General features: G+C 35.4%; 1 protein-coding gene, 1 long non-coding RNA gene, 3 other non-coding genes and 2 pseudogenes across 5 annotated transcripts; 4 read left to right on the top strand and 3 right to left on the bottom strand.

Moving 5' to 3' along the window:
- Positions 1-690: 690 nt before the first annotated feature.
- Positions 691-19,247, bottom strand: LOC120217401 (annotated as a pseudogene).
- A 3,801-nt stretch (positions 19,248-23,048) lies between these two features.
- On the top strand, positions 23,049-23,142 carry LOC120218302. Its single transcript, XR_005525222.1, has one exon. It is a non-coding gene; the product is annotated as a small nucleolar RNA U31b (small nucleolar RNA).
- A 187-nt stretch (positions 23,143-23,329) lies between these two features.
- On the top strand, positions 23,330-23,415 carry LOC120218306 (annotated as a pseudogene).
- Positions 23,416-23,455: 40 nt separating this feature from the next.
- LOC120218338 lies at positions 23,456-23,530 on the top strand. The gene has a single exon (XR_005525231.1). It is a non-coding gene; the product is annotated as a small nucleolar RNA Z195/SNORD33/SNORD32 family (small nucleolar RNA).
- A 69-nt stretch (positions 23,531-23,599) lies between these two features.
- LOC120218346 lies at positions 23,600-23,684 on the top strand. The gene has a single exon (XR_005525233.1). It is a non-coding gene; the product is annotated as a small nucleolar RNA Z196/R39/R59 family (small nucleolar RNA).
- A 1,629-nt stretch (positions 23,685-25,313) lies between these two features.
- LOC120218128 lies at positions 25,314-26,327 on the bottom strand. The gene is made up of 3 exons (XR_005525213.1): positions 26,263-26,327; positions 25,738-26,108; positions 25,314-25,639 (listed from the first exon to the last, which is right to left on the bottom strand). It is a non-coding gene; the product is annotated as an uncharacterized LOC120218128 (long non-coding RNA).
- Positions 26,328-29,420: 3,093 nt separating this feature from the next.
- On the bottom strand, positions 29,421-31,390 carry LOC120218118. The gene is made up of 3 exons (XM_039215089.1): positions 31,167-31,390; positions 29,829-30,583; positions 29,421-29,745 (listed from the first exon to the last, which is right to left on the bottom strand). The coding sequence occupies exons 1-3, from the start codon at positions 31,243-31,245 to the stop codon at positions 29,650-29,652; spliced, it is 930 nt and encodes a 309-aa protein (XP_039071020.1). The 5' UTR covers positions 31,246-31,390; the 3' UTR covers positions 29,421-29,649.
- Positions 31,391-55,003: the final 23,613 nt, after the last annotated feature.

Here is a 55,003-nt window from a genome sequence, read left to right as displayed (position 1 = left end):
CACTTTACAATGATAATAGATGGAGATAGCTTGGCAGTTAAGCACAGCGGATGAATTAGAATCATGACTTAAACAACGTAAACATTGGCAAGTATGCATACAACCAGTAAGATAATATAATAATTAAAGACTTTTATGTTTGTCTCTAGTGCTATAAAACCAAGTCATTGGATCAAAAACTCAAGTGACTTTATGACTAACTAAACTCTTGGGAACCTTCGGGCAGCAGTCGTTGATATTGTTTGATTTTAGCTTCCCTGCCACTATAAATATCTTTGTAGGCAGTACCTGTAGTTTCAAACAAATTTTTTTGATTGCCTCAAATGCTTATAAAGGCTCACTAGATTTCTTTCCATATTTCGAGTTTTTCAGTCAACAAAACTATTCCTCCACAACATGGTTCGCATATTGGACTCCTAGAAATCTCAAAAGTTCAAGTTATGGAACTTGGAGAAACAATTACCGAAAGTTTGAGCTATGATCTTACAGTGTTCAAGTCCACTACGTTCTCTAACAAAATTTCCTACTATCTACGCAGCAGAAAAGGATAGCAAACATGAATATGCAAAATTATATTTCACAAATAATTCATATTTAATGCGTATATCATTGGAACTTTAGCTGTACAGTGAACAGACATTCCTATGACTACCTTTGATTAAAAAGAAAGGGTAGAAAGAAAAGGAAAAAAAGCAATAAAATGCTGACACAGGAAGAAGAAAGATGATACCTTATACTGTGGTTAATTTTGAAGAGAAAAGAGTTATTAATTAGGGGCCAAATTTCACTTAAAATCAAATACGAGGACGAGGAACTATATTGAAAGCTATCAGAAAAATGAAAACAATGTGCTCTTATTCCTTGTTACCGAATTTCTCTGCAATGATAGGACGGACATCATCAACATCAACCAGAGTCTCTAAGAAGGGGAGCAACGAAATTAGTGCAGAATCAGATGGATCATCAAACCAACTCTTAATAGGAATCCCGTTATTCACTTGCAACCTGAAAACCTGAAATCAGCAAAGAAGAAGAATTCTTGAGCAATTAGAAGTATAAGGAATAGGAAAATTGTTGTTCTTTCCCATTTTTCTTTTTCACTTACAGATATTTCACCTCATTCTATGTAATTTGATAGAAGAGAATGTATTTAACTGCTAGGTAAATACCTGTGGAGAATTATCAATTATAGCAACCTTTGCAAGATCAACACCTAAAACTGTCAAATCTTTTGTGTAAATTCCATCTGAAAAAATGCAAGATTCACGATAAACCCGCCGAGATATGAACTTTCGATCTGGATCCAATATGTCCAGTAATTGTTCAGCGTAAATGCTTTGGCTGGCAGTAAAGATGATAACTTCAAACATCTCTGCAACTTTCTCCAAAAATGTCTGTAGGTGAGGCCTCCTCTTTACATATACAGTGAGCTCTTTCATGTTGAAAAAGACCGTAAAGGTGAAGTCAGCATCATCACAATGTTCTGGTGTAGAGTGGACAAGAGTTTCTGCGTATTTCAAAGAAATGGTAATCAAACGCTATAGTAATATTTATTATTAATTTGTTTAAATACCGAGTAAAACAGAAAAGAAGCAAAAGCTCAAATAATTTTACTCAAATTGTAAAAGGAGATAGGAGCTTCCAGAACACAAAAGCCATCTGAAATTATTCAATATGTGAACTCATACTGTCGAATAATATTAATATTTTAGCAAACAAAACTGGTCCGCAAACAATCAATTTATACCCCAGAAAGCACTCGAAAATTCCCTTGCAAACCTTCAATATTGACCTCACAGACATTAAAATTTGCTAGTACACATGCACAACATTTTCCAGAGACTAGTGATTTACCCTGCACTCTTTATGGGACTTGAGATAATAATTCCAAAAAGGTTCCACCAGTTTTTCTATAATCAGTTCAAGCCAAAATCTTGTATTTCTCATAGTAAATTAAACTCCAAGTTATAGGCTCCATTTAAAGACTTGAAATAGTTTGTTTGGTACTCGATTTCAAAGATCGCAAGAACTAATTAATTAGTTCATTTGAGGAAATGTTCAGGCAGCAGTGAGGGTGAATGAATGATAGACTGCTCCTGAAGACATAAAAACACAAAGTAGAAAACACAAAAAAAAAAAAACGCAAATCTTACCATCCAAATCAAGCACAAGAGTTGTGGGCTTACTTTTCCAAGCCTCTGTTGGAACATTAGCGGGCCAGAAGCTTGATACGACATCAGATATCTCTGGTAAATTTTTTATAAACGACTGTGGATCAAAGTCATCTGCTTGATCAGAGTCAGAGTTAAAATCAGATTCCTGCATGCAGGATTGCATCTCTTCAATTGCTAGACATATACCAGTATTATATTGAGCCATCATGGATTCCTCATATAATTGAACTTCATTTATATCGTTGGTGTTGACCGTATCCTCAAGGAAAGGCAGTATCATGTATTGCTCAGCCACATCAAACAACATACTTGGCTCAAAACACTTGAAATCAGGAAAATAATAGCTTGCCGACCCCGGGATGATATTGTCAACCGCTTTTCCAACGAAGGGCATGGCCGCAATTATCATGTCAGATATAAAGAAATCTGACACATTACATGTTTGACTGACAAATGAGCTTCCATTGTCATCCGCCCCAAATGCTGACAGTTCAGGGCCATCATTACTCCCTACGAAAATTGAGAATGAGATGACTATCAAATATTATCTTAACAGAAACTTGTGTAGGAATTATAGAAATGAGTTGTCAATCCCTTAAGTTAAGAGATTCTGTAATTATTCTTTGTTTTCTACATGTTATCAAGTTAGAGCGATCAATCCGATTTCCGCTTCTCTTTAAATCAATTCCTGTTCAACTCTATTTTTTTTCATGGCTAATCCGGATCCCTCAGCATCCGAAATCACTTCCCAGACCAGCCCCTCTCAATCTGATTTTCAGATTTCAGATTTTCAGAGCAACAGAGGAAAAATCGCTTCTGGTGTGAACATTGTAAGAAACCAGGCCATATGATAGATCAATGTTGGAAGCTGCACAGAAAACCAGCCGATTGGCAGCCCACACGGTCCAGGTTTCAAAAGGAGGCCCATATTGCCTCTCAAGATGATTCCTCAAGCAATTTTAGCAAGAAACAAATAAAGGAGTTGCAGTAGATTTTGAGTGGTATGACAACCAAGCCTACCAATGTGACTTATACTACTACTAATGGAAATAATCCATATGCTTCCTCGGTACAATGGATAATAGACTCGGGTGCATCAGATCATATGACAGAAAATATTGATCTCTTGGAGGAATATAGTGAAAGCAGCTTACCAGCTTCTATCAAAATAGCAGATGATACTCTCACTACAGTCAAAGGGAGTGGTTCTGTTACATTAAACAAAAATCTACTACTTCATAATTTCCTCTATGTTCCTAGACTTGCATGGAATCTGTTGTCAGTCAGCAAATTAATTAAAGATTTTGGTTGTAATGTTGTGTTTGGTACTGGTGGTTGCATTTTTCAGGCACAGTGCTCGAAGAGGGTGATTGGCAGTGCTAGGTTGGGCAAAGTATTGTACACTGTTGAGTTAATCGATCGACAGAATCGGCCAAGAGGGGGGTGAATTGGCAATTAAAAATTTCGTGGAAGCTTTTGCAGAAAAATTGAAAGTAATTGCACAGCGATTTACAGTGGTTCGACTTTCTCAAACAAAGTCTACGTCCACTACCTTAGCTATCCACACTAAGGATTTTCCAACAAATTCACTAATTTGTTCTTTCTTTTGAGGCCAAAGAGATAACCTTACAAATCCCTCAAGAGTATACCCCAACTCTTGAGAACACTCTTTTTCCCAAAGAGAAGATTACAAATTTGCAAACTTACAAGAAAACCTCACAAGGTAAGATGTTTGCACAATTCTAGAACAAGAAAAGAACACTCAAAGATAATTACAAATGAGCACAAATGGTGTTCTTGAAAGCAAAATGAATATTGAAAGGAAAATTGGCTTGATTTGCACAAACTTGGTGTTTGATGCTTTCTCTCTTGTTTCTCTATGATTTCTTGTTGATCAAGGGCTTCAGAACTTGTTTAAATACACCTTGAATCTCTTCTGAACGTTGGGGATGATTAGTGAAGATCATATAGCCGTTTTAGTGTGAAAACAATTAATAAACAGTTTGGAGCGTGGGGGGGAATCGGTACCCCCTATAGGGAATCGGTTCCCTAAGTGTAAAATTCAAATATTTCGACCGTTGAACAGGGGGGAATCGGTACCCCCTATGGGGGAATCGGTTCCCTCCGAGCATTCTGGAAATCTCGGAGCCAAACCATTCAGGGGGGAATCGGTACCCCATTGGGGGGAATCGGTACCCCCTTGGGGGGGAATCGGTTCCCTCTGAGCAATCTGGAATTTTTGGCTTTGAAATGGTTCGAAATACTTTGAAAGATTATTTTGAAATTGTTTTAAGATTAAAACTTAATTTTACACTTAAGTAAGGATTAAAAATAATTTTTGAAATATTTTGAGTAATGTTTTGATATTCGAATAATTATATCGAATATACTTGGAAAATCATTTTGGAAAATCTTAAAATTCATTTAACTTAATTTGTTATATCGAAATATCAAAATGTTTTCAACAATCTCCCCCTTTTTGATATAACAAAACATTTTAGTAATTTTAAGATTTTGAAATCAAGTTTTGAAATTACTCCCCCTTACTTTAACACCATTTATCATTTTAAAAACGCACTTAAAACACACTTCTCCCCCTTTTTGTTAAATCAAAAAGATTCAAATAAACGTGAAGAATATTAAGCCAATTGATTAGGTATATGTATGCATAAGCTGCTAAGATCACAATTAAGAGAAACGTTAGCCATTAGTTCCGTAATCAATATTCATAAATAATGTGATATGGCAAAATTGGTCATATTGCTAATAATGATGTAAATGATGCAATAATAAATAAATCACACCAAACATATAAGTTCAAACCATCCATAAATCCAAACAATTCACAATTCTCAAATTCAAACATCCCAAAATATTCAAAATGTTAAAACATAAGTTTGGAAAAACAAATTAAAACATAGAATCAAACATTCGTAGGAGGATCGGGAGGAGGAAAACAAGCTCGCATAGCGGCCATTTCGTTAGTGAGGTCATTAATACGTGCGTTGGTTGCTTCATTATTTGCACGCATTTCCCGAAGAATTTCTAATTGTTGAGCTCTCATTGTGGATAAATGGGACTCTATAGAAATAAAGCGCGAATCCATGGTCGCATACCGGTAATCAAATGTCTCCATAAAATATTGAAAATATGGAGGTATTTGAGTCGATTGTTGTGCTTGCTCTTCGGGCTGCTCCTCGGCCTGCTCAGGTTCAGCTTCAGCTTCATCGATGTCTCGCATCAGTTGCTCAAGCTCGAGATCTTCGTCAGCTTTGGGTGGAGCTCGTGAAGAACTAGCTCCCGGAGTAGTTGCAGAAGATCGAACCCATTCCCCGGTTTCCTTATCCTTAATCCATCCCGCTCTCGTTAAGGAAAGAAGGTTAATTTGTTTCTTAAGAGGAAAAATGGCATCTAGACTGACTCTAAGCCCAGCTTTGGAAAAAAGATTACTCAAAATACAACCGTAAACAAGAGATGAACAAAGTTTTTTATTAGGAACAAGATTTACGGTTTCAATAATTTCAGCAAAAATAATCTGAGGTAGGTTGATTTTAATATTGTTTTCGAAACAATGTAACCACCAAAGATCTAAGGCTCTAAGAGTAGAATAACGACCTCCAGATGGTCGAAACCACCAAGAAATCATTAGATGAAGAAAACGTTCATGAAGGTCTAGAACACTTGCACTATCCCTTCTTTTATAACGAGATCCTAAAACCTGTTTTTCATTTGAAATGCCTTCATTATCTAATCCGAATGTATTGGCTATGTAAGCCGAGTCAATATATAAGAATTGTCCTAGAAGGTAGGAATGAATTCCTATGGTTTCGGTTTCAGTTTGGTCTTTAACACAAACGGCATTAGAATAGAAAATACGAACAAGTTGATGGTAAACGATGGGTTCAAGGTCAAAGAGTTTATCAAATTTCCACTCTTGTAAAAGAGGAAGATATTTAAAATTGATAGCTAACATAGCTTGACGAGAAGGAATACGTTCTTCCCAGATTTTGTAAGAGTCGAAATATTGATAATACCAAAAACGATGATTTCTAGGACCAGGATGATTGAAACACGAATTTTGGATAGTCAAATTAGGATCAATAGGATTAGGATTAGAAATTGGAATAGGTGGAGGATTTGGAGGTGGATTTGGTTGTCGGTGTGAACGACTAGATGAAGACCTAGCACGTTTAGGATTAGACATGGTGAAGGAAATCGGAATAGATTGAATAACCTACAAATTTAAAAACAAATGTATGCAATTCAATTAATCCCAAAACTCAAATGAGTCCTCAATATTCCAAGGTTCTCTAAATCAATCCTAATGGGCAAAGTTTTTGAAAAACTTTTGAACAATATGGTTTTGAGAAACAATATATGTATAGTTTTTATAACAACAACATAATTTAATCAAAACACAATAATTTGAAAATTAACATTTTTTTTTATTTTATTTCAAAAAATTAAAATTTTTTGAAAATTCTTGTGTTTTTGATGAAATTAGTTGTAACATCTAGTTTCTAATCACTAAATAATCAATGCCTGATCACTATTTCAACCTAGAACTAATTAAAACTAATCCTACGTTCAAAAACAATGAAATAGAGAGTTTAGAAAAATTTACCTTGAAAGATGAAGATTGAGGGGATTTAGATGTTGTTTGCACGATTTTAATGATTTCAACAGGTTTAGAAGATGATATTTGAAGCAAATTCCGATTAATATCGTTGATTTGAGGTAAAAATGGAGATTTGAGAGATTTAGAGATGAAGAACGGCAGAAGAAGAAGAAAAGGAGGGTTTTTGTGTTTTGAAGGGTTCTACCCGATTTTAACAGAACCACAGGGGGGTATCGATTCCCATGTGGGGGGAATCGGTTCCCCTTCAAAGGGGGAATCGGTTCCCTCATGGGGGGATCGATTCCCTCTGTACCAAAATGCTAAAATCCGACTTTTAAGCACATAAAATGCTAAATTAATCTTCTCTAGTGGTATAGGCAACTCATATATTGAAAAATAATTATGTTCAAACAATTAAATTAATCTTTAAATATTATTTGAACATAAAATTAATTTTCACTTAGAATCATAAACTCCCCCTAACTAATAGCAAGAATGCAATCAAAAATTATTATTATAAGCATTTTTCAGTATTTATTAAAAGTGTTAAATTATTTTAAACATTAAGTGAAGATAGGTTAGTTAAACCTAATTCTCTTCTAAGTATCCAAAACCTTTCCTTGTCTAAGGGTTTTGTAAAGATATCTGCTAATTGATGCAAAGTATCAACATATTCTAAAACTACATCTTCCTTAGTGACATGGTCTCTAATGAAGTGACGTCTTATTTCAATGTGTTTAGTTCTAGAGTGTTGGATGGGATTTTTAGTGAGACAAATAGCACTAGTATTGTCACACTTGATAGGAATGGTAACTACTTCAATTCCATAATCAAAAAGTTGTTGTTTCATCCATAAAACTTGTACACAACAACTACCGGCTGAAATATATTCCGCTTCAGTGGTAGATAATGCAACACAATTTTGTTTCTTTGAAAACCAAGAAATCAGCATATTTCCAAGGAATTGGCAAGTATCGGAGGTGCTTTTCCTATCTAATTTGCATCCTCCATAATCCGCATCAGAAAAGGCATGCAAGCTAAAGCTAGAGTCTCTAGGATACCAAAGTCCTAAACTAGGAGTGTCCTTAAGGTATCTAAAGATTCTTAACAGCTAGTAAATGTGATTCTTTAGGACATGATTGAAACCTAGCACACAAGCAAACACTAAACATAATATCCGGTCTACTTGTGGTTAGATAAAGCATGAGCCATCAGGATCTATATAATTTAACATCCACACGTTTACCTCTTTCATCTAAGTCAAGCTTTGTTGAGGAGCTCATTGGAGTGTTATGAGGTTTCCCATTTTCCAGTCCAAACTTCTTGAGCATATCTTTGACGTACTTAGCTTGATTAATGAAGATGCCATCTTTTCTTTGCTTGATTTGGAGTCCCAAGAAAAATGAGAGCTCCCCCATCATGCTCATCTCAAACTCACTTTGCATTAGCTTAGAAAATTCTTGGCAAAGAACATCATTAGTAGAAAATATATATCATCAACATAAATTTGAACTACTAATAAATCTTTACCTTTTCTCTTTAAAAACAATGTAGTGTCAACCTTTCCTTTTAAAAAACCTTTTTCAATTAAAAAATTTGACAATCTTTCATACCAAGCTCTAGGAACTTGTTTTAAACCATAAAGAGCTTTTGTCAATTTTAAAACATGATCCGGAAAATTTGAATCTTCAAAACCTGGAGGTTGTTCCACGTACACTTCTTCTTTTATAAAACCATTTAAGAATGCACTTTTAACATCCATTTGATATAATTTAAATTCACTGAAACATGCAAATGCTAATAACATTCTAATTGCTTCCATCCTAGCTACGAGAGCGTATGTTTCATCATAGTCTATGCCCTCTTCTTGAGTATAGCCTTGAGCAACAAGTCTAGCCTTGTTCATCACTATATTACCACTTTCATCAAGTTTATTTCTAAAAACCCATCTAGTACCTACAGTAGATTTATTACTAGGCCTTTCAACTAATGTCTATACTTTACTTCTCTCAAATTGATTTAATTCTTCCTGCATAGCCATAATCCAATGTTCATCTTTTAATGCTTCTTTGATGTTCTTAGGCTCTATGCATGAAATAAATGCAACATAATTACAGATATTTCTAAGAGAAGATCGAGTAGTTACCCCTTTTGATGGATCACCTATAATCTCACCATCCTTGACATAGTTATACTCTTGGAAAAGATACTTCCCTTTCTTCACTGTTGGATTCTCGAGGGGATCATGAGTTTCCTCATCTTTTGTTTTTCCTTTGATGATGATTCTCCAACGTCATGTCTAACGTCATTTGCTTGTACAATACCTACATCATCTAACAGAATCTTTCCTCGGAAGACTCTTCTACAACTAAAGTTCTTTTATTAATACACGATAAGCTTTAGAATTTAAGGAATAACCCAGAAAAATTCCTTCATCACTTTTAGCATCAAATTTGCCAAGGTTTTCTTTACCGTTATTTAAAACAAAACATTTACATCCAAAAGGATGAAAATAGCTAATGTTAGGCTTTTTATTTTTGAGAATTTCATATGGAGTTTTCTTTAAAATTGGCATAATCATTACTCGATTTACAACATAACAAGCGGTATTTGTGGCTTCCGCCCAAAATATTTTGGCAAATTATTTTCACAAAGCATGGTTTTAACCATTTCTTCTAAGTTCGATTTTTCCTCTCAACAACTCCATTTGTTGAGGGGGTTCTAGGTGCTGAAAAATTATGGCTAATACCATTAGAATTACAAAACTCAATAAATCCAAGATTTTCAAACTCAGTTCCATGATCACTTCTAACACTAGTGATAGAGTAACCTTTTTCATTTTGGATTATTTTTGAAAATGTGATGAAATTTCTAATTCATCTTTAGTACTTAAGAATATAACCCAAGTGTATCTAGAATAGTCATCTACCAAGACAAATGCATATTGTTTTCCTCCCAGGCTAGTAGTTCTAGTTGGCCCAAAAGATCTAAATGGATCAATTGTAATACTCTACTAGTTGATACATCATTAATAGATTAAAAGAAACTCGCTTTTGTTTTCCTTTAGCACAAGCATCACAGATTTATCATTATCAAATTTAAGCTTAGGCAACCCTCTACTAAGTCTCCTTGAATTAACCGTTGCAAAACACTCATACTAGCATGACCTAGTCCCTATGCCATAACCAACTATCATGCTCATCCTTAGCAACTAGGCATAAATTAGTCATATCAATAGAATCTAAATGCACCATGTAAATGTTCCTATTCTATGACCAACAAGCATAATCCGATTAGATGCAATGTCAATGACTTTACAACCATTAATTTCAAATAAGACATTGAATCCTTTATCGCATAATTGACTATACTCAATAGATTATGCTTTAATCCATTCACATATAAAACATTCTTAATTTGTATGGAAGAGGTATTACCTATTGTACCAATACCTTCAATGTGCCTTTTGAATTGTCTCCAAAAGTCACTTCTCCTCCATTTTTGGCGTTAAGCTCAATGAACCGGCTTTGTCTCCGGTCATATGTCTAGCATCCACTATCAAGGTACCATGAATTTGATTTGTTTCCCGTGCCTTGTACAATGCTTCTTTCCCTACAAACATAGATTAATTTTTGATTTTTTGGTACCCAAATTATTTGGATCCATCATTAGTTTCCAAAATCCTAGTCCCCTTAGGTATCCATTTGTGTAGGATATTTTATCTTTAGTAGTAATGAGTTCTTTAGGAACCCACATACTTCTAATGATTTTTCCATTAGAGGTTCTTTGGGGACTTCTATGATTGTAGTTTCTAAAACTTTTTCTAACAAAGTTTTGTTCCACCTTTTTCAAAATGTTTTGTTCCAACTTTATCAAAAGAAGTTTTAAGATCATCAATTTTCTTTTGATGATCATCATTGATCTTTGAAAGTAAATTTTGCAAATCTAAATTTTTCTTTTCAAACTCTTCTAGTTTGATTTGCAAATCTTTGATTTTACTTTCAAGATCGTTGTTGGTTTTGGATATGAGTTTGTTTTCATTTTTCAATTTTGAAACATCATTTTTATATTTAAAAACAATTTCTCATAATCCGAAGCCAACCCATTGTACTCCTCAAATAACTCATCATAAGATAAATCATCAAAATCGGATGAGTTAGAGGTTACCTTAGAATCTTCCCCGAATGCAATCAAGCACAAGTTTGCTACTTCTTGTTCCTCTTCATCGGAACTTTCTTCATCGCTCCATGTAGTCACATGAGCCTTGTGCTTATTCTTTGATTGACCCTTTTTCTCAATTGTGGACAATCATATTTGACATGCCCCGGCTTTTTGCATCATAGCAAATGATTGGGTCCTTCTCTTTTGGTTCATTTTTGAGGCCTTCGTTTCGTTTGAATTTTCTTCCTTGGTAAGGTCTCATCATTTTCTGAACCGTTTGGCAACAATGCCATTTCCTCGTCATCATCATTATTAGAATCACTCTCATCTTTTGTGGATTTGAGAGCACTCCAATATTTTTCTTCTTCTCCTTTTCCTTTGGTGTCTCTTCAACTTTATCAAGGTCCACCTCATCTTCAAGCATCATCATGAGTGAGGAGTGAACCGATAAGTTCTTCAAGAGTTAAGAACGATAGGTCCTTAGACTCGATGATTGTCGTCTTCTTTGATTGCCATGATTTTGGGAGGGAGTAGACTAACTTCCTCACAAGCTTTTCATTTGAGATGATCTCTCCATATGATTTGAGACCATTGACAATCGTTGAAAATCTATTCGTCATAGCTTTGATGTCTTCATTTGTTTCATCCTGAAATTTTTATAGCTATGCGTTAGAATAATTTTTGATTTCTTACCTCATCTGTACCTTCATGTGTGACTTGAAGCTTGTGTCCCATATTTCTTTGGCGGTTGTACACGATGAAACTCTTCCGTATTCATCTGGTCCAAGAGCACAAAAAATAATATGGATGGCTTTGGAGTTGAGCTGGAATATTCTTGTCTCTCCTTCACTCCACAACCTTGGATGAGTGAGAGGTTTGATGTATCCTTCTTCTACAACATTCCATGCTCCCATGTCACTTGCTTGAATGAAGTACATCATTCTATTCTTCCAATAGGCATAGTTAGCTCCATTGAAGAAAGGAGGCTTGTTGACGGGCATCGAATCGAGACCGGAGTCGAAGTTTGAAGCGAAGGCCATTGATGACTTTAATAATCGATATAACTCTTCCCGAATCGACTCAAGAGGCGATTAAACCTTCAAATGAGTTAGGCTCTGATGCCAATTGTTGAGTTAATCGATCGACGGAATCGGCCAAGAGGGGGTGAATTGGCAATTAAAAATTTCGTGGAAGCTTTTGCAGAAAAATTGAAAGTAATTGCACAGCGATTTATAGTGGTTCGACTTTCTCAAACAAAGTCTACGTCTACTACCTTAGCTATCCACACTAAGGATTTTCCAACAAATTCACTAATTTGTTCTTTTTTTTAGGCCAAAGAGATAACCTTACAAATCCCTCAAGAGTATACCCCAACTCTTGAGAACACTCTTTTTCCCAAAAAGAAGATTACAAATTTGCAAACTTACAAGAAAACCTCACAAGGTAAGATGTTTGCACAATTCTAGAATAAGAAAAGAACACTCAAAGATAATTACAAATGAGCACAAATGGTGTTCTTGAAAGCAAAATGAATATTGAAAGGAAAATTGGCTTGATTGCACAAACTTGGTGTTTGATGCTTTCTCTCTCTTGTTTCTCTATGATTTCTTGTTGATCAAGGGCTTCAGAACTTGTTTAAATACACCTTGAATCTCTTGAACGTTGGGATGATTAGTGAAGATCATATAGCCGTTTTAGTGTGAAAACAATTAATAAAACAGTTTGGAGCGTGGGGGGAATCGGTACCTCCTATGGGGAATCGGTTCCCTAAGTGTAAAATTTAAATATTTCGACCGTTGAACAGGGGGGAATCGGTACCCCCTATGGGGGAATCGGTTCCCTCCGAGCATTCTGGAAATCTCAGAGCCAAACCATTCAGGGGGGAATCGGTACCCCCTTGGGGGGGAATCGGTTCCCTCTGAGCAATCTGGAATTTTTGGCTTTGAAATGGTTCGAAATACTTTGAAAGATTATTTTGAAATTGTTTTAAGATTAAAAACTTAATTTTACACTTAAGTAAGGATTAAAAATGATTTTTGAAATATTTTGAGTAATGTTTTGATATTCGAATAATTATATCGAATATACTTGGAAAATCATTTTGGAAAATCTTAAAATTCATTTAACTTAATTTGTTATATCGAAATATCAAAATGTTTTCAACATACACCCTTGGAGGTAAAGCATCTCATAATCATGTCTTATCCAGTGCTCTTAGGAAACCAATTTTTTCTTCTGATCTCAATACCAATAAAATTATGTTATGGCACTCTAGATTGGCACTCTAGATTAGGTCATTTTTTCTATTTTTCCAAAATGTTACTGAACTTATGTATAAATAAAGATCCCTTTGTTTTCCTGTGAAATTTGTCAATAGCAAACGCACCAGAAAATCATATATTGCAGCCAAATTTGAACCAACAACACCTTTTCCATCATCCATAGTGACATTTGGGTCCCTTCTCCTATCAAAAATATTTCTGAGTATAAGTGGTTTGTGTCTTTTATAGATGATTACTCTAGGACAACATGGGTATTCTTAATGAGAAAAGTCTGAGGTTGAGATACTTCTTGTGTCAACACACCTCAACAAAATGGGGTAGCATAAAGGAAAATAGACACTTCTACAGGTTACTAGGTATCTTATGTTGATGCTAATGCTCCTAAGTATCTTTGGGGAAGCTCTTCTTACAGCCACTTACCTCATCAATAGAATGCCAAGTAAGACCTTAGATTTCAAAATTCCTACTAAGGTTCTGTTTCAGCTTTATCCCCATTTTAAACATTAAACTCAAGTCTTTCTCCTCGGGTGTTTGGGGTACAACCTTTGTTCATATCCACAACAGAGGGATATAGATCATAGGTCCTAAAAAGTGTGTTCTTGGGCTATTCTTCGAGTCAAAATGGTTACAAGTGTTACTCACCTTCCACAAAAAGACCTATGTCTCCTTTGATGTTACATTTTTTGAAAACCAACCTTATTTTCAGGAACATAAATTCAGGGGGAGAGTTACAAGGAATTTCAGCCTGTTCAAACCGATATTTCTTTACAGCCTATCATTATTTACCTATTTGTCTCTCCAAAGCCGGCTAGCACTGTCCCAGTTTCTAGTGAGGGTGATGGGAATAATCAAATAACTTGATGAATTACCTTCCTCCTTATCTCACACTCTAGTCCGTGCAAAAAACCTTCCACCACTACAAAAAATGCACCTAACAATGACCCTGAAACCATAACTCCCCAACTGAAACAACTCAGTGTTACTCAAGAAGAAGGAAAGATGTTGAGAAATCAGTTAGCTAGCATTTGTCAAAACCAGATTCGGATCATGTTGCAGCTGAAACAGAAGGTAATGATAATTACCAACAGGCTACTACTGTTGATCTTGATGACTTTCCTTGCTATTAGGAAATGGGTAAGAAAAGCACTGCTCGTCCCATAAATATTGCATATGAGAATTACAGTCTAATTTTAGGGCCTTCATTGCCAGCATTACCAGTGTGAAAATCCCAAGAAATGTGAGAAGCATTCAATCTCCTGAGTGGAAAAAGTTGTGGAAGAGGAGATAAAAGCGTTGCAAAAGAATACGACATGGAGTTTGACAGATTTTCCAGAAGGGAAGAGAGATGTTGGATGCAGGTGGATATTCACAGTCAAATATCATTCGGATGGGAGTGCGAAAAGATACAAGGCAAGGCTGGTTGCTAAAGGTTTTTCTCAGTCCTATGGCATCGACTACCAAGAGACTTTTGCAACCGGTTTGCAAATTGAATACCATCAGAATATTGTTATCAGTAGCTGTTAACATGGACTGAAATGCATCAGCTGGATATATAATGTTTTTCTGAATGGAACCTTGAAGAAGAGGTATACATGGAGATCTCCCCCGAATTAGAAGGAAAGGTCACTAAGAAAACTATGTGCAAGCTCAATAAATCCTTATATGGCTTAAAACAGTCTCTCAGGGCTTGGTTTTATCGATTTTCTAAGGCTATGACACATAATGGTTTCAAACAAAGCCAAGCGGATCACATATTATTCAGAAAAATTACACCGAGTGGTAAGATAACTCTCCTAATTGTCTATGTAGATGATATGATTATAACTAGCAGTGATATAAAAGAAATAGAAAAGCTTAAGATGAATCTTGCAAATGAGTTTGAAACCAAGGATTTAGGGAGTATGAGGTATTTCCTGGGTATGGAAGTTGCAAGGTCCGAGGAAGGGCTGGTCATAAACCAACGTAAGTATGTTTTGCATCTTCTTGTAGAAATTGGGATGCCCGAATGCAAACCAGTTGAAACTCCGATGGATCTAGGCTTGAAATTTTGCAAGGAAAGGACTGGAAATCCAGTAAACAAGGAAACCTACCAAAGGTTAGTTGGGAAGTTGATCTACCTTTCACTGACCAGGCCTGGTATTGCATACTCAGTGAGCATTGACAGCCAACATATGAGTGATCCTCGAGAAGAACATTTGTAAGTTGTTAACAGAATTCTAAGGTTCTTTAAGTTTACCCCATGAGCTGGACTTATATTTAGAAAAAAAATCAAGACAAAACAGTGAAGGTTTATACGGATGTAAGCTGGGGAGGTGAATTAACTGATAGAAGGCCGGTTAGTGGCTGCTATACCTACGTTTGGGGTAATTTGGTGACTTGGAGAAGTAAGAAACAAGTTGTTCTTTCGAAGTAGTGTTGAGTCAGAGTTTAGAGCAATGGCTCTCAGAATATGTAAAGGAATGTGGATTAAAAGACTGCTCACAAAACTGGACTTAGATGAAAAGAAGAATTTTGAGATTTTTAGTGACAGACAATCAACTATGTGAATAGCAAAAAACCCAGTGTAGCATGATAGAACGAAACACATTGAGATAGACAGACATTTTATTTAGAAGAAGGTCAACAATGGAGTTGCAAAACTGCGTACATTCCGACGAAGAAACAGCTGGCAAATATCTTCACCAAAGCCTTTCCACGAGTGACTTTTGATGAGCTGTCATTCAAACTGGTTATATACAACATATATACACCAGTTTGAGGGGGAGTGTAAGAATTATAAAAATGATTTGTCAATCCCCTAAGAGATTCTGTAATTATTCTCTGTTTTCTACAACTTGAAACTTCCGGTGACGTGAATTTAGAATGTTTGAATTTCACAATTATTCTTCCTTCTACTCGAGCATTGAAAACATGTGAAAATACATAATTCTGACATGAAATATCAAATGCACAACCCATTTAATACTTAAAGTTCATACAAGTACAAATTGCCCCAAAATTATGAAACAAGATTACAAAGAATATTTTTCAACTAAGTTCTTTGTGTCGAGTCCTACTAAGTGGTAACCATATTTTAATGGGCCAAGTAAAATTTCCCAGAGAGTAGGAAAACTTATAACTTAATCATTATGCTTAGACAGGGATTTCAATTAGAAAAGAAAAAAAAAACGTCTTTCTCTTGGCCACAACTGCATAATGGAAAAGAAATTCATGCAAGCCAGCTGAATCAAAAAATCACTTGCATCGTCAATATTTAGTTCACTGTGTATTTGGATTGGCTCCAGAAAAGGAGAGAATATTGTCTCTAAGTTTGAGGCACATGTGTGGGCAGATTCCTGCATATTAAAAATCATCATTGATAAGCAACCAAGTTGAGAGTCATTCACTACATGATATTTTCATAAAGAAGAGTAAAAACAAAACCAACGAAGCAAGGTCCTAAAAAGCAATAAAAACTTACTTCCCCACAGTTGCAGAATCAACAAAAGCTGGGAGCAGTTTCTGATGCTCGGAATCATTTTCATCCACGATTAGTTGCTGAGCACTGGCTCCATCAGTTTCAAAAATTGAAAGGCTACTTCTAAATTAGATGAATCTATCAAGAACAGTCAGCAACCACGGGCAACAAGCTAAAATATCTACATATTTTACCTTCTTTCTTGACTCTTTTAAGAAAAGAACAAGTTAAAGCCTACAAACAGAAAGCCTACCATGCATGCATATACGTAAACAAATAAATGAGTGAATAGCAGTACATTCTTATACTTGGAACTTGAAAGCACCACATAGAGGATGGACTGATAGGTTTATGGGCAGGGAATATGTAAAAGAGATCCCAATTTCCCATTATAAGCGACTATTTAAAAAATTAATAGTTTATACCCCAAGTGGCTCAAAATGATCTGTACTACGTCAGTGTTTTCCCCACTACAGTCAAGCTCAAGCCAGATGCTCATGTTACTGCATCTTTGACATCTAAATATGGAATAAGGTCCCGTGGTTCTGCTTTCTTTATTGCAATTTCTTGAAATACATTTATACTCAACACATAAGTAGATAAGTAAAATATTTTGCAAATTGAAGAAACTTGAAATGAATCACATGCCAGGCAAGGCAATGTTTTAAAATTGCTAATTTCTATGCACTAAGTGTACATAGAGCACATAAACTAAAGATACAAGCAAACATCAAAGAATTTTTCAACCCCGATAATAGGACACTCTGAGAAGTACCCATAACTCTAAAAATTAATATTAGAGAAATATCAGCCTTGTTCAATGTAGTTGCTTACCATCATAAAAATTTTGAATACATGTATTGAATTCAGCTCCTTGCCGAAAAAACCTAACTTGACAGCATGGTCTTTTGCAAATCATGCTAGACCTCTGAGACGCACGGAGACTATTTTTCTCTCGTAAAGAACCCATGCTTGATTTGGTGTTCATTCCTAGAGATGGCACTTGATCTGCAACAGTTATATGTACCAAAATCTTGATTCTGGAACATTAGTGAGGGGAAAAACCCCTCCAAGTAATCAAATCACCAGCAGAAGCTGCATCACACTGACAGTCAATATAAGAAGCTATTATACTAAAACGGATTGACAGAGAGGGCTAGTTATAAATGAAAGAAAGAATCTTCAAGCAACATAATTTCTGAGCATGTATAGAACTACAAACATAATTTCTGAGCATGTATAGAACTACAAAAGATAAGAATTAAAAGTCAAAGTCCATGACCCTTTGACTAGAGCTACTAAAGAATGCTATGAAATCAATTCAGAACAACATTGAAAAAGAGCCATATCAAAGAAAAACAATTTCTTTAAGTAACCCACAAAATTGAAGTCAACCCAAGTCTTTTAATCCCATAAAACACAATAAAACCTCATCAACATACCTTAATTCCAAAGCAAAACAGCAAACAAAACCCCCCAAAAAAAACTTAAGCAGGAAAGAGGAGCTAAAAAGAAAATATAACAAAAAAATGAATTGAAATTTTCTGGAGCATGGGAATTGAAGTACCTGTTTAGAAGAAAAAAACAAATAAATGCTTATTTCTTCTCACTTTTAGCTATAGGAAGACTTGTGGGGTTTTTTTTTTTTTGCTCTTTAACATCCACGAACGGACAAGACAGGTCTGATGGGGGCAAATGTCGACTTTGATCGGATGATACGGACGGCTGAGATCAAATGTTTCAAGAGGCATTTGGACCAGTAGAATTACGACACGTGTCATGTGGGATCAACTCAGACTGGCGCGTTGACACTTGCGGATTCTTGGAAAGAAAGCGAACTTTTGGGAGGAAATTTAGGGATGGGGTTTGATATTTTAATTCCTACTCGCGGTTTCTAACGCGTGAGTACACTCACCTTCTACAGCTGTTCTGATTGTTTTCAATTATCGGTTGTTGTTTTCTTAAGGGTTAATTCTGAAAAAATGTCTAAATTATACATGTTTTATTTAGGTATTTAAATTTATTTCGATTATGCGTAGATGTTTAATATTACGAATATTTACACATAATTTGTTAAATAAATGTGTCTGAAGATACTAATTTTTTACCCACATTACTATTATATTATTATATTATTATTATTATTATTATTATTAATATATATTAAATAAATCTATATAAATAAATAATTACAGACCAATTACCTGGACCGCCCAGTTACAAACAAACCAGAATCGGTCCAGATTAAACCAGAAACCCTAAACATCTGGGGTTCCAGTTAGGGTTTCCTAACCCTAATTTCCTCAGCCGCCATCTCAATTCCAGCCGTTGGATCTGGTTTGATCCAACGGTCCACAGTTTGCCAGAGGAACCCTAGGTATCTATACCCTAGGACACGTCCCAGCGCCGCCGCTGCTGCTTCCAGAAGCCTTCACCGCCACACCAACGTTCCAGCCTCCACCACGTCTACCAAGAGTCCAGAAGGCCGCCGTAGCCGCACACGTCTCCTCCAAACGGTGATTCACCACTGGGAGTCCGGACTCACCAAAGGGCATTCTTCGACCGGTCTGAGACGAACACCGTGATGGCTATAAAGCCATCACCCCATCTGCAAGCAAAAAAAAAAAAAAAAAGAAACGAGAAGGAAGACAGAAAAAAGAGAGAGACAGAACCGGAGAAAAAAAAAACAGATAAAGAAAAAAAAACTACTAAACCAACGATCTCAGTCAAACATCCAGCAACCAAAAACAGAAGGAAAAGGAAGGAAAGAAACTTACCAAAGAAGCTCGACCACCGGATCTCGTCAGAACCTTCGAAATACCGAAGGTATTTTTGTAGATTCGCTCCGATTAGGAGCTTTTTAAGGGAAAAGAACATCGGGACCGTCCTTAGACGTCCGATCTATCTATTAGGGTGAAAATAAATTTTTCCGGCCACAAATGAGGTGGCCGGCGGTTGCATTCACGGCGGCACACGGTGGCCGTCCGGTGACCGGCTTCCCTCCGATGAGGGAAGCTAGAGAGAAGCCAGAGAACTCTTCTCTCTCTGTTTGAGAGAGAGAGAAAAAAAAAGAAATGAGATAGCTGGCCCTTCGGGCCAGCTGTTTTGGACTTTTATAGTCCTTCCCGAACGACGTCGTTTCGGGAAGGACTATGCGCGTAATTAGAGAATAGTTAAACCCCGTCCGCAGTCCTCCCAACTTGTAATTTTACATTTAGTCACTAAATTGAATTTATAATAATTTTTAATTTAATCTCGAAATTTTATTTTTATTCATTTTAGTCTTTATTATTAAAATAATATTTGGATAAATAACATATTTAACCCCTTAATTTTAATAAATAATATTTTAATCATTATTTAATTTTTAATTTATTATTCTAATATCCGAATTTTAGATAATTTTGTTTTAGTCACTAATAAATAAAAAAGAAATACATATTTAATCCCTATAATTTTGATTAATTATGAATTAGATTTTTAATTTATTTTTATTGTAATTTAGTCAGTTATTTTATATGCTTTCATTTATTTTATGTTTTAAATATATTGTTTTAGTAGTATTTTTATTTTTATTTTATTATATTGTTAAATATTTTTATGTATTCATAAATGTATATAATAATAGTAATTTTTTTAAATATTTATTTTTAATATCGAAGAAAAGGACAGTCTTAATATAACTGGATGTCCTATTCTGATATTTTAAAATAAAAGTAAACAATATTATTTAATTTAATATTTATCAATATCAAAGAAAAGAGCTGTCTTAAGGCACCTAGAAGTTCTTTTCTAAAATTTAAATATATTTTTGAATTTTTAAAATTTTAATAATAGAGACAATTTATAATTAAAAAGTACCAATTTTGGGCGTTGTAGGGGTGCTAATCCTTCCCTAAACGTAACCGACCACGAATCCCTTTTTATTATTAAAAGAACGAATTTTTGGTTATAAAACGCAGATCAGTTCATCTTTTAAATAATGTTTTCTTAAAAACTCTTTTAAAAGATAATTTTTAGGTATTCGACCTACCTGATCCAAAAGGCCGATGGCGACTCACAAATTATTTTCAAAATTATTTATTCACATTAATTTCCCCGCCAAATTTAATATTTCGTGTCCGGATGAAAACCGGTTACGACAGTGTCTTATTTATTTTTTTAAAAAATAAAAAAATTATTTTAAAAAATTATTTTAAAATAATACACTATAATTTTTCTTCCAACCCCATGTCCGTCGTTTCCTTCCCCCTCTCCGTGCTAACCCCTTCCCCCCTCTCCCTCAGATCCCTCTCCCCGTTGTCCTTCCTTCCTCCTAAATTCCTTAAATCTTTGCCTAATAATTTTAGGGTTAAGGATTTTTAGGATCCCATCCACTAAATTTAAGATTAGAAATTTAAAAGTTTGTGTTTAGAGGTTTAAGACGATGGAAAAGATAACGACCAATCAGTGGGTGGGTGAAAATAGAGACGGTAATCATAGATGATCAACGACAATTAAAAATGGAAATTGAAATTAGGTATTTTTCGGGCTTTTAATAAATTTAAGTTTTTTAAATAATTTTTTTTAAAATATATAAATGCGACTTGTTTTAGATAATGATCTTTTTTTTACTATCGTTACGATTGATGTATTTAAAATAGTAACGTTAAAAAAGTTTAAGCACTTAAATGGAAAAAAATATAATTTGGGCATTTTTTTATATTAAGTCATTTTTAATAACTCAGATGATTACATAATAGTGTTTGTTTAGAATTTTTCTTAATTATTGACAAAACACACTTTACAAACATAATTATTCGAACATAAGATCTCTAGAAAAAATAATATTCTCTTTTATCACTGAAATCACTTACAAATTACAGTTATTTCAATTTAAATTGTAATTAGAAAATTATTCATAAAGCATATTTAAAAAAAAAACCCTTTTCCACATTTTCTCTGCTGCAGTTACAATCTGTTCCACATTTCTTTGGTTATGCACTTTTCTTTTGCGTCAAGGACAGTGGTGGTGGCTTTTCCCGGCCACTCCACTGTCATTTCTGGTTTTTGTTTTTATTTTCTAGTCCAAAGTTGTTTGATTTTAATAAATTTAAGTTTTATTTTATCGTATTTTCAATAATATTTTTTCTTAGCCCTTTTATAGTAAAGGATATTATAACAATAAGTGCTCTCGAACTCACGGTGCATGTTTCTTCTTTCGGTTTTCTTCTTGGTTTATGGTTCTACAGATTTCCTTGGTTGATTGCTTTCCTGATGCATGGTTGTTTGTATATGATATTTTGTTGACTTTCAGATAGATGTGTCGGATAAGATTACGATTAAAGGAGGATTGGTTTGTCATTAGTTCACTTTGGATACTTTTCAAATTCTCCTCCTTCATATCTGGTGTTTAGGGACGTCAGAGTGATATATCATTGTATGTCATTGCCTCAACAATTCACGCTCATCAGACAATCGTTAGTCGCTCATCATTATATTTTACTTATGATTGACTTGAATGTATATATGACATTGTTCTATATGACATCTTTTATGGTTAATGCAATCAAGGTAATTATTTCAAAAAAATTGTAATTATATATAAATAATATATTTTCTTAATTACCATCAAAATTGTATCTCAATTTATATATAGTATGATTTAATAGTAATATTTAAACTAAAATTTAAAAATTAGACAAAAAGTTATTTTACTATTTTCATGCAATTCATATAATCATATTCTCCCGTCAAACATTTGACCTAAGTTTGAGTGGAATTAAGCTCGCATTGAGTCTAACTGTTGTTTAAAAAATGGGAGTGAGAATTAACTGAATAATAAACGATGTAATTCATCTATGAAAAAAGCCGTTAAATTTTTAATGATGTTGTACTAAAATGAATAAAATTAAACGTTAGATATATTTAGAAATAAATGAAAGTTTAGGTACTAAAATAAAATAAAAAAATAGTTTAGGTATTAAACGTATAGTTTACCCAACAATTAAACAGTAAAGGGCGAGAGGACTGAGGTGAACCGTTGATATATACTAATCTCTCGAACAAACTACAAACCCTAACAATGAGTGAAACCCTAGAAATGCCACCCCTCTACGGCCTTACCTCTATATAATGATGCCGCAACTCAGTCCCTCGAGAAACAGAGCGGCCAATCCAAAACCCTATTTCCCCCTAAGCCATCTCTCTTGCTGCTCTTTAGCTCTCAGTTTCTAAGAAGATTTTGAAGAAGGGGCCCAAGGAATTCAAGGAAACCCATATCCATCGAGCAATCTGTGTAGATATGTACTAAAATTTTCCAGTTTCAATCAAGTTTGTATGCATTTTCCCCCTTTTATGATCATTTTTTAAAGATGGAAAGTGATGATAGTTATTGTCGCCCCAGTCTTACTTTGCATACATTAAATGTCTTCATATGCAAAGCTGGTGATTGACATTCTTATCTGATTTCATGTATTTGTTCCTTTTTATCATCATCCAGTTTTTGAATTGAACTCGATTTTATGCGGATATGAAGATTGATCTTGACACCCAGTCTGAGTTTCTACATGCTGAGTTACTAACGATCGACTATCTGATCCATTTATTTGTTACGATTTCACTGATTTCTTTAATTTTTTGTGTAAGATTAGGAGAAGGAAATGATGATTGTTGTTTGACACCCAGTCCTACTTTCATCTCCAGATGAAAGCTGGTGATAAAACCATCTCTTTTATCTGATCCATCTTTACAAAACAATCCACTCTTTCATCTCCAGCCTGCAAAGAGGCGTGATGATATTATCCATCATCTCTGCATTTGAATGATGACACCAACATGCACTACCATCTGATCTCTTTATGCGTATTGTTTCCAAAATTGGGGTCAGTTTTTAATGAATTTAATTGCTTTTTCCACCGTAATTTGGTGCAATCGATGATGTAAATCATTATCAATCCTGATCCATCTGTGAAGATTATTCAAATAATCACCATCTTTCGACTGAGTTTGCATGTTAATTGTTTGAATAAATTGTTGTTGTTGTTGTTGCCCGTGGTATCTAATGTCCAGATTATTGTATATTGGTATCTGGGCGTTTCGTTTTGAGGGCTGATAGACAATCGTGAACAGGTCTTGCGACACGGTTAGCTTTTCTTTTCTCGTAAGCTTTCTGTTACTAAATCCCTGCTCATAATTATGATGGAAACTCAAAATGAATTTTTTTAGCTTCCCAGAGACGATTTATTCTTTTGTTTTTTAGACAATTCCGTACGATTTTTTTCATGGTTTCTTGAATGTTTTTACCCTCCAGTTTGTTAATTATATTTAATATTGTGAATTCGTAGTTAATCCATGAATAGATTGTAAGAAGTCGAATTGATACAACGCATGATTATTTTTATAATTTCGTACGAATGTTTGTCTCTCTATATTCATCACTTGATGTGTAAAAATAATTGTGGATTTTATCCAAAATTGCCCAAACAATACGGTGAAGAAAATTTGACTTGTTTGGGTGCATAGGAAGTTATTTTCTCAAGTGAAGTAAATAGTGAAAGAGGATCAGGTTTGGATCACTCTATGTCTTCGTGAAGATACATTAAAGATTTGATGTTATTGCTATGGAGGGTAAATAGGTGGGACGTGTATGGATATCTCTTCTTCCATCTTCATGCTCATCTATTACATTATCTACGACGGATAAAATATTTAAATTTACATTTTTTATGTGTATATATTATCAAATCCATTTTAAACCCATCACCTAATTGGATACCCATTGCTTATCTTGGGCTGATTTGTATCAACCCAGACTAATTTTATAGTGGGTGGGCGGATGCGGGTGGGTAAGATCTCAATCTATCACCTATTCATTACTTAAGGTGAGTATGTTTTTTTACATTCACCTACTATCCACTAAACTTATACTCATTCTTGCTCCAATTAAAATGGATACGGTATGAAATTCTTTCTCCAATTGAAATGATGGTTTGAAATTCATGAAATTTGCTTTCATGATTGATGTACACCCATGCCTTCTTAGGCCATATAGAAGATATCAACTTTGTTTCAGCGTCCATTATTTAAATGACCTTTATAGTACATATTACTACTTGTAATAAATTTAAATTATTAAAATAAAGCTATATAATATTATACATGAATATTAACCAAATGAAAAATATAAAAAAGTATATGTAAATTGTTCTTACACATGTTTTTGACATGTATTATTCATATTTATTCCTTTCATATAAAACCTGTTTAATTTTCTCTCAATTTTTATTTCTCCAGTATAATCCTTTGATGTGTCATGCAAGTAAAAGAGCGGTGTTTTAGACTAGTGTTTCGAAAGGTATAATTAATGTAACATGACTTCATCTATGTGCTATTGAAAGGATACTATTTCGACAATTACTCTTTTGATAATGTTACTTCTATAAATAAATAGAAGAGATACTCACTTTCCATGTGGCAGAGGTCACAATTAGCTAAAATGGATCCTCTTCAAGTGGCAATTAATGTAAAGAATATGACTTTTCCTCCTTGGATCAACTTACTGTTCAATCCTTAATTTTCAGAAATGTACCATTCTCTAAAGAACATCCCAAATACAAGAAAACCAGACAAGAATCTGTTTATTCTTTTGCCTTGAGCAAGAAGCACGCTTTTTACAACTCTACAGACACCTTTAGAAACCAGCAGCCTTTGCAAGAAAGCAACCTAACCCCTTCATTTGGTTTCATTATATCTATCTATCACCCTCTAATATGCAACAATCACATGTACCTTTGATAATCATTATTGGTTGTAGGAATCATTCAACTGCAATGGCCAGTGCTCAAATGAAACCTGTTGCTGCACTGCTTTTGTTCCTCAATTTCTGCATGTATTCCATTGTTTTAGGCATTGGTGCATGGGCTGTGAATAGAGCCATCGATTATGGTTTCATCATTGGTAAGTCGACCTTCTCAGGGATTGACCGAGGGGTGTCATACCTTCTGAAAATTTCAATTTCTTTTATGATTCATATATTTTCTTTATAGATTTTACTGATAGTATGACTCTGATCCTCCTGTCTTTAGCTCTATAAATTGCATTCAGATACTTAGCCGGTTTGAACCCTGCAGGACCTGGATTCAAGCTTCCAGCGGATTTCTCACCCATATACTTCCCCATGGGAAATGCTGCCACCGGATTCTTTGTGACATTCGCTATGCTAGCCGGAGTAGTCGGTGTAGCATCGGCTATTGCCGGCATCAACCATATCCGATCGTGGAACGCTAGTAGCTTCCCGTCGGCAGCTTCGATTGCTGGCGTTGCTTGGACGCTTACTGTACTTGCCATGGGGTCAGCCTCGAACTAACATCTTGAGATTGGAATCCATTGTCACTAAACTAACAAGAAAAATCTTGTTTTTCTTCCCACAGATTTGCCTGCAAAGAAATCGAGCTCGAACTCAGAAATGCTCGTTTGGTAAGAATGGAAAGAGATTCATTCAAGGAAACCGCAGTTATTGTATGTTTGGTTTAACGTGAGAAATATGTTGAATTTGCAGAGAACGATGGAGGCATTTTTAATCATACTTACAGTAACACAACTTGTCTACATAGCAGCAATTCATGGCGGTGCATAAATGATTGATGTGTGTTCATCTTTTATCCTACGGAAATTGTGTTTTTATTTCGATGCTTAAAAAGCTACACAGAAATCAGAAACAAATATTATCTGATAATTATTTTAGATTATTTTAAAAAGATGATCATCCTTACGTTGTCTGATTCAAAATATAAAGAAGTGAGAATTCTTTCTTCGTGCTCATTTTAAACAAAATTTCTTGAATGCTTGCTCAAATGATGATCAAGTATGATGTAATATGTTCTATAATAATAGTATCATTAGTTTTTTTTATTTAGGGATTGACGTAAAATTTTATATTACGAGAACGAATTTGAATTTTTAAAATTTTAGAGTGTGAACATGAATTTATAAAATCTTAAAGACGAAAATTTATTTTCAATAAAAAATATATAAAACAAAAACTCTAAAATATTATAATAACTCTACATTTTCAAAGAGATAATTGTCGCACTGTCTCTTTGTCCTCGGTCAATTCTTGTTTTCTGGAAATACCTTTTTTCATCAATCACCTCAATCAAAAAATCACTTTTAACGCATATGGAAGAGTAATATGTGAATCAATTACTCGTAATTAGGATGAGAGGGTTGGTGTAGTTTTCTTGAAATTTCCAAATTATTTTATTTCCAAATATTTTTATCTCTTAAAATTTAATACGTCTCTCGTTCTCTGAAATTTTAAAAGTTTACTCCATAGTTTATATCAATGTTATTAAAATCGGATCGGACCGACCAGTTCGACCAGTTGAACCATAAATCGGTGGCCTATCTGGTCCGGTTAACTCCCAAAATCGGATTAGCACAGAATCGATAAAGAACCGGAAGAACCGGCTGAAAATCGGGAAAACCGGGGTGAACCGACTGAAAACCGGCAAAACCGGTTTGAACCGCCGGTTCACTTTTTTCTTTAAAAAAAAATTAAACCGAGCCGAGTCAAATTCGAGTATCGCTGAGCTCGACTCAAACTCGAAAACTTTAAAAGTAAGCTCAACTCGACTCAAAAACTCATGAACTAAAAATTATCAACTCGAAATTTAATATTAAAACTTGAAATCGAAAAGGCTCGAACTCAAAAAAAAAATTAGAAGTTCAATTGAAGCCTAAAATTTAAGCTCAATTGAAGCGAAAAGCGAAAGAATAGTTCGCTTTGTGCTCATCAAAAGGCTCCATGATTTTGAATGTCAAATTACCTCTATTATTTATAGAAGTAAGTTGGGATGCTCTTCTATGTTTCTTAGCCATGTGGGATTGTTTTGTTCTCATATTTTTACTCTTTAAACTTTTGGGATACTCTTCTATGTTTCTTAACCATGTGTGATTATTTTTTTTAAAACAATTAAACCAAATGACATCATTTGTTATGATTTTTTAAACCCTAATTTTATTTTTTTGATTATAGTTATATAATTATATTTATTATTTAATATGTTTTACCTTAAATATTATGTTGTAATTGATTTGAATCATTTTGTTTCACTTAATTTTATGATTTTTCATTTATACATGTTATGACTTGTGATATTTTTATACCTTTTAATATTCTAAACTTAAAAAAAGTGTTACATATATATTAATATTGCTTTGAATATTATGTAAAATTAAAAAAATATATTATTTTATATAAAATCCGGTTCAACCGCGATTGAACCCGGTTAAACTAGTGAATCAGTACCTTCACTGGTTCAATGTCCAGTCCGATTTTGAAAACACATTAGTTTATATTACACGGGTACGGCACGCTAAAACCGTTTCAAGTACTTAATACGTCTCCGAAATAATTACAGGACGAGTACAACTTGAGTACATACTGAAGATGTCCCATGTGGAAGGGATATAACTAAAATTAGTTGAGTAAGCCAGGAAGATTTCCAGTGACATATTGGGAGGGCATTTGATCTTCACGGATATACCAAAAGTTATTTTTTAGATTTAACATATAATAATAATAATATTTTAATTTGAAGTTGATTTTTTGAAGCTTGGAATATCAACTGATTTATTATGATTTTTTGGATGAGATCCGAACATTTCTAGATTTAAATGTCAATCAAATGCCAAAATATAAGTCCGCATTAGCAAAGATAGTGCAAGGAAAAAATTGGATACATATCTAATATAAATGGTTGTCCCTTGTTCCCATATGTAATGGGATAAGGAGGAGGTAATATAGTAGGCTGCCCCAACACTAGGTTGAGAGCAGCTTCCGTAGGAGACCTCCGAATTATGAAATACCCTCCATAGAACTCGATCTCACGGCCTCAAAAATTAAGAACCTTGTGATTTTAAAAATTTATTTATGAACTTGTGACTTTTTTTTATATCTTTTAGAATTTTATATTTATTGTACTCATATCCTGTAATTTTGAAAATTATTATTTCACATTCCCGCATGTCCTTATATCTGTTTCTATATCCTTATTAGTGCAACGTAATCCCCAATATAAAATCTTATGTCCGTCCTAACAATTTTTCTCTATCGAGAAAGACTTAATTCGATCAAAATGAGAGACTAATTTCTTCAAAAGATTCATTGCTTCCTTCAGTTCCCCCCCCCCCCCACACACACACATAAGGACTAATTTACTTGATCTTCTAAAACTTAATTCAGTTCCTATTGATCTTATTGGAGCAGTTTTATTCTGTTGAGAAAGACTTTTTTCTTTAGTTCACAGTTTTGTTTTCAATAGTCAAATCTAAATCCACTTGAAATGGCACAACAGACTGCTTGCTACACAGTTGACCACTAAACAAAGACTGTCCCCAAGAGACAATGCAACCAGGATTCGAGTACGGGTGTCGGATACGAGCATGTTTAATAATCCTTATGTATTTAAAGAGTTCGTAGAGAGTTGTATTCTAAATGCGTGTCCACATATATTAGACATGCACACTTCATAAGGAGTTGGAGCAATATAGCTAAACAATGCAACATAGTAGCTCTGTAGCTGGAACACATTGACAAGAGACAACTGAACAGGCTGCCATAAGGTTTTTTGTATCATTGTCATCATTCATCAAGCTAATCTAGACCAACCGGGAACCGTTCGTGATTAGTTGTAAGCTTTAATAAATGGATCCGTAAAGAAAAAAAAGGCTAAAAACAGGACAAGGAGGTTGAAAGCAATATCATTGCAAATCGGAAAAGAATTCCAGATGACCGAAAAAAGAAGACAAAAAAATCAAATGGCAAGCAATAAATTGGGGATCTAAAGTTCTCGTTTCATACACCCACAACAGGACAAAGGATATGACCTCCTCAGTATATCTCAAACACTCAGTTTTGCAAACTATAAAGAAAGTATAATATGGTTTATCTAACTTGGCGGATGATTCGAAACTTCAATTATCTCCCAGAACCAGTAAAACTTCAAACAATCCACAGCAACCTAAGCATGAGGTTCTTTGCACCGGTGGAGGAGTAGAAGCAACAAGAGGCTGTGAATCAAACAGTTTTCAGTTAAATGAAATAAGGAATATCCAAACGCACGATTGTAGAAAAGAATAGGGGCAAGATATACCTGCTTTTCAGAATGCTCATCAGGCTCTAATGTTCGGTTTGTTTCTGCAACATCACTACTTTCAGTCGTAGGAATATCTGAAGATGAGAAATTTTTTCCTTCAGCTCCTTCCAATTCAATCCCAGAAATCCCATTTGACGAGGGCAACAAATTCTCTTCACTTGCCTTCAAACCTGATTCAACTGCATCAGGTAGTGAATTCTTTGCAGAAATGTCTGTTTTCTCTGGCATAGATAACGCAGTTTTTACCGAACCATCAACAGCAACAGTCTTCCCCGCAGAATTACTTCCACCATTCTCAAACGTTACATTTTCAGTAACCTTTGGTACTACAGACAAAACAGTAGTAGTCTTATCCAGGGTATCATATGAGGCTTCTTCCTTCGACTTCATCTTAAAGGCTTGAGATTCATCATCCGAACTACTGCAGCTACTCTTTCCACTACTACTGCTGCTGCTGCTAGAGCTCTTATCGCGCTTCACATGCTGAATAGAAACGTGTGTGTTCTCAATATCATTCTTTGGCTCCAATCCTTTTCCGATTTTAAAATCAACATTGTCTGATCCCGATTTCTCGGTTCTTTCTGCATCTTTAGTGGTCTTCTCCACATGCTTCACCTCAGTTACATGTGATTTTGATATTTTTCCTTCATCTTCACTCTGACTGAATGCATGCTGGTGAGTGCGGTCATCCTGAGATACATAGGAACTAGCATCACTGTCCCTTTCATCTTGGCTTTTCGGATCATCATGTCCTAGCACCATTTGATAAACATCACAATAGCTTCAATCACCATTCAAACAACAAAATTTTCAATCCACTATAGAAACAACCAAAATAAACACTGTGCCAAACTGATGAACAAATCTTTAAATTTATTAAGCAAAATGGTTTTTGAACTAATTTTGGATGAAAATACCAACAGTAAAAACCAAGACCAATACTAAAAAGACATTAGACAAGTTCTTTCAAGAACAAAGATTCTGACCAAAATCAAGTAAAATACAGGATGGGCTAAAATGGCCACAAGACCTAAAAAAGCATAAAGTGGACAGTAAGTGATTAAAGGACAATAATCCAAATTGAAAAGCAACCAAATCAATTAGTTAAGAGGAAAAACTAGAAAAATTAACATCAGCCATTAAGAACATCAAGCTGATTTCATTTAACTATAAATCTCCAACAAATTAAACAAAGAACTGAATAACAAATGCAGAAACAGAACCAAGCATGATTCAATCAAAAGAAGCTAAAAACAAAAAAGACCCATCATCCCAAATCCATAAAAAACCAAAACCCAAACCAAAATTTCCAAAGAACAAAGCAAATCAAAGTACCACGTAGGTTGTTGGTAGATGATGAACCGATCTTCTTCTTTTTCTTGGCAGCTTTTCTTTTCTTAGAACCTGGTGGCATGATTGATTCCCTTTCCCCCTCCTTCGTACCACAAATTTATCTCTATTTCCCCCCTCACAAATCGTGCGTGGGGTGTCCCTTGGCAAAGGAAAACCTAGCTGTATTGGCAAAAAAAAAAGACAAAGTAGCGGAAATGGTAATATTTAGTAACAGCACGTAGGTTGAGGAAAATTAGTAGGAAAAAGCCAAAGAAATAAAAAAAGGATCCTTTTTATTTGCCTTAATCCGTTTGAAATTTACTTTTGGGAGGAAAGTTCTCATCTTTAGGTACTCGGTATTTAGCTATCTTTTGATTTGATGGCAAGTGTCTTTTTCCTGTTGTCTGTTCTTGGAGGGCCATTTTTATCGTTCTCTGTCGGCCGTTCTTGGAGGGCCAATTTTTTCGTTCTCTGTCGGCCGTTCTTGGAGGCCTACAACAGATCTTTTGATTTGATGGTAATTAGCTAAAATTATCTTTTGATTTGATGACCGTTCTTGGGGGGTCCATTTTTATAACGTTCTCTGTCACACTTCATCGTGAAACGACGCTTGCACGAGATTTTTAAGGCACCGATCTATGGTTCTGGAAAATTCGGTGATCGTCTGGCCATCGTAGATCGCCCTACGCGCCGTATGGGTCGCTCACTGCACGTGGGCATTGCTTTCAACCAAGGGAGTTTCTAGAAATGGTATGGACCGGTCAATTCAAGCCGAATCGAGCTGTTTCAGCCATTGAGTCGGGTCGCAGTCTGAATCAAGTCATTTTAGCCGTTGAATTGAGCCATTATTTAAGTCGATCCGATTGAGTCCAGTCAAGTTGACCGAGCTGTTGACTTTGACTCAATGCTGACTTTTACTTTTATTTTATGAAAATGCCTATTTTATGTTTTTCGACGTCTTGAGTTTAAATCCAAAGTTCGTTTTGTCAAATTCAAACTCATTAAGTTGTTTTTTAACATTTTATCTTCTGAATTAATTCGTTTTACCGATTAAGTTTCGTTTCTTACGTAATTTCTTTCGTTATGTATCCGAGATATTATGGGACATCGAATTCAAGTTTGAGAGCGATCAAATGTAGTTAATTGGTCGATGATATGACTCAAAAATTGAGATAATACAATAATACTTTTTGCATGCTTTTCAGTACACGATGTTTGTTATTGCATGAATGATTATTATTGGCCAATTAGGTATAATTAATTATTTTTGGGCTCAAAATGAATTTAGTAAAAAGTTAATAAATTGTATAACACTCGGATGACTCGCATAAGAAGTTAGAAGACCGATAAGAAATAAATCTAAACTTAGTGATTAATCAGTAAATCCATTAACCTCAGGATCCATAAATTCTTATTAAATTCATTAAAGGTTAAATGTAAAAAATACTTGGATAAGAAATTAAGATAATACCCCTAAAGGGTAAAATTACGAAAATAACATTATGTTGTTAAAAGGACAAAGACTGTCCCTGGCAGTGGAAAACAACCCAGGGAAGACATATTTGATCCAAGTTAAACTACTGATGCACATGTTAAATACTTGTTTTGTTTAGAAAACTTCTTATATCTGGTTTTAACCTCAGAGATGGAAAAAGATTTAGAATTTTGATTCTTAAATAAACACTTGAAAACTAAATTATTGGGAGTAATGTCAATCATAAAATTGAATGAAACGACGAAAATACCCTAAAATGTGAAAAAGGGATTAAGGATGATCGTGATAGTGAAAACGACTTCAGAACTCATATTTAGTTAAACGACTTTGAATCATCAATTGAATTCTCGACATGTTGAGAAACCCAAAAAGTTAGCTTCTACCTTTAGAATTCATAATACGTTGATCTTCAAGTTCAAGAAGGGTCATTTGAAGACTAGATTATTGAAAGTATGACACGTCGCTGAAGTATTTAAAATGACTAGATTATTCTTGAGTTTTGAAATGAACAAATTTCCCTTGGACCAAAAAATGATCGAAATACCCTTGAGCCCCAAAATAACCATAATAACCCCGAGCAATATAATGATCCAAATACCCTCATGATTTGGATTAAGGAAATGTTTGTGAACAAGTTTTGAAAAAACCATTGAAGCATTAAATATTGTAACGACCCCTAAAGGTTTGGACACAACCTAAGCATGTCGATCACTCTGTATATTATTGCAATTCAGAATAATATAAATACCATCAAATTACTAGTTCAATTCTCAAGATCCGTTCAATGATGACTCCGAAGGTGATCAGTTCAATTAGTGCAGTAAGTGTTGAAAAAGTAAAAACTCGCAAGGTGTTTGGGTCTGAATGATTGACAGGTATCGCAGTGCTGAGATTTGTTCAGTTCGGGTTGACCCGATATCTTGATAAATCGATATAATTTTTTTTGTAAAAAAATCATTTCGACACATTGTTTTCACCCTTATTGGATTAAATTACTAAGAATCAAATAGAAAATCAAAATATCTGAAATGCTCTGATAGCTTGAATAATGGAATCATGCATGTATATCTGAATTAAATAACTATAATGTAAAGGTTCCTGAATATTTTCCTGACATACTTAAATCCTATACGATCCGGAAGCATAAATCTTTAAAAGTCTGATTAGCTTTGTTAGTAATCAAACTTTTTTATTAGGGACCTCGTTCTTGAAATTTGATCAATTTTACGTAAGTTCATGTTTTCTATTTCTGATAATTACCCAGTGCCTCCGAAAATTATTTGAATCCTTTAGTGTGTTCCCTATACACATGGATATTTTCTCTGTTTATAAAAAGTATCAATATGATATTGAAATAAAAACATGGTTTTCTGATCTCTAGTTTCTAATACCAGATATATGGCTCTTGATTTCGATATTTTTGCTTACTGTGTTTATAAAAAGTATCAATATGATTGAAATAAAAACATGGTTTTTGATCTCTAGTTTCTAATACCAGATATATATGGCTCTTGATTTCGATATTTTTGCTTACTGATTAACTTGTTTTATATTGGGGGTACTATTTGGGATATGTTATGGAGTTCTACAGGTTCAACCCCAATCAGGCTGATAAATCCTTACGGATCGAAGGTGAAACTTGGGTAGGCTCTTGGCCTGATGGGCCTAGTGGTAAGACCTTACGGACCATAAGGTATTTCTTTATGGTGGCTCATTTACTTTGTGCTTAGGGTAAATCCTTATGACCTTAGGGGCACTCTCTTCAGGTGGCTCTTACGCTTTGACTAAGGTAAGTTCTTATGGACCCAAAGTGCTCCCTTAGGTTGGCTCCTACACCCACTGGACCTAGGGTAAGTCCTTATGGATATAGTTTTAGGGAATTGCATATGTAGTGTTCGGTTGGAGGGTATTACAGTGATTTTAAAATTTGTTTTATTTAAATAAACTACTATTATTTTAAAACTATGATTTTATTTATTCTGGTTTTGTAGGAGCACACTAGACGTCCTATTACGATCTCCTAAATATGTATCTCTGAATGTTTCCTCTGAACTATAAGTCTCTTGACGGTTATTTGAAGATTTAATAGTGAAATCTTAACTCATCACTAGGAATTGTATATCCTGGATAAACTAAGAAAAAATCCATACTTTGCCATATACTTGAATTTTAGCATTCATATGGTAGTATTGTATTACTGAGCTTTCTTAAAGCTCTCTTGTACTCACTATTTTAGGTTAAAGGAATTGATCCTGTGTAGCTCCACATCAGTATGAGAGTTTCTTTGTGTTGTTTGCGGAGTACGATACTAGTGTAATTAGGGGTATGTAGATCACATTTATATTGAGTATGAAATTTGGTATGATTTCAATTATGTTTTTAATAAATGAATTTTTTGTATTTGTATTTTTAATTATAGTGTTTTAGTTTTAAATGGTTTAACAAAAGTTTTAATTTTTCCAAATTTTCAAAGTGGGTTGTTATGTGACCCTAATGTGACACCTCAGGTCAATCGGGTCATCCATCGATTTGGAGGTGTTATATTTGTGGCATCAGAGCATAGGTTAAGTCGATTCCTTTAGATAGACCGGTCGATCAACTTTCATAGGGTGTTTGTTGAATATATGCCCCTAGATTATAGTTGTAATCTCATGTGTCGAAACTTTAATGACTAGTATTTATCTGCAATAAGTATGCCTAAATATGAATCTCAAGTCATTTTTCACTACCACATCCTTAATTCCTTTTTCACATTTAAGGGTTTTCTTATTTCATTTAATTCTGTGATGATATTACTCCAGTAGTTAATTCTCATGTGTTTATTCAAGAATCAAAATTCTAAGTGTTTTACCATCTCGAAGATTAAAATCGGAATATAAGAAGTTTCATAAATAAAACAAGTATTTAACATGTGCATCAGTAGTTTAATTTGGATCAAGTATGTCTTTCCTGGGTGTTTTCCACTTTCAAAGACAATCTTGGTTCTTTTATATCACAAGGTTATTTTCATAATTTACACTCTAGGAGTATTTCATAATTCTTATCTAAGTATTTCTACATTTATCCTTTAACGAATTTAATCAGATTTACGAATCCTAAGGTTAATGGATTTACTGGTTAATCGCTAAGTTTGGATTATTTCTTATCGGTCTTTCATTTCTTATACGAGTCATCTGAGTGTATACAATTACTAACTTGTTATTGTATACAGTTTGAGCTCAAAATAATTAATTATACCCAATTGACCAATAACAATCATTCATGCAATAATAAACATCAACGTGTACCGAAAATATACAAAAAATAAATTGTATTACCTCAATTTTCAGTATATCGTCGATCAATAACTCCGAACTTGAATTCGATATCCCATATTATCTCGAATACATAGTGAAAAAACTACGTCAGAAATAGAACTTAATCGAAAAAACGAATTAAATCGAACATAAAACACTTAAAAACCAACTTACTATGATAAATTTAACAAAACAAACTTCGAATTAAACTCAAGACGTAAAATAACATAAAATAATTTTTGTAAAATTTTGATTTTTTAATCAAAATCAACCCTAGGTCAAAGTCAAAACTCATCAACACAGCTTAACTCGGTTAACGGCTAAAATGACTTAAATGTGGCTCAACTCAACGACTAAAACAACTTGGTTGGCTCGAAACTGGACCTGTTCGAGTAGTCTGGACTGGTCCATATCGTTTCATGAAACTCCCTCGGTGAAAGCAACACCACGCGCAGTGGGCGACGCGTGCAATGCATGAGGTGGTCTACGGTGGTTGGACGATCAACGGATTTTCTAGAATATAGATCTATGGCTGGAAATCTCGTGTAGCATCGTTTCACGACAAGTACGATATAGAACGATAAAAATGGCCTCCATGAACGACCAAACACCCCCTTTTCTTACCCCTCTCGAAGAAAACAACGAGGAAGCAGAAAGACCATCAGTCGATTCGAGACACTGAACTGGACCAACAGAGCTGGTGGTGTCAACGAACGAGGGAGGTGGTTGGAAATTGTGAAAAATAGTTAGGATGAACATGGTTTCCGATGAAGCTTTAACGTGATTTTTACAGTGAACGATAACCTTTCATGAAGCGTGTTCAGCAAGGTTGTGGTAGGACAAAGCTGGCGCTCATTCTGGTACCAGCGATGACACTCACCGGCGAACAACAGGCGAGATTAGATATGGGTCTCTTCGAATGATCTTTTCTTTATTTGCGACAAACGACGGGCAATTAGCTGAATGTTGGGGCTTACTAGCGAGGTGGCACCAGTGCCGGAGATAGTGGCGGTGAACACCACCGCCGGTCAGAGGTAACTGATCACGATGACCAGTTGTGGGTATAGATGAATGGGTCTCGAAGCCTTGAGGGGTTATTGAATGGAATGAGGGTTGATTTGGGGGTGTTAAAAATCGAGATTGAAACTGTTTACGAGATTATTTTAAATAAAATAATCTCGTTATAGTGTCCTAGCCTAGTGGCTAAAGCATGGCACACCATGTTGTAAGTTACAGGATCAAATATCCTAAATCACACATTTTAATTTTAGTTGAAATGGGTTGGGTAAATTTGGGTTCAAGGGTCTAAATCGATTAACAACATACGAACTAACCCTCAAATTTAAAACTACTTAATTTAGTCCTTATTTTTTCACAATTTCTTTTTTATTCGACCCTTAAACTTTAATACCTCTTAATTTAATCATTTAATTAAATTTGGTTTGTGACACATGAAACTAATTGTTGATCCTTAAATGTGTAAACGTGCACGATGTGGGTAAGGAGAATGTCCAAACCGGTCTAACTCTTTTTGGGCTTGTGGATATTTTAACTCAAATTTGAAATATTTTCCTTAAATAGAACATATCTTTTTTAAAATTTGTTTTGAAATTAAAATGATAAATATTAAAAGGTTTCTTTAATCAAAACATTAATTTTGGAAATTACTTGATTGTTTGATTCTCATTAATGCTTTATTAGCTCAAAAATTTACAATTGTTCATAATGTGAAATCCCTATAAATATCGTGTAAACCTATTAGGTTGAAAATAATTTAAAACAACTAAAAACAATTCGAAAGATTTTTTCTCTAGTTTTTTTGTGATAAATGAAGTCAAAGAATAGTTCGTGTTCTCTGCAGCAGTGCAATTGTGTATGCTAGTCCGAGTGTGGTACTTTGAAAGCATTTGTGGGGACTGTTGAGGAATTTAGATAATGGATCACATTATTCTTGGATGTTAGGGGGTGATTTTAATGCGATTATGAATCTTGAAGATAGGAGAAGAGGTGCAATTCGGTGAATCGCTCCAAGCAGATGTTTTACTTCTTTCGTTGAGGATGAAGATTTAGTGGAGGTGGATTTCCAAGGTCCTCGTTTCACTTGGTCGAGGGGTCTTATTTCAATGGCTTGATCGTTGTGTAGTAAATGGAAACTGGATTTGAATCTTTCCAGAGTCGCATGTGCTTTATTTGGAGAGATTAGGGTCGGATCATCGACCGATTTTGTTGCGGTTGAAAACACCTTTAGGAAGAAGTGACCCACCCGCTTCCATTATACTTTATTCATACATGGCACGACCATCCTAACTTTAAGAATTAATGAGTCTGGTTGGACCAAGGGACGAGATGTTCGTCATAGTCTGACTGATATCATGAAGGACCTTGTTGAGTGGAATTTGCATGTATTTAGTGATATTGTGAAAAAGAAGAACAAACATCTAAGTCAGATAGGAGAGTGGAGAATGCTACTGCGAATCGACCTAGTCAACATCTTTTTAAGGTTGAATTTGAAATTAAAGCTAAATTGGAGGTGGTTTTGGAACAAGAGAATGACTTGTGGAGTCAAAAAGCGCGGTGTGAATGGGTTCGAGATGACGATCAAAACACAAAGTTCTATCATGCATCGACAAAAACCCGGCGTAGGAGGAACACTATTCTAGCGTTAAAATTAGCGGATAGAGAGTGGTGTATGAACCAATAGAAGCTGAAGAAGGGTGCAGTGGATTTCTTTTTAGGTTTATTTTTTCCAACTGGAATGCCACCCATCTTATATAATGTGCGGGGAAAATTCCCTCATGTTTCAACTGCCTTCCTTGGTTTGTTAGAGCGCGAAGTAGAGGAATGTGAGATTAAACAGTCGTTATTTGATATGAATCTGAACAAATCACCGGGGATTGATGGTTTCCATGCTTGTTTTTTCCAAGAGAATTGAGAGATTTTGGGTTCGGATGTGTGCCACTTTGTGATGGATTGCTTTCGGAAAGAGACTGTTCCTTAGGATATTAATAATATTCTCTTAGTACTAACTTCGAAAATAGTAACCCCAGAAAGCTTTGCTCATTTTCGACCAATTAGCCTATACACGGTGCTCTATAAGATAATCACAAAGGTTATTGTTAACCGCTTGAAACCTCTTATGCCGCAATGGGTTTCAGAGACTCAAACAGGATTTGTTCCGGGACGAAGCATCTTGGATAATATTGTAATTGCTCAGGAGGTAATCCACTCGATGAAGTGAATAAAGGTGCGAGAGGATGGATAATGATCAAAATTGATTTGGAGAAAGCGTATGACTGGTTGGAGTGACACTTTATAAGCGATACTCTGACTGATTTGGGTATTCCGAGTACTTTAGGGAACCTAATTATGAATTGCATTTCTTCATGTACAACGCATGCTTATTGAATGGGGGATGAACAAATAATTTCAAGCGATTGAGGAGGGCTCTTGGAAGCCGATCCGACTAACTCGAATCAGGCCTATACTATCGCATTTGTTCTTTGCAGATGATCTAGTATATTTTGTGGAAGCTTCTATTGATCAGCTTGACGTAATTTCTCAGACCCTCTCATCATTTTGTATGGCTTCGGGTCATAGTGTCAGTCGCACTAAGAAAAATATTTGTTTTTTCGCAAAATGTGGATACTAATTTGAGAAATACAATTAGTAGCGGGTTCCAACTTACTCAAGTGAATGATTTGGGAAGATATTTGGTGGTGCCGCTTATACATAATCAGGTGAACTTAGCAACTTACGAATATCTTTTATAGAAATTGAAAGACCAACTAGATGGATAGAAAACTCGCCACCTTTCGTTTGCAAGAAGAATTATCCTAGCGAAAGCAGTCTTGGCAGTTATCCCCACTTATACCATGCATACTAGTTACCTCCTGAGGAATGTTTATGATGAGATTAAGCGTGTGATTAGGAATTTTATTTGGGGTGGTTCGACTGAGAAACGGGGCATGCTTCTAGTTAATTGGAATGATCTTTGTCAGCCAATTGAGAATTACGGTATAGGAATCAAAATAATTCAGGTACAAAATAAGGCATTCCTAATGAAGATGACCTTCAACCTTATTAAGGACAAGGAGCGTGTATGGGTGAAAATTCTTTGATCGAAATATAAAGTTCTGTTGCGGAAGACGGCTATCGGATAGAGCAAAATCACAACTGATAATTTGAGAAAATAAAAATGAAGATAAAAGAGACACAAAATTTATGTGGAAACCCCCTAAAAATTTAGGGTAAAAACCACGGGCAACGGTAGAAGAATTTCACTATGAGAAAATAGGAATTACAACCTCTCTCGATCTACCAAGGAGAAAACAATGATAATTCTCTCTTGATAAAAAGGAGAAAATAACTCTCAATAAACTCTCTAAATTCTCTAGTATTTGGAAGAAAACTAGAATGCTTTGGGATGATTTTGAAGCTAAATGAGCTAGGGTATTTATAGTTGAAACTTAAGGACTAATCTTGTAAATACCCTAAAGTCCAATGGCTAAATTTTGTGATTTTACCACTTCAAAATTCAACATTTTCAAGCTGCCTAACATAATCAATTTAGCAGCCCCATTTGAATTTGTATAGCGGCCCATGATATTTTGACTTTCAACAATCTCCCACTTGAAGATTTGATTGGAACAATCATATCTTCACACTATTCTTTCTACCTTGTACCTTCATGTTGCTTACGTCTCTGACAAGCCACAAGAGGATCGACACCAGGTAAATTTATCAGCGTTGATTGCCTTCGTCATGAAATCTGCTATGTTGTCTTTGGTATGGATCTTCTGCATATCTACTGTCCCTTCTTCTACCTTTTCACGAATGAAATGATACTGAACTCGTATGTGCTTTGTTCTTGAATGAAATGTTGGATTCCTTGATAGATACAAGGCGCTTTGACTGTCACAAAACAGAGAGACATACTCTTGATTGTGCCCAAGCTCCTCCAATAGCATCTTCCACTAAATTGCTTCTTTACTGGCTTGTGTAGCTGCTACATATTCTGCCTCTGTTGTGGATGTAGCCACAACTGACTGCAATTTTGAAACCTAGCTTACAGCTCCACCAGCAACTTTAAACACATATCATGTAGTAGATTTGCTTTTATCCAAGTCCCCTGCATAGTCAGAATCTACATACCCATTGATTAGTAAGTTTGATCCTCCGTAACATAATGCAACATTTGAGGTCCCTTTGATGTATCTCAAGATCCTCTTTACTGTATTCCAATGCTCTTTTCCTGAATTCGCCATGTACCGACTAACCACTCCCACTGCTTGTGCAATGTCTGGTCTTGTGCATATCATAGCGAACATTAAACTTCTCACTGCTGATGCATACGGTACTCGAGACATCTTCATCCTCTCTTCTTCACTGCTAGGACTCATACTAGAGGATAATTTGAAGTTAATAGGAAGAGGGGTAGAAATTGGCTTACAATCTTGCATGCTGAATCGTGACAAGATCTTCTTTAAGTAATTCTTTTGTGAAAGCGAAATCTTCCTATTACTTCTGTCTCGGTGAATTTGCATTCCTAGAATCTTGTTTGCTGATCTCAAGTCCTTCATTTCAAATTCCCTAGCCAGTTGTGCCTTCAATTCGTCAATATGATCTTTGTTGGGTCCTGCAACCAACATGTCATCAACATACAACAGCAATATAACAAAATTGTTATCACCAGACCTCTTGAAATAAGCACAAGGGTCTGCATTAAGTCTGTTGTATCCAAGGCATATAATGAAAGAATCAAATCTCTTATACCAACACCTCGACGCCTGCTTTAGACCATACAGAGATTTGTTCAACCTGCAAACCAAGTTCTTTTCTTTTTCTTCAAAACCTTCAGGCTGGAGCATATAAATTTCTTCTTCAAGATTTCCATGAAGAAAAGCAGTTTTAACATCTAGCTGCTCTAGATGTAAGTCCAATGTAGCACACATTGCCAAAACTACTCGAACTGTTGTTAGTCAAACCACAGGAGAAAATATTTCATTGAAATCAATACCTTCTTTTTGAGCATATCCTTTGACCACCAGTCTTGCACGATACCTCTCAACTTGATCGTCACCATTTCGCTTGATTTTGAAGACCCATTTGTTACCAATTGGCTTCCTTCCTTGTGGTAGTGACACAAGGTCCCATGTATTATTTTTATGAAGGGCTTCAATTTCTTCTTGCATCGCCATCATCCACAGTGAAGCATCTGAGCTGGTTATTACCTCCTGATATGTTGATGGCTCACCGTCCTCTGTTAAAAGGCAGTATTCAATATTACCTTCTATAACATAATCTGAGTGCCAATTGGGACGTCTTCTCACACGATCTGATTGACGAGTTGTTGGAGCTTCAGAACTCTCTGGTTCTTGTTCATCATGTGCTGGTTCTGCTTCAGAAGAATCTCCTTGTTCAACTCATTTTCCACATGTATCTGTGTAGTCTCTGACTTTTCAGCGCTATCATCGTCTTCTTCTTGCAGTTTATCTTCTACAAAGATAACATCTCTACTGATGATCACTTTGCGGGCAGTGGGATCCCACAAGCGATACCCCTTTACTCCATCAGCATACCCCAAGAATTTGCATTTCCTGGATTTTGGATCAACTTCGAAATTTCTGGACGTTGTACATCACGTACAATACTTCCAAATATATGGAGGTTTGAATAATCAACTGGTTTACCAGTCCACATCTCCATTGGTGTCTTCAGCTCTATTGCAGTTGATGGAGCTCGATTCACCAAATAACAGGCGGTATTGATTGCTTCTGCCCAGAATGATTTTTCTAGGCCTGCGTCCCTCAACATTGCTCTTGTTCTTTCTAACAAGGTTCTGTTCATCATCTCTACCACTCCATTTTATTGAGGAGTGTTCGCCACTGTGAACTGTCTTTTGATGCCTTCTTTCTTGCAAAAGTCATCAAATTCTTCGCTTGTGTATTCTCCTCCATTATCTGTTCTGAAACACTTGATCTTATTTCCAGAATCAAGTTCCACCCGCGCTTTGAAGTTTTTGAAAGTTGAAAACACATCTGACTTCTTCTTAATAGGGTACACCCAACATCTCCTAGAGTAGTCATCAATAAATGAGACAAAATATTTTGCTCCGCCTAGGGATGTAACTGATGCTTGCCATACGTCAGAGTGAACCAGTTCTAGAACACTTTTACCTCTAGAATTTGATGTGTTGAATTTCAACCGGTGCTGCTTACTTGTTATGCAATGCTCACATAAAGTAAGTGATACCTTTGTTAAGCTTGGAAGTAGCTTTTGCTCCATAAGGACTTTCATTCCTTGTTCTGACATGTGTCCAAGTTTCTTATGCCATAGCATTGCAGAATCTGAACTACATGAGGCAACATAGGCTTCTGCTTCTAGCAATGTCTCTCCCTTCAGTATGTACAAGTTTGCAGCTATCTTTTCACCTTTCAGCACCACAAGCGCTCCATGGAACACCTTCATGATTCCTTTCCGTGTTTCAATCTTGCTAGCATTATTATCCAACAATCCGTAGGATAATAAAATTTTTCTTCAGACCTTTCACGTGCCGCACATCTCGAACAACTTTAATTGTTCCATCATACATCTTCAATTTGATGGTTCCCACGCCAACGATCTCTAAGGTATGATCATTGCAACTATACACAGATCCTCCTGAGACAAGTTCATAATGATGGAACCATTCTCTTCTTGAGGTCATGTGATATGTTGCTCCCGAATCAATGAGCCATATATCTGCAAATCGTTTTCTTCCTTCCACGGTGGTTGACGCTTCACAACATAGAGCATCTCCATCATCTGAAGTGTTTGCGGTATTGCCTTGTGGATTGAAGTTTTTATTTTAGACTCCAACAATCCTTCTTCAAGTGACCCTTCTTTCCACAGTTGTAACACTTTAAATTCTTCTTGCTTCTCGACTTTGATCTACCATGTTTGTGACTGCTGCTTTGGCCACGTTCTGTTGAACTCCCTCTCATCGTTGTCATCGTTGTCAACGCTTCTGCTTGTTGCAGATTTACTTGTCTGTCTTCCTTGTTCTTGCGCCGATTTTCTTCTTGTAGAACAGCAGCTGCAACGTCATCGAAGACTAGACTAGTGACATTACTGTTTGTCAAGTTGATGATGAGTTGATCATATAAATCCGGTAGACTTTGAAGTAGAAGTTCAGCACGTTCTTGTTCTCCTATTTTACAGCTTAAGGATGTAAGCTGAGAAAATAAGGTGTTCAGTGTATTTAAGTGCTTCGTCACTGAAGTAGATTCTGACATACGGAGAGTGTACGATTTCCTCTTAAGGAAAATTTTATTGTGCAGCGATGTGGCCTCTTACAATTTTGTAAGATGATCCCATATCTCCTTAGCTGTCTTATTCTCCTCGATGCTTGATAATACTTCATCTGCTAATGCTAGATGAAAGTTTGCCATAGCATTCCCGTCCATCTCGTTCCATTTGATGTCATCTGCGAAATCCACCGGTCTTTCATTGATAGCCGTTAGACACCCGTCTTTCCTTAGGATGGCCTTCATCTTCAATTTCCACAATGAGAAATTTCTCCCATTGAATTTTTCAATATCAAATTTCGTTGCCATAGCTTCTTTTACGGATAGCTCCCACTATTTCACTATCGTGAATAGTTCTCTGGAACCTTCAAAGAATGGGTAATAACTTCTTATTTTCTTATGTTGGAGGATCCACCTTTTGGTGGCAACCACAAAGACAATAAGCAGATATTACACACTCTAATCTAGCTCTGATACCAATTATTGCGGAAGACGGCTATCGGATAGAGTAAAATCGCAACTGATAATTTGAGAAAATAAAAATGAAGATAAAAGATACAAAAAATTTACGTGGAAAACCCCTAAAAATTTAGGGTAAAAATCACGGGCAACGGTAGAAGAATTTCACTATGAGAAAATAGGAATTACAACCTCTCTCGATCTACCAAGGAGAAAACAATGATAATTCTCTCTTGATAAAAAGGAGAAAACAACTCTCAAGAAACTCTCTAAATTCTCTAGTATTTGGAAGAAAACTAGAATGTTTTGGGATGATTTTGAAGCTAAATGAGCTAGGGTATTTATAGTTGAAACTTAAGGACTAATCTTATAAATACCCTAAAGTCTAATGGCTAAATTTTGTGATTTTACCACTTCAAAATTCAACATTTTCAAGCTGCCTAACATAATCAATTTAGCAGCCCCATTTGAATTTGTATAGCCGCCCATGATATTTTGACTTTCAACAAGTTCATGGTCGTATCCTGGAGAATATCAACCGCTCTGTTTGCTCTCTACTTTGGCGAGGTTTATCGACGGTGTGGGAGGATGTTAGGAAGAATATGGTCCGGAGTCATCGCAGTGGAACATCAATTGAATTTTGGTATGATGATTGGCTAGGGGATCTGGGTCCACTTGCCCACCAATTAAGTCCGAAGGTGACTCCTTTGATGCGAGGGATCATGGTTTGTTGTTATGTAAACGGGGATGGAGAGTGGAAGTGGAGGATATTGAGAGAGTGTCTGTCAGATACGGGTTGTTTGGCTTTGCAAGCTGTTCGCCCTCCCTTATGTACGAGTGGTCTGGATCTGATTGGATGGCAACCAGACAAGAGACGTCAATTCTCGGTGGCTAGTGCGTATGTTGAAAGAAGGGTGGATGTTGTCGGAGTGGATAGTAGACCGTGGGACCTTTTACGGTCATATAGGGGATTACCTCGGATCAAAATGTTGCTTTGGATAATCTGTAAAGGCAGAATACTTTCAAATGAAGAGCGTTTGCGTCGGCATTTAACGATAGACTCGAGATGTGCTATTTGTTGTGCATCAGTGGAGAGCGTGTCCCATATTTTTCGGGAATGCCGGATGGCTCAGGTAGCTTGGAGGTAGGTTATTAAATCTCAATTATTTGCGGAATTTATGAGTGGTGATATGGTTAGCTGGGTGGACAAAAATCTTCGGCAACTGGCATATTTCCCTATGGTGAAGGACTGAGATCTTTTCTTTGGTTTAATGATTTGGAATATTTGGAATCGCAGGAATAAGATCATTTTTTAATGGAGTATATTGAAAGTGAAGGATTTGTTCAACGCACTTTACGGGTGACGGAGGAGGCTGCCAGAGCACTTGTTCGAACAAAGCTTCAGCAGGGTCCTCGACTTCCAAAGGTTCATCGAAACGTGAAGTGGCAAGCTCCCATGGACGGATGGTTAAAATTTAACTCAAATGGGGCACGGAATACTATGTCGGGCCTTGCGACATATGGAGGTTGTCAACACACCTTTTCGTCCTACTAGAATTCAAACTCCTAAAGATATGATAGAATTTTGCTAGGATTCAAAAAATATGATAGAGTTCTACTATGATTTAAACTCCTAAAGATAGGATCCACAAGCACTATAAATAGCCATTGTAACTCACTATTGTAAGACACGATTTATACACAAAACATAGAGGAAAGCACGGGAAGATACAAAGGCAAAGCTATTGTAAAGGATTCGAAAAGGAAATAAAAGGTAGTATTTTCTTTTTTCTTTCTTTTGCATGTGCACGTTATTTTTTTGAGATTTGATTCGAATAACCCAAAACGTGGGTTGCGCCGATGACCAAAATGGGTGGGGTTTCGAAGTTTCGAACCTAGATCTACCTCGAGGCTTATTTTAAAAACCGGTTTGATTTTCGGTTAAAGGAGGGAAAGAGCTTTTTAAAAATCTATATTAGTCCCTTTATTTATTATGGATATTTATTATTATTTTTATTATCATGTTATTATTATATGTATATATATATAAATTATTTTCATTTGATTTTTACTATATTTTATTATTTATATATATATTTCTTTAATATTTTACTTATAAGTCTAATATTACTATATATATATTAAATTATCTTTATCTAGTAGTATATATTTTTATATTTTTAATAGTTTATTTATACATATATTAAATATATATTCTTAATTATTTTTATTTGATTATTTCTTTATTTATGTAAATATCTTATAACTTTATTATATATTATTTTTTATTATTTCGTTTTTTTATTCATATTATATTTTATTTTTTTTTAAAACCTGTGTTTATCTTATCATTATTAAACATTATATTATATACTACTAACTAGAGGGCCCATTTTTTGTCTTATTATTATTAGAGCCCCCTATTTTCGGTGAATTGGGAGGGTAGTTTTTCTATTTTTAAGTATTTGGTGTACATATATAGCTTCTTTATTTTATTAATACTTTGATATATATATATATTTATATTTTCCTTTTTTCAATATTACTATATATAATTATTACTTACTATTTTTTCTTATCTTACTTACTTATTTTATTATTTTATTTTCCCTTGTATCTTATTTGTTTCTTTACCTTGTTTATCTAACACATTTCTCGATTTTTTTTCAAATCAATCAAGGGTAAGTAATTAGGATCGAAACTTTACCTTTTAATTTAACTTGTTATTTTTCTTAATTAAGACAACTGGAAATTACGTAGTACCGAAAGGGCGGTTCAAGGGTGCTAATCCTTCCTTGACCGTAACCGACTCCGAACCCAACATTTCTGGTAAGACACAGATCAGGTAAGAAATAGGGTATCCGATCAACCCATTTATTTTAAATAAATGATCGGTGGCGACTCCAATCCACATTTTTCAAGTCGAAGCCCAATTCCGGGGCCCAACCGAAAGACGGTTGCGACAGCTTGGCGACTCCGCTGGGGACACAAGTAAGTGAGTCAGGCTAAGGTAATTTCCAGTTGTCTTTTTAACGAAAAGGGTAAGTTTAAATTTTAAGGTAATATTTCGATCCTTTTTACTCACTTTTGATTATATTTTCGAGTAAATAGTTGGACTAATCGTTTTCTCATGATTTCAGCCTTCAAAGTTTTTTTTCATCTAAGGCTCTATACCCGAGCTCCAAACCCTATTTTAAGTGGGGGTGAAAGCGACGCCTTCGTGTGAATTTTCATCGTGCGGGCCTAGCAGTAGCCTTCGGGATTCATATACCTTATGTCTTCGTGTGAATTTATTCACCGTGCGGGCATAAGGGAATGTGTCATCTCGAGTTTAACTTAGTCCATATAAGCCTGTGATGGGTTTAGGACTAAGGGTCTGGCAAGCCCAAGGGGGCACCGGCAAGGAGAACTCGGGTACCGTTTTTTTAGAACCTAAACCGGGAGATGATGGAGAATTAGAGCTCACCCCAAAGCCTCATTCCAAACCTTAGCTGCTTTGATTTTATTTCCTGTCTTACTTTATGTTCAAAGCATGCGAACTAGACAAATATGCGATTAGGATTGTTGAGATTAGCATGCGGGATAGAGATCAGTCCGGTAGGAATAATAAGCATGTGGGGTAGATATCATGTGGGGTAGGATTTTTCATTTTCATGATCGTTTTTATTATTTTTCACCTCACTAACTCTTTCATCTTTCTTTTCTTTATTTTCATCACTTGCATCATTTAAAAGAGGTATTGATCCACTAAAACGTGTTTGTTAAAACTCGAATAATCTGAATCCATGAACAAAGGTGTTGTAATACAAGAGATGAAAATACAAAGGATAGTCTACAAGGCGACTATGTCACATTCAATCCAGAAGACGTGGTGCCCACAATTGAAGAGTATATCACTCTGCTGCATTATAAATGACTCAGAATGAACCGGGTCTACATCAAGCACAATGAAAGCTTATCTTTGAAGAACTGACTGGAAGAGGTTGCAGGGGCAGGATGAAGGTTATGTATCTTGGAAGTCCCTTTGAACACGACAATGGCAAAATGATAGCTGAAATTGGAGACCATTGCTGGCGAATTCAAGAAACAGATTAATGAACTTCACATAGTTCCTATCAATTAAGGGCTCCATGACGAATTCGTTGGGAACAGCTCAACAAAAGTAGGTGCTCGAGATGCGATCATTCGATACTTCTTGGACCAATACGAAAAATAACTCAACATTTTCACGGTTCATCCAGAGAGGCCGGACGGTTCGACAGGTTATCAACCGGTGTGAAAGACGAAAGCAGAAGACTAGTCAACATGTCAGAAGCTGTCAGGATATTTTTGTCTCTTAAAAGATAAAATATTTTTGTCCCCAATAAGGATTATTCATAATAACAGGCACATTTCTTGGATCAATGCCTCGAACATTTCATGCATTCTTGTATTTTTTCATCTTCATCTACATTTTTAAGCATTTTCATAAACATGAAATTTCTTCCTAGATGATTCGATGAAGTGGATTTAACCACATGGAAGCAAGATTGTAACCTTAAAGAAAAAAACTGAAAACAATACAGTAGGAGCCTGATCAGCTGATTGTAAGACAAAGCCTGCCATGAAGATCTAAAGAATCTCCATATCCTAAGGGCTACGATGTTGAAGCTGTTAGCTGTTACCACATAAGAAACCCCAAACATTCCTCTAAAAACTGTAAGGCACTTGTCGAAGGGGGCATGGCATATACCATTTGCACTTAGAGGATTGTTTTGTTTGAACACGTCTTTGATCTTTCATGTTTACTTAATCTTTTAAAGGATTGAATTTATGCTACTTTCTAAAGTGGAGCAATTAAACAAATTTTAATCTTTAGTTCTTCGAATATTAAATGAATTAAGGATTCTTTTAATTCTTCAAGAATTATAGATTTTTGACATATGGCAAGATTAGACCTTTCTTACCCTATCTCAAACCCCAAAATAAAATACCTCGATTTTGTTTACCCAAAATAACTCATGACATTACCAAAAACCAAATTTTGACATTACCTCCTTTGAAATTCTTGAACATTGCATTTATCTTTTTGATACACCCATACTTTTCTTTGAGTCAATAAGATCACACCACTGCCTTTTTAGACTCAAAATTGACATTTTAACCCAAGGCATTGAGTTGTTCATCTGAACATGAGATTTATTCTAAAGACACAACTTGGGGCATCTTGCGGGGAGCTTGAACATTGAGACATCTGGGGAAAAAAGAAGAATTCATCCGAAATAATTCTATCACGCGTTAATTACACTGTTTTCATGTGAATAGAATTAATCCTGAAAATCTATCCCCCTGGGGATACCTTTTCTGTGAGGACTTCCATGTATGAAATGATGAACGGCTTTCTTTCTTTATCCCTTCACAATAGGAGAAAATATATATCCCTTGTGTCCCCTTTTGAGCCTATAGTATTTTCTTCTGATTCAACCCTAACCAAGGATCACCCTCCACACTGGGGGCAATGTGGAAGAAATCTGCTCACATGAGTGAAGACATCAATCCAAAGGAGTTACCAAAAGGTGAACCAGATGCCAAGTGCAAATATTTAATCAGAATAAAAAGGGCAAAAAGAAAAAAAAAAGCAAAAAAAGAACAAAAAGAAAAAGGGACAAAAAACACATGCAAAGATTCCCTAAAGACAAATGGCACATCAAGTTTCAAACTACGAGATTGATCAAGCACAATCATTCCCGAATCACTTCACTCGAAGATCATAGAGCATCAAGAGAAAGAGACATTTTGAGCAAGACAAGATTAAAGGCATCAGAATGAATTGATCCTTGGTTCAACACCCTGAAACACTTGTTTGGGCCTATTTATCCTTTTCTTTCATAACCATGAACCCTGACCTACATTACGTGCCTTAAAAGTCCTTTCTAATCATACATGGATTTCTAAACATGAGAGACTATCTTCAGATTTCATCCCGCCCATCAGGATTAATCTTTGTTTGCAAAAAACAATGTAATTAATGTATGATAGACAAAAATAACAAAGGGGGGTTCAAGACGTAAATCCTGAATAACGTCTTGAAACCAAAGGAGTGTTCGAGTTGAAAACCTGAAAAGGCGGCTCGAATATAAAAATTGTGCAACTGAGGCGATCACACAAATTCCTCGATAAGGCATCACACAATCCGAGTGTGACCAAAAAAGCTGGGAGTCGGAGAACACTTCTAGTAGATGAGCATGCAAGCTACCCCATCAAACCTTTGAGCATCAAATGAACAAAAATGCCAAACCTTTGACCAAACACAATAACCTGAGACTTTTTATCCTTTCTTTGCTTGACCATTTCCCAAAAATAGCTTTGATCTTGGCACATGTCAAATAGCTATAATTTATTGAAGGATTAACATTGTAATTAATTCTTTGATATCCGATAAACTCTAGTTTTATGATTTGTCTCAATTGTAAAACCGTGAAAGTGACAATATTTTCAAAACTTTGGATCAAACATCTTTCAAAATTCTTTTAATTGATATTTTCAGAACTTTGAAAATAAAAGAGAAAGAAAAACATTTTTTTTTCAAACAAGACAGTCTCTCTAGAGTGGATCTTGGTAAATGACATGTGACTCTTAGACATAAAGCTCGTGCTCAGAATCAATGATGAAGCAAGAAATGAGGAACATTTGGGGCATCTTTGAAGATTCAACATCAAATATTGGGGCATTTTTTGATATTGGGGCATCTTTGGGGATTCAACATCCTAATGCAAATTATCAGACCTTTTTCAGGAGATAAAATATAACCAATTCATGTTACATGCATCTTATGCATACATTTTAGAGCATCATATCTATCATTTTCTTTCCATGTACATAATTTTTACAGCTTTAGAGTCAAGTTCGACTTCAAGACGAAGGATACTCGATTCAAAAGCACCTTTACAGATTGATGTCGGTTGTTTAGCTCAGCAGCAAGAAGCTACACTTCAACCAACTCGACAAATAGAAAGATCGACATTCATTTTCAGATTCGACATTTCCAATATAAATTCTGTCTCGCTTGAGACAATGTCATTTAATGCAGATGATTATCTCATTTGAGATTGCTTTTTAAAACAGACTTTGTCTCACTTGGGACTGTTTTACTCGAAAGAAGATTTATTTCACTCATGATTGTTTTTCTTAAACAAGATTTTTCTCTCTTGAGACAGTTTCTTGAAACATAAACATTGAAAACATTCCCTTGAAATAAATTTCGTCTCTCTTGAGATAGTTTCCCTTGGAACTAAGTTTTGTCTCTCTTAAGCCAGTTTCTCTTGAAACAATTTTCGTCTATCTTGAGACAGTTTCCCTTGAAACAAAACCTTTGAATTTATTTCCCCTAAAACAAATTTTTTCTCCCTTGAGACAGTTACTCTTGAAACACAAAATCTTCAAATTTATTTCCCTTAAAACATAATTTTGTTTCCCTTGAGACCGTTTCTCATGAAACAACATATATCTTTGAGATCGTTTCCCTTGAAACGAATTCTATCTCTTTCAAGACAACTTCTTTTGAAGCATCATCTGAACCGTTACACTCAGCTCAGGCACATACTTGAGATGGTCAAGAAGCATTTCTCAAATCAAAAATAGAATGTGCACATCAGATTTGAACATTTGAAGAATTCAAGATCAGGGATCAAAATTTGAAGATTCAAGAATCAAGATTCCAGACAGGCAACTGGTGATCGAGATGTCTCTCAAGAGCCCCAAGATAACATATGTTGCATATGCAATTTAGGCACACCTAAGAGCATTGCATCCATAGCATCACATATATGCATAACTTTTTCAGGTTTTAGCTAGAGTCAATTTCAACTTCGCGGCGAAGGATATTGAACTCAAAGCGACACAATTTGCTCGAGAGTGGATTTCAACTTCACGACGAAGGATATCTAGTTCGAAGCCAAACTTCATAATAAAGGGGTCTCCACGGTTTCAACTTCACGGCGAAGGGAATTGTGTCCACCCGCAACATACAATACTTGGATTTCAACTTCACGACGAAGGATATTCAAGTCAAGGCTCAACTTCACAACGAAGGGGCCATCCGCGATTTCAACTCCACAACGGAGGATATCGTGGCACTCGAGGCAACACAAGTTCAACTTCACAACGAAGGGACAACTGGTTGTCAACAAACAACTTCTCAATTTCAGAGCCAATTTCAACTTCACAACGAAGGATATTGGACTCCAGACAACGCAAGTTCAACTTCACGACGAAGGGACCGCTGCCTGTCAACAACAACTTCTCAATTTCAGAGCCAATTTCAACTTCACAATGAAGGATATTGGACTTCAGACAACGCAAGTTCAACTTCACGACGAAGGGACCGCTGCCTGTCAACAACTTCTCAATTTCAGAACCAATTTCAACTTCACAATGAAGGATATTGGACTTCAGACAACGCAAGTTCAACTTCACGATGAAGGGACCGCTGCTTGTCAACAACAACTTCTCAATTTCAGAGCCAATTTCAACTTCACAACGAAGGATATTGGACTTCAGACAACGCAAGTTCAACTTCACGACGAAGGGACCGCTGCTTGTCAATAACTTCCCAATCGCAGAGCCAATTTCAACTTCACAACGAAGGATATTGGACTCCAGACAATGCAAGTTCAACTTCACGACGAAGGGACCACTGCTTGTCAACAACAACTTCCCAATCTCAGAGCCAATTTCAACTTCACAACGAAGGATATTGGACTCCAGACAACGCAAGTTCAACTTCACGACGAAGGGACCGCTGCTTGTCAACAAAATTTCATTCAGTTTCAATTTCAACTTCACGACGGAGGATATTGGACTCTGAACAATGCTACTTACTTGGATTTCAACTTCACGACGAAGGATATCCAATTTCAGGCTCAACTTCACGACGAAGGGAATCGTGCACACAAGCATCATCCATCTTTAGATTGGATTTCAACTTCACGGCGAAGGATATCCAACTCAAAAAGGGAGTATATGTCAACAAAGACCTTCGAGTTCGACTACGCTCAGCTCCAAGGCACATCATTTACAGCATAACTCAATGCTAGAAGGGTTATCTGCCATCAAAATTGTCGAGTTCGATTCCATTCAGCTCGATGACACATCAATCGCACTACTTTCCGGTTGCAGTCGATGTTTTCAAGTCGAGAAGAGGACCTGGGTTAACCGTGCCTTAGTGACAAGCAACCATTTTCAAACAAAAGCTATATGTCAATGAAGATTTCTGAGTTCGATTCCGATCCAAGGTCTTTAAACCGAGAAGAAGACCGAAGGGCAACGAGAAGCCACGTTCTGATTCAAATTCCGAACTACGGCTTCAATTTCATATCATTCCAAGATGAACTCGGCTTCACGACGGAGGAGTCATCCGTAACTCAATTCGACAGGGAGTTATTGAAACATCAGAGTCAATTTCAACTCCACCGAACGAAAAGTGTGTCTTTAATCTTTGCCCTATCCCCGTTACACGACTATGGGCAAAGAGGGGCAGCTGTCAACACACCTTTTCGTCCTACTAGAATTCAAACTCCTAAAGATATGATAGAATTTTGCTAGGATTCAAAAAATATGATAGAGTTCTACTATGATTTAAACTCCTAAAGATAGGATCCACAAGCACTATAAATAGCCATTGTAACTCACTATTGTAAGACACGATTTATACACAAAACATAGAGGAAAGCACGGGAAGATACAAGGCAAAGCTATTGTAAAGGATTCGAAAAGGAAATAAAAGGTAGTATTTTCTTTTTCTTTCTTTTGCATGTGCACGTTATTTTTTTGAGATTTGATTCGAATAACCCAAAACGTGGGTTGCGCCGATGACCAAATGGGTGGGGTTTCGAAGTTTCGAACCTAGATCTACCTCGAGGCTTATTTTTAAAAACCGGTTTGATTTTCGGTTAAAGGAGGGAAAGAGCTTTTTAAAAATCTATATTAGTCCCTTTATTATTATATGGATATTTTATTTATTTATTTTTATTATTCATGTATTATTATTATATGTATATATATATTAAATTATTTTCATTTGATTTTTACTATTTATTTATTATTATATATATATTTCTTTAATATTTTACTTATAAGTCTAATATTACTATATATATTAATTATCTTTATCTAGTAGTATATTTTTTATATTTTTAATAGTTATTTATATACATATTATTAAATATATATTCTTAATTATTTTATTTGATTATTTCTTTATTTATGTAATATATCTTATAACTTTATATTTTATATTATTTTTTATTATTTTCGTTTTTTATTCAT

Source organism: Hibiscus syriacus, unplaced genomic scaffold, assembly GCF_006381635.1.
Source record: "Hibiscus syriacus cultivar Baekdansim isolate YM2019G1 unplaced genomic scaffold, ASM638163v2 tig00000773_pilon, whole genome shotgun sequence".
Classification (NCBI taxonomy): Eukaryota; Viridiplantae; Streptophyta; class Magnoliopsida; order Malvales; family Malvaceae; genus Hibiscus; species Hibiscus syriacus.
This window is presented reverse-complemented; position numbering and strand designations above follow the sequence as displayed.

What these genes read in the sequence shown, in the direction of transcription:
- LOC120218118 (XM_039215089.1), bottom strand. Translation starts at nt 31,245, where the DNA reads ATGCCACCAGGTTCTAAGAAAAGAAAAGCTGCCAAGAAAAAGAAGAAG. An exon ending in ATCTACCAACAACCTACGTG is followed by an intron (nt 30,584 to 31,166) that starts GTACTTTGATTT and finishes AAATGGTGCTAG; the next exon opens with GACATGATGATCCGAAAAGC. An exon ending in ATGAGCATTCTGAAAAGCAG is followed by an intron (nt 29,746 to 29,828) that starts GTATATCTTGCC and finishes TTTGATTCACAG; the next exon opens with CCTCTTGTTGCTTCTACTCC.